Here is a 72089-nt window from a genome sequence, read left to right on the forward strand (position 1 = left end):
GGGCACACGCGAATAATGCAGCAGGGTCAATGAGGGAGACACCAATAAAGCAGCAGGTTCAGTGAGGGCACACGCGAATAATGCAGCAGGGTCAATGAGGGAGACACCAATAAAGCAGCAGGTTCAGGGAGGGCACACGAGAATAATGCAGCAGGGTCAATGAGGGAGACACCAATAAAGCAGCAGGCTCAATGAGGGACATGCCAATAAAGCAGCAGGGTCATGAGGGAGACACCAATAATGCAGCAGGTTCAGGGAGGGCACACGCGAATAATGCCGCAGGGTCAATGAGGGAGACACCAATAAAGCAGCAGGTTCAGTGAGGGCACACGCGAATAATGCAGCAGGGTCAATGAGGGAGACACCAATAAATCAGCAGGGTTAATGAGGGACATGCCAATAAAGCAGCAGGGTCATGAGGGAGACACCAATAATGCAGCAGGGTCCAATGAGGGAGACACCAATAAAGCAGCAGGTTCAGTGAGGGCACACGCGAATAATGCAGCAGGGTCAATGAGGGAGACACCAATAAAGCAGCAGGGTCATGAGGGAGACACCAATAATGCAGCAGGGTCAATGAGGGAGACACCAATAATGCAGCAGGTTCAGTGAGGGCACACGAGAATAATGCAGGAGGGTCAATGAGGGAGACACCAATAAAGCAGCAGGGTCAATGAGGGACATGCCAATAATGCAGCAGGGTCAATGAGGGAGACACCAATAATGCAGCATGGTCAATGAGGGACATGCCAATAATGCATCAGGGTCAATGAGGGAGACACCAGTAAAGCAGCAGGTTCAGTGAGGGGACACCAGAAACACAGAACTTGAACTGACTCTGAACAAATAAATGGTTATTAAGATGTTAACACCTACACCCGCCCCATTGCTACGAGGGGAAGTGGGTAGCCTAGTAGTTAGCATTCTCTCTTCACGCTGAACACCCGAGTTCGATTCCCCACATGGGTACAATGTGTCAAGCCCATTTGTGGCGTCCCCTGTCGTGATATTGCTGAAATATTGCTAAAAGTGACGTAAAACTAAACTCACTCACACTTACTGTTACGATAACACTATACGGTCTGAATGCACCTTGTTTGGGATTGCTGTTCTGCCGAGCGACTTTCATGGTTAAACATCTCCTTTCAAAATCCATAAGTCATAAATGCCCACTCCAGCTCTCTTGTCTCAGTTCCCTCTTTCACAGGCTTCACAAAGCCCACATACCGACAGCTAGTAATACATTCCAAAGATTCCATGTCCACTGACTTGTGGGCTCTCACACAGTCACTAAGCCATATTATATTCCCTTCCGTCCAGTCCTTATTATAAAGCCGTGCTCCTAAATTAAGCAAGTCTAGATTGTCCACGGGTTTAGAAAAGCCTATCTTTCAATTCAATATAGTTGCTTGTTTCTATCTACCAAAGCCTATATGAGTCATTCTATGTGCTATGCGATTGAATCTGACGTTAGTACTGGACAATAACTATATGGTGGACTCCAGGCCCTTCATTACCGACCAACAGTCACATGTAGCTCTAAACGTCTATATATACACTACTCAAAAGGACATTCACAATTGTAGGACGATAGTGTGTTTCAATACCCTGCAGCCATGACAGATTGTTACAGTTATATCAATATGGGTGTTCTTTTAATCCCTTTGAGTAGTATATAAATGTATATTATGGAAGTGAACAAGGCGTTGTCTTTAAGGCCACTATACAAACTGTCATCAAATCTATACCAAATGTAACATTACGCGGGTATTTGTCTCCACATCTTCTAGGTATATATATGCAACTGACGACCACTTAGAACTGCTACATGAGTGAGGGGGTGAAAAAGGTCTGACGAAGCCTTTGACACTATTCAAGCAGTATCACGGCAGGGGACACTATAGAAATGAGCTGAACAACACACTGTACCTATGTGGGGATTCGAAGCCGGGTCTTTGGCGTGACGAGGAAAGCTTTAACCACTAGGCTTCTCCACCGCAGTTTGCTGAGTGAGTGAGGGAAGGAGGGAAATCATATTTGCATATATGTTTACCCCGTTGGTGAAACAGTCAGAACCTGGATTCGAACCTACGATAACAGGCGACAGGGACGTATTAACGCGGCAAGTGACCCTTTGCCTTTTCCTTAGATTTATTTCGATTTACCTGTTTCTGTTGCATCTATGCAAAAGAAATCAGTTAGCTGGGTTTAAATCTTGTTTGAACAATATTACAATAACATCATGGCGGGAGGAAAGCTCGAAGTGTTGCAGTTCTAAGACCTGTAAGTTTAAGGGCACAAAATTTGTTCATTTATCCCTCTGGGGGAAAATCCATGAGCAAGGTATGCTCTTGACAAACCTAGAAACCAAAGGAACGCTCCACTACAGAGCGAATTGAGGCACCAGAGACGTTAATTGCTGATATGAAATTTTAGATAGCATGTCTTCTTTAGTTTGGAATCTTCAGCTGCAAATATTAAGTAGGATCTTGGTTCTTAATGAAAACACCATCTTCAGACTTTTAGTGATATATTGACAAAATAAAAACTTCCTGCGGGACGTGAAGTTCAAAGGATTCAATTGCTTCAAATTACATATAGTATTGTTCTCATGCTTACATTTCAGAAATTAAAAGATGAAATGTCGTACATTATTGAGTAATTGGAAAAATTATGTGTGAAATCGGGCCAAAATTTAAAAATGGGAGGCAAATGTACAATTATTGAATTCAACATTGTTGGTTTCAGTTTCGGGCCGACTATTTTGTTTTGAGACAAATGTCGCATGACTGTATGAATAATTCATGACATGATGTTTAGTCCACAAACAAAGATCGTCTTGTGCTGCGTGATAAATGCCAGGTTTATCTCCCCCACAGCCGCGAGGACGTGTGGAGAATGTGAACTTTACTAAGCATTTTGCTGCACGTGATATGCGTTGTTCCCTTGAAGAATAAAATGTACATAAGTACATCCTCGTTGGATAAAGAATAAAAGAGCTAGTCAGTTAGTTTTTCAATTTACATAACAATCCATTAATGTGACGATTAATTTTGACCGTCATACGAGTAATGAGAATCATGTTAACAACAACCTTTATTGTTATTAATATAAACATTTGAAAGCGTCCTTTGACAATATACCGTTCCTCTGTCGCGCTCATAAATTGACCAATCAGCGCGCACCTGCCCCGTTACACCGAAGCATCTGTTCAAAATGGCGATGGGTCGCACTCAATTTTTGTGAAGACTTGGGGCGATCCTTCTTAAAATACGACAACCTGTGTGAAACAGTTGTTTATAAAATGACTTCTCTTCATTTTGTTGTTCAACCACTACCGGGAACTGATGATCAACTAAACGAAAGGTGATGAATCCAAGCACTTTTTCTATGTTTTAGATGTCATCGTACCCCAGACAAATCAGACTCGGGCACGCATGTGTAACGTCGACGACAAGAATACTAAGCTTGATATCCTTTGTGTGGACATTATGAAGACTGTAAAAGACAATATAGACTGTAGATACTATTTCACGTTGATGACTATGTCTCGTATACGTTAAAGGCGATTATATTATAATGTATTTTGTTTCCATAAATAGATTCTGCTAGGTTAACACATCTGGATCCTGGCTCATCCCAGTTTCTTAGATGTTCGACATGCACTGTCACTGTCAGGCATCGAAATAAGCATGGTAGATCCATTTAATGTATTTTTTACTATGCCGGAAATAATAATAAGTGTTCTAAACATAGCACTGACGTGTAAAATTTCTCACAATAATTAAGTTGTGAATAACGTCCTATATCCAACTGTGTTTTTAAGTCATATAAGTTCAGTATTGAAGCTTTACATCATTTATGAAAGTCACAGACAAAAACTTATGAATCATCATAATAAGGTTGAATTTCAGTTATTCAGGGTATTCTTTCATGTCAATTCATACACCTCTAAATGACCTCACATGCTCATTACCTTCACTGGATTCTATGTTCCATGTTTGTTACAAGTTGCACCAATAGATGAGAAATGATCAAACAAAAACAGCAGCAGCATTTCATAAAAGTAAAGTGATCCTGTCTAAACACTAATATTAAATTGCAGGTTTAGGGGGCCCAATTTGATAATGCGCACCAGTTTAAAATAATATTTCTGTGAGTTTGTACATTTTCCTTTAACAAACATTTGAAATGAAACAGTGGACAGGCTCTACTACTTAGTACTATGTTAATAGCCTGTCACAACCTAGATGGTGAGGAATATCATAACATTCAATCACTGGGTTTGTTTGGCTTAAAAGTCTATATTCAGGTAATGAGCCATTATCATTACAAATTCACAAATTTAATAAAATAATTATCAATATTTTGCAATGGTATTAAATAACCTGTGATAACTTGTGGCTTTTTAGAGATAACTTGAAATTCATTAATTAGAGAAACAGAAAATGATAATGCAAACTGAAAGTAGATCAAAATACCTCCATTCAAGAACATTGACAGAAATCTCAGTTTCCTAATTTGCCTGCCAAGATGGGCAAGGGAACTTGGTTTGGAATCCTACCTAAATCCTGGGGTGCTGACATGATTATTTATTTGCAAATATAATATTAGCCTGAAATGTGATTAAATCAGCATTGAATAAAATTGGCCTAACTACCAAATATAATACAACATCATCAAAATTGGTTGACATAAACCATAATTTAGCAGATAGGTAGTGACGACATAAACCATAATTTAGCAGATAGGTAGTGACAAGATAAATATTTCAAGAAATTCATCATTATACACATGGTGTAGTATTGTGCTGACTGCTAGACATTATATCACATTGAATGATGTATTTTACACATTGGCATCTTCAATTCTACATCAAAGTCAATGACACATACAACATTTTTCCATTCCAGACTTGGAGAAGTTGCTGCTAAATTGAGTCATCATGGATTTACCAGCCCAACATGTCTGTCAGCACTGAAGAATCTAGTTATATCACAATGTGTGATTGGACCAAACTATATTGCTCTTCTTCTAGAGGTTTGTAGTAACATGGCCTTGATAAGAAAACATTAATATATATGGAAAAAGTTAACATTTAAAACCATTATTTACTTTTTTATGACACAGTGGCATGATGTTTGAATGTGAAGAAATCAGAATTCTACCCGAAACAACATGTGTAATAACATACTATATGTAATTTAAATTGTCATTTAACACTTCTGTCTAGCTTTTGTATAGCTGAGTACACCAGTATTCACTAAAACGGAATTCCACATGTGTGGTTAGAATTATTTCCTGTTTGACTTATTTGCTGAAATTTAAGAAAACATAACTTAAGTTGTGATGACTTTTCACAGAATGGCCGAATCTGCCGTGTGCCTTTCACGCTGGTGACAGACAGACTTGACCTCAGCAAAAACAATGACAACAAAACGTAAGTCTTTCCTTTTCCTATTGATATTTTGTCTGCCATGCTTATTATGTGATAATTTCCAGTTAAAACTGGTCCCCAGCAACCTATGCTGGACATAGCGGTGACCATATGCATCTGGTGGTCAGGGTCAGGTTCAGTGACTTGTGAATTGCATGGCAACGCTCCTCAGTGGCACAGATTGTTAAGACCAGCATAATACTGGACATGATGAACACTTGAAATTGAAAAAATGGTTGCATTTCTGAAAACCACCGATGCTTGAAACTCATTACAAACTGAATGTAAATATTCACATTCAGGTTTGATTTGTTATCCATTTAAGACATGTTCTGATCTGTTATCTGTTTTTCGCTAAAGCACAGGAGTGGTAAATGAAGCCTCTTCCTTGATCACTGAAAGAGATCAAAGCCCCATATGCATTAAACAAAATAAATGTCATGAAAGGTAGGCTCCTGGATCTCTCAAGACCATGAGCAGTCCCTACTGTATATATACTTACCAATATGTCTTATCGTCTCTATCCATCTGGGGCGGTGGGGTAGTGGTTAAAGCGTTCGCTCGTCACGCCAAAGACCCGGGTTCGATTCCCCACATGGGCAAAATGTGTGAAACCCATTTCTGGTGTCCCCCGCCGTGGTATTGCTGGAATATTGCTAAAAGCGGCGTAAAATCAAACTCACTCACTCACTCACTCTATCCATCTGTTCAGGAAGCCCAGTAAACCAGAGAAGCCAGAGCGGAACCTGTCTCGGAATGGCACACTGGTCGTGGAGAGCCCCCTAGTGTTGGTGTCAGATGCTCTGGGATCAGGCACAGCACAGGCTGTTGGGTAAGACTTTAGTGTCTACATGAGATTGTCCAGTTAAAGGTGTCAGATTCTATGTTTTATTATGTTTGTAAACAATTGTTTTGGTGTTAAATATAGCGCATTTTGAAAGGTATATGATAGTTTCAGGTACATTTTTATGTCACTGAAACTTTGTTATTTTGAGCATAGATAATTTTTTATATTATTAGCCTAAGGATTAGTTTATTACATCAGAAGTTGGTTTGTTTACATGACTAAACATGTTGATGACAACCCACCAGCATGTGTGTGGGAACAGAAAGGTGTTTGCTAGTCAGTATTTCTCACTGTCATATTTTGAGTTGAGTGTTGTATAAATTCAATACAGTTTGGTGTTCCTAAACCTCCATTAAAAGCTGCCAACTCAAATGAACTTTAATTTATTCATGTTTTGTGGCAGAGTCAAGTTTTAAGTATTTGTATTTAATATATAGATAGTTTATAGGTTTTATTGTTTCAGCCTTGTTTAAATTTACAGGCAAAATATTAAAAGCCCTCTGGATGATACAAGCCCTCAATACAAATTAACATTGCCCCGTGCTTATGTAATTACCAATTTAACAATAGCCACCTTACCGGGTCAGGCCAGGTTCTGACCATGCACTTACACTCTGCACAAGCTTCTTTTGTCTTTCTGCTTCAGTTTGTCTGGTCAGCTTGCTATCTATTGTCCATTTAGTTTTAAAGGTTCCTGTCACATAACTTGTTGGCAGTCACATAGATCTTTTTGAGGAGGTCAGCTTGATTCATGTTCTCATTCATGGAAATCAGCCTCATACTGATTGTGAATATTACTGGGAACTTAGTGTTTTGTGTTGAGGATTTCATTATTCAGAATAATGTTATGTGATTTTGATCCTTGACTGCAAGGTTGAGCATTGGGCTCATTGCCACACAGCGGGTTTGTTATTATTATGCTTTTTGTCACCATCATTATCATGCTCTTGGAAATAAGCATGGCTGTCATCTATACCCACCAACATCTACCCCATATCCGTTACTATTTTTATGATCTTGATACAGATACCATAAAACCCCAAATATCCTGAGTGAGTGTGTTGGGTTTTACGCTGCTTTTAGCAATATTCCAGCAACATCACGGCGGGGGACACCAGAAATGGGCTTCACACATTGTGGGGATTCGAACCCGGGTCGTCAGCGTGACAAGCCGACGCTTTAACCATTAGGCTGCCCCTCCAAATATCCTGAAATGTTTGGTTAGTGTAAGATGAACTTGATCAACACTTGGTCAACACTTAACAAATACCAGTTGTGATAGGTTACTGAATCCTCTATGGTACTCTTCATTTTGACTAACATAAACTGTCTCTCCACAGAACATGGCCAGGCTCACGAGGTGGAAGTGGAGGCGTTGGCAGCAGCAGTGGCGGCGCCAGCAACCCCACATCCCGCAACAACAACCAGCAGGGCTACAACCGCATGCAGCGTACAGTGCATGTCAGCAGAGGTCGGAGGTCAGGGGTCATAGTTGGAGCACGTCCTCTTGTACCTGCTTCAGTAGTCCCTGAAGAACTCATAAATCAGGTATGTGTAACACAATGCATAGTTATGACAGAAAATCATAAAAACGTTGCTGAACTGCCATGTAGAAATGTTTACATTAAATATGTGCATTTTTATCAAATACCCAGCACTTCAGGGAAGATTTCCACCCGTAACCCCCATATTTTTTTAATCATTATTTGCCTAAGAATATACGCCTATGGGATTTAACAGGCTATACCTAACCCTAAACCTAACCCTAAAATCTAACCCCAAACCTAACCCTAAACCCCCAAAATATTCCTAATAAATAGAATACATTTCAAGCGGGGGTTACAGGCGGAACTCTTACCGCACTTCACATGTTAGTGAAAAGAGCATGTCTGTTACTCTGTTTACATATGTAATGCAAGAAAACTGGTTTGTATTTGCAGTGTCAAGTAGTACTACAAGGCAAATCACGAAACCTTATCATTAGAGAACTGCAGAGAACGGTGAGTGTATCATATGTTTTTAAGTTACAATGCCACATTATTGTATGGCTTCCAGTGTTCACATTTTTTTTGACAGTCTAGGTTATGGAGTTAAATGATAATGGCATTAAAACTTGGTGTCATCAGACGGACGTCCTGTTGAAAGAAAGTTCAGATATTATGGGTGTATTTCTTCCAGAATGTAATCAGAGGTAACACCAACTTACTGATGGTTGGAATTTATAAGAAAGCTATTTGAGTATGATGTAGAATGAATCATGGTTTATGTTCTATTGTTATGGCATCTCTCGAGATTCAAACACACACTTTTCTTTTCTTTTGAGCTGAACATCCCACCTTTCAAAGATCACTGAAAAATGTTTGATTTATAATTGTCCCCCGTCCCAACGAGGAACGGGGGACTATATTCAGCGGCGTCCGTCCTTACTTACATCCCGATTCTTGTTAACACCATATCTCATGAACTGTTGTACCCAATCTCTTCAAATTTGGTGACAGCCTACATTAGGGGATTATCCAGACACCAGTTGATTTGGGTGACCTTGACATTATTTTCAAGGTCACCATGACACTTTGACCACTTTTCAAACTCTTGATAACGCGAAATCTCATGAACTGTTGTACCCAATGTCTTCAAATTTTGACGACAGCCTACATTGGGGGATTATGCAGACACCAGTCGATTTGACCTTATCTTCAAGGTCACCACGACATTTTGACCACTTTTCAAACTTATGTAAACGCGACATCTCATAAAACATTGCACCCAATGTCTTCAATTATGTCAACAGTCTACATTGTGTGATTATGCAGACACCAGTCATTTCAGGCATCTTGTATGTGACCAAAAAATAGAAAGTAGTAAATATGTTATAAATATTCCTTTCGTTTCGTGGCGGGGACAATGCCATATCAGTGGCAAACACTTGTTCTGTGGAGTTTTTCAGACTGTGTTCAATTGACAGCTTGTCAGTACAGGAGAACCTGTGAAGGTACGGGTTAGAATATTGATCTTCAGTAACCCATGCCTGTCGTAATAGGCGACTAACAGGATCAGGTGGTCAGGCTCACTGGCTTGGTTGACACATGTCATCGTTCCCAATTGCACAGATTGATGCTGTTGATCGCTGGATTGTCTGGTCAAGACTCGATTATTTACAGACGGCCGCCATATAGCTGTAATATTGCTGAGTGCGGTGTAAAACTAAACTCACTCAGTACAGGGAAGCATTGTTTTAAAATGTATGGTTTATGGGTTGTGTCTATAATTGTTAAGATAGAATTCAGAATTCAGGGGGAAGGGTTTTGCATGGGTGGCCTAGTCTACTAAGGCTCTGCTATTTGCAGGTCAGAGTTGCACCCTTGATCGCTCCTGCAACCTAGGATCATTATCATGAGCTATTGATTACTTATTGTCTGTTTGAAATGTTTCCTTGCTTTGTCATCAGAACCTTGATGTGAACATGGCTGTGAACAACCTGCTGTCCCGAGATGATGAAGGCGAGGGGGACGAGGAAGACAGCCAGGACTCCTACATGCCCGATGACCTCATCTCCCTCCTGGACAGCGGCATGCATTCCGACCACCCCAGTGTCATCATCGATGCTGATGCCATGTTCAATGAAGACATGTTTGGCTACAGCTCACTAAGAAGTCGTGGCTCGGGCACAAGGTCCAGGCTAGGTCAGTGTTGGACTAGGGAGAGATGAATTGAGTTACAAGTGCATTAAAAGTTCCAAGTACACTGTTCCTTTTTAAGGAACTAGAATAATCACTGTCATAAAAGATGACTTTTCATCCACGAATCACTCATGACTAAGGTTCTAATATAGGAAGCATTGAAAGAGTGACCACTTGGACTTGTGTCTTAAGTAATCTGCTCTGATAGATAGTGGTTGTATTGCCTTTACACTGTTTTTCCTAGCTTAGACTCATGTCACTGACAGTTCTGTTCATAATGAAATTATGAATGTACTACTATCACTGCTATGTGCCATTACTGATGTGTCTATTTATTTCGGATAATTGTAGGTGAGCGAGATAGGGACCTTGATCGGGACCGAGAGCGGGAGTCCATCTTTCGTATACGTGACCGTCGCCGTATAGAGTCATCATTCCGCGAGGACCCTCTGAAGCCCTTAGATAGAGATAAATCAGACAATGTCAGTGGGGGAATCCAGCAAGAAGTCCACAACACCATCACAGAGCCCTCTCATTCTTGGGGAGGACTTGCAGTGGTGGTCAGCTGCTATGGTATGTATATCAGTCCTTATTGAAGCAGTCATAGTGCTGCGATTGTTGTATGTAAAGGGTCATAAGCTGCATGGGACCTTTGATTGTCTTTGTGGAAGATAGCCTTGTGTTACAGTGGCATGATGTAGAAGATATGATGTAGTTCAGTGTTTGCCATGATGCAGAAGAGGGTATTTGAGGGTCCCTGGGACTCATGCTCTGAATCTTCAGGGGTCCTGGACTACATAATGGGGGTCCCAGACACTTAAATATTATTATCAATACTATTACTATGTTGTAATATTGTTGTAATTCAGTTACTGTTATTCTATTGTGTATCATGATCATTGCATTGTTACAGTAATTAAATTGCAATCAATACCATAACCCAGCTAGTAGCAAACTCAGTAACTTATTGTTACTTGATTGGAATTTTTACCAAAAGTATTTGGACTTTTCTGTGTCCCTGTGGACGCGCTAATAAATTTTGTTGCGTCCATTGTCATTTTTATGCGTATAGGACGCAGGAATTCGCGTCCCATAAATCCCTGCATAGATAATTCAAATTATACATTAATGCTACTTGGTAAATAGTTATTGCAAGTTATGTTTGGTATGTCATAGTGCTACCAGCATTGTTATTCATTTGTAACTTTGCTGCTGATATCCTGATTCTCACAAGTGTCATTTCCCCGTGCAGGCCCAGGATGCAGATGATCCACGGTTTACTCACATCTCAGCAATGCACTCGGAACTGGTTGCTGTGGGGTCTAATGGTCGTCTGTATGGCTGGAAGTGGTCCGACCCTGATCCATACAAACATCCAGATGTGAGTTGAGCATTGTATTAGCACCTCCTAACTACTGTGTGTTGATATGTAGAAGATGTGGAAAGTATTGTTCCAAAAGTTAACAGATTATGGCACTGTTGTGTTGAACTTGGATGTGTCCAGGTTATGGGTGTTTGAAGTAAAGGTTTCGTGATGCAACAGTGTTTAACTGTAGTTATTAAGTATTTCGTTTGCTGGTTTTTGTGAAAGGATAAATGAACAGTAGGCACAAACATACTCTTATGATAAAATGAGAAATATTTCTAAACAAAAGCTGAATGACAATCCGCCATCTAATGATTTTACTCTGATAGCTGACATTTCAATGCTATCCAAAAATAAAGCTGATGCTGTATATTTGTCGACAGAACCCCATCATCCACCATGCTAAGACTGCCAGCCTTGGGCTGACCAATGAGAAGGTGACCGGCCTATCAACATGCAGTGTCCGAGCATCTGTGTGCACCGAATCTGGCAAGGTAGGAACAATGACAACACATTGTCACAACAAAGGTGAGGTGAGGTGAAATTGGGTTTTAACGTCGTGCTTGAGAATATTTCGCTCATATGACGACGTGCATGCGTGTGTATGTGTATGTGCGGCTGCTTGTACTAGCCCCAACTGAAGCTGGTTTTATAGTGCTAGCCCACTGAGATACCATGCCACAGTGAAGCATGAATACCCCACTCACTCACTCATTATACTGACTCCAACCGACCAGTCCTTGTTGTACCCATTAATGCCGAGCGCCAGGCAGGGACCAACATGTACCATATTTTAACGTCTTTTGGTATGACACAGTCTGGAATCGAACCCACGACCTTCCGCTCTCGGGGCGGATGCTGTAACCACTACACCACAGAGGCAGTCCATTGTCATAACAAGTACAGGAGGAGGCATATTTGCATCATGCCGAAAACCTAGGTTCCAATTTCTCACGGGGATAGTCGGTAAGGTCCAACTCTTGCTTTTGTAATGTTCAGGCTAAAACATTTAAACACCATGCCAGATATCCTGCCATATTCTTCGTGGGTAATTATCAACACTATGTTTCCTTGACCACTAGGTGGCGACGTGGATGGACGAAGCCCTCAGCCAGGTTGCTGTGAAGCTAGAACACTCTGCTCAAATGTTCAGTGAGTTCCAGACAGACAAGATTGTGTCCCTACACACATGCTCCCTGTATACCTGTGCCAGACTGGAGAGTGGGGCACTCTACTGGTGGTAAGCCACACCCTTCATACCATTGATAGTGCAGGACAGACAGTATTGGTTGCTTGCTTTACAAATTTGTTTTTTGAAAAATCCTAAGCTGTAGGTAACTAAACAAAAATGGGACGCATTAAGATTTCCTGAAATTACATGAATATGTTGCGAAGTTAGTTGGTCTTGAGGCATTGTTACACCTATTGTAACCATGTGCCTGACAGTAAATGTTTGTTACCATCTTAGAGCCAGAGCGCCTTTGAGCGGATTACGGATATTGGCGCTATACAAGTATTTGTATGTATGTATGTATGTTATGTTAGAATATTAATACTGCTTTCGGTTCACTTTTTCACCCTTTTTTCGTTTTTCTTTGCTCGAAGGAAAGTGTGAAAAATGACTTGAGTATTCTATTGCTCATGCAATAGTACCTTGTATATGCTACTCATAAAATATTTACTTCTGACATTCATTTTTTGTGGCCAGTTCTTGCAATATGTATCTCAAAGCAAGTAGGACAATGAAAGTTAAGCTTGTAGTAATACAAATGAACAGAGGTGAAGTTTATTGTGTGAGATGTGTATAATAATACGTTTGTCTGATCCACAGGGGTGTGATGCCATTTTCTCAGAGGAAACGTCTGTTAGAAAAAACAAGATCAAAGAAAAAGAAATCCAAGGAATCATCAGGAAGCACAGAAATTGGTACTGGTTCACTGGTGAGTGAAAAAATACACTGGAAACACACCCTTCAGCCTCATTACTATAAACTTAGTATCATTATCAAATCCCATTTGTTAGATGAAAGCTAATGATATCAGTCGTATTGTATGGATCGGATTCAATTGATTACACACCCCTGTTACAAAGCTATGATTATTGCTGCAAACTGCAAAATAAATCCAATAAATGAACAAAACAAAACACAATGGGAAACCTTTCTATATGGTCTTAAATGTATGTTAATGATATGTATTATAGGCAAAGTTTGTTAAACATAATTTTCCATTCATGTCCATGAAGTAAGTGTGATCTTTGAAACCAGTTCCCTATGTAAGCAGACATATATGCAGAATTCTTTTGAATGCCAATGCCACTGCCAAAGAACTAGTTCTTTTTGTTTCTCAGCAAGTCTTTTTATAAGAATGTATATTTGCCTGAATGAACATGAAGATAAATGTGAAAATGTTTGTGTAGGTATGTCTGCGAAGTGCCCCAATGTACCATGCTGGAGCCATGGCCTTCACTACAGTCGATGGTGTCCCTAAGGTGGGGGTGCTGCTGGAGTCCGCATGGTCCCTAGCAGACACCTGCAGGTTTAGACTGAAAACACAAGTCAGGTGAGTACAGGGACAGTGTTCAGTGAGTGGTTCATGAGATGGTTTGATCATTATGAGAGAGTTGATGGAACAGCACAACAATGCAGTTAGTTTCTGAACAAACCTTTTTGGAAAGGTTAAAAATGTGTAGCACATTTGGGTCCTAGAAAGAGATGTTTTTATTGAGATTTCTTCTGGTTTCAGTGAAGCAAGGCCAGATTTTCGGCCAGAGATCAAAGTCCCGGACAGTAAGCTGGAGATGCCACCTCCATCACCTGCGTCATCAGTGGGAAGCGAACACAGTAGTGCCTCACTCACCACACCCATGTCTCTCAGTGAGTCTCAGCTTCCTTCAGTACTGACCCTATTCAATGCACGGTCAAGATCATTGGCATCTTATGAATGACATGCTGATAGTTATTATAAACTGTTGTGTATTTCTTTACCACAAATTGAGAAATGTGACAATCGCCAAAATTGCAACTCTCTTACTTAGTCCTATGATACAGAAATAGCTTATCTCGGGCTTGACCTTCTTTATAAGAATCATGTACCTTAACCACAGAAGGAAAGGTGGCCCAGTGATCTACACCAAATAAGTTCACTCTTGCCAGGGTCCGTTTGCTTTTGGATTCAATTCTCTGATTTGAATCCTTGGCCTGCCAGCTCCCTAGCAGTGCACAGAAATTAATCCAAGGAAAAATATCTCTGACTTTCTCACTTTCGACTTTCTTCCCGACATGAAACAACATAATTTAGATTCATGAGAGGCCCCTCATTGTGGTGTTCAGTTATGTGTTAAGTATGCTTTGGTTCATGAAGCTTGCCTTCCCTTACTGCAGAGCGTAAGAAGGCTCCGACTCCATCCCGTGAGGAGGACAAGAAGGAAGAGGAGAGCTGGGCTCTGAAGAATGTTGTATTTGTGGAGGACATCAAGACAGTCCCGGTCGGCAAGGTCCTCAAGGTGGGTGCATGCTGGTCATGAAGGTGACACTCACAGACACTCTGCAAATATTCATTAACCATGAATATTTGGCATGTGACCTTTCCGTCAAAAGTCAATACTCTGGTGTATTTTCCACAACTTTAAAGGACAATTTCTGGTGAAAAACACCAGATATTTTAAAGCTTTAGAAGTTCTCAGCTTCACTGTTATTTTTGGCTATGAGTCATAACATACCTCTAAAATTGTGTCAAGAAATTATTAGGCCATTTTTGAAGGGCAATGTAACCTATTCACACAGCCGCCGTGATATTGCTGGAATATTGCTGAAACTAAACTCACTCACTTTTCACTCAGTACATAGTTATTGACATACCATACTGATTATCTTAATCCATTAATGTTTTTAAGACATAATTCATTTAGAGGCTATTGATGCACATAGTTGGAAATGTTTGAAAATGATGTTGATGGATGTAAAGTTAAATGAATTATGATAAACGTGTACAACAATTGTCACTCAACAACTGTGTCCTTTTCCATCTTCAGGTGGATGGTGCCTATGCTGCAGTGAAGTTCCAGGTGAAAGACACTGGGGATCTGTCTGCTCCCATTCCTGGGCGCGGTGGCAGCAGCAGCAGTGGGGGCGAGGATGTCAGTAGCCTCCTGCAGGACTGCCGTCTACTGCGTAAGGATGAGTTACAGGTGGTGAAAGGTTCCAGTTCCCCACGGATTCCAGACTGTTTCCAGAAGACCCCCAAGAAAGTGACAGTGGTGGAGAATGCACACATCTTGTCTGTCTCTGTAGACTGTGATGGTGAGAATATTTAGTGAAATAAGTTTTAAAAAGGCAGTTAATTAGGGATGTGGTGGACTCTAAACAGTGTCAGATTGTATAATTGTCAATGTCATGGCAATAATGATTGCATATATGCAGGATGTCACTCCTGCTTAGACATTGAATAATGAGAACATTAGGATCACCGATCTATTTACTCTTGTGGTTTTCTCTTATTCAGATATCTTTTTATGGTTGAAATTTTTATACAACGTTGAACTTCGTTATCATACTTCTGTATGCATTTTGCGGAGAGTATAAAAATGGGCGCTGCCCTTTATTGTCTGAGCAGATTTTGGAAACTGTCAGTATTTTTTCACCAAACTTGTCATGTAGATAGACCTGGCGATGAATTGGTGCCTTTTGATAGTTTGGTATTTTTTAGAGGTATGTATTTCGAGTTTCCATTGCAATTTTTTTTTGACTTTTTACAAGAGTTGTAAACATCTGAAACCTGCAACAGTTTGGGCTTTCCATCAAGCAGGCTGTGATAGAGACAACTTGATGTACATTGAGCTGTGTATTGCAGGTATCCATGTGATAGCTCGGTCAGGGTCCCGCCTCAACTACTTGGTGTACAATCTCAGCTCAGGCAAGGTGGAGCAGAATTGCCTCTTCCCTACTGATGCCAGCTCCTTCTTGGGTCTGGGGACATCAGACATCAAGCTGCACAACAGCGGCAGTGTAAGTAGTCACAGCTGATATAGCTTGTTCATGTGATTTATGTGATTTACCCAATTGTTCTGAAGGGTCAGTATAACTCCTCAGTAGCCACTCTTAACTAAAGCATTGATCAGATGGCCACAGTCTATGCTTTGTTAGTGTGTTGATCAACCTTGACATTCACGATTGTTGCTCATGCCATCAACCACTGGTTCACTAGGATGTGATCATTTCCCAAACCGCTGTTAAGTAGGTGCAGTACCCCAGAATACAGCATTTAACATTACTCTGTACACGTCAACATACTATGATGTTACCTGAATTTCAAACTTTATAACAGCATGTTACCTTACTTAACATTAATAACTCGAACTCTTGAAGAAATTAATGTGACTAGTAAGTGCTTTCATCACAAGGCTTCCCCACATGGGTACAATGTGTAAAACCTTATTTCTGGTGTCCTCCGTCATGATATTGCTGGAATATTGCTAAAAGTGGTGTTAAACCATACTCACTCATCACAAGGCATATCCAAAGCTATATCTATGCATTTATAAATCTTGACTGAAACGTATAAGATAACTTTTTGTAGATACATGTAGATATTATTACATGTACACTGTAGATGACCTGAAGACAGGACACGTTTCTGTGATGTCAAATGAATCTGAATCTGTGTTCATACGATATTGATGTTGCAGCAGGATGTGCCGTCACCTCTACAAGATGGAAATGGTGCCATCTACCCAATGGCTAAGGACTGCTTGGAAGGTATCCGGGATCCGATGTGGCTTGATCTGCCTCCAGTCCGGTGCCTGAACGTCCGAGTACAGTCACTCAGCAACACTGGAGCCAACATGAAGAACAGAGCAGCAATAATAGCACTAGCTGTACAGGTACTTGAACAGTTGGTTCACCCAGATAGGGTCTGTTAGTCAAGGTGAAGGGGCAGTTGAGGGAGCAGTGGGGTTGTCGAAGGCCTGTCTGATTCCTTCCATAGATGGGTACAATGTGTAAAGCCCATTTCTGGTGTTCCCGCCATGATATTGCACGAATATTGCAAAAAACTTTATAAAACCTAACTCACTCACCTTATAGTCAAGGTTGATGTTGGGATCATTGTACTCGTCACATTGCTTGTAATTTCCTTCCGTGGCGGGGGCGGTAGGGTAGCCTAATGGTTAAAGCGTTTGCTCGTCACGCCGTAGACCCGGGTTCAAATCCCCTAATGGGCACAATGTGTGAAGCCCATTTCTGGTGTCCCCTGCCATGATGTTGCTGGAATATTGGTAAAAGCAGCGTAAAACTAAACTCAGTCAGTCAGTCCGTGGCATCCAGATTAGAAGTATATGTCAGGGAAAATAATATTTGGTAGTCTCATATTCCTAACAAGTAACAGTTGTGTGACTTTGAAGGTGTATGATCAGTATTCCAAATGTAAATAAATGATGCTCTGTGTACTTCTAAAAATAGCAATGAAGTTGTTCACGAAAAAAGACATTGAAAAACAATTGAAATGGTAAACAGATGAACTAACAACAATGGGCTAATGACAAATAGCTACAATTACTGGAAAATCATTGTTATTTCATGCAGATATTACCAACAGGGACTAGAAAGTGTAGGCACCCCCTGCCTCTGTGATATAACTAGTATATTGCTGCAGACAGAAAGTGTGTTGTCTGTTTCGAGATGACATTGATAAAGCATGTGTCAGGTCCAATTGATTTAAATGATTATATGTTTGGTGATAAAGTTTTGACTACGGTGTCAATATGGTGTAGCTAATAAGTCTCATTGCTTTCAGCACCAAACACTGTTACCACATATCCTGCGCTGTGACGTGGACCAGGTGAAGACTATCCTGACTGCTGTAGAAGAAGATGTTAGTGAGTAACTACTGTAACCTATTCTTGTGGTTGGTATGTTTAGGAAAATACGGATGTTTTCTGGTTATATCGGAATAAAAACATCACAGTCAGTTGTGTATCATACAGTTGTCTTTCATTGTATGCCAGTACATAATCTGAAGTGTTTTCTGTTTACTGCTTGTCAGTAAACAGCATCTTCAGCGCAGGTTTATGTTCATGTCTTAACTTAATCTCATTCTGATCTTCAGATTCAACCAGCCGAGAGCAAAAACTCCAGGAAATTATTCGCGAACACTGTGATGGAAGTCGTAATATCCTCCACACAACTGTTGCCATGTGTGTGCCAACTTCCAACAAAGACTATGATTCAGGTAAGTCACATGTGACATGGTGGAACTCTAGACCCTTATAGGAAAAGGCTGGTTTCCCATGAGGGAATCTGATGGTTTTATTGGAATATGGATGAACTACCTCATAAGAGCTTAAGTATAACTCTGTGGTAATTCAACTCTGGACAAAGTCCACAGGCAAGCTATGTTTTTGTACTACATATTGTAACATTTCTGATAGTTGGGATTAGTTGTGCCTCAATCTGGTCATTTACAGGAGCCAAGCCTGAAGGTGGAATATTGCTGACTGCCATGTTCAACAGCAAACAAACCGTCACTGTATTACATAAAGGCATGTGTGTTTTATATTACCTTCAGACACTCCCCCTGGTGGAGGCAATAGCTTCAGCTCCACCCTAGAGGCCATCAATGCTGTAAGCAATGCTGTGGATGCCCTGGCTTCTATACAGTCTCGGTCAGGGGACTCCGGCAGTCGAAGGTGGGGAAATTATGTGTACCATCAGCTCATTAAGTAATTTTGCATTTGGTTTTTCTTTCAGAATTTTCATTATATCCCTTGTTATTTTGTGAAATACTTGGATGCCAGGGTCCCCTTTCACAAAGCTCCCGTAAGCCTAAGATCTCGTAACTTTTCTCGTAGCACTCGTACGTCCTATACTGTGATATAGAGGTGCAATGCTCTGAGAAATCAAAACGGACCCAGGTCTTATCTGTAACTCAAATGTAATATCAATCTATCAAAATGTTAGAAGACACTGCATAGGGATTTGGTATTGTATCATAATAATTCACAAGCGTTCACTATTTAGTTTTGCCTGTGTACCATTCCAGGCTCAAACAACTGTTAACTAGCGTGGAGTTTATGCCTACCAATGACTATTTCAGTATGAGCGTTCGTGAGTTAATCCGTCGGGCATCTTCAGCAGCAAGGGGTGTGAGTGGCCTGGAGGCTCGGGACCCTGACAGGGAGGATTCTGGAATAGCAATACCTACCCTTAACTGGCCAGCAGATCCCCCAAGCTATGACTCCCTGCATTCTGGTAAGAACATGTTGATATAGAATCCTGAACTGAAACGTTTGATATTATTGTCACTTGAAGTTAGGTTTTAAAACGGGACAGAGGTCTTGTTGTTTATCAAATGTATCATGTGAGTACATGTTGTATCTGATGTATTGTTTATACACTTCTTCTTAATTGTCATTGACATCTACAGATGCTGAGAGGCCAAGTCTGTCTCGCCAGTCTTCAAGCAGTCTGCCAGGGAGCCTAAGCTCCCTCCATCTGCCTGAGTTCAGTACTGTCAGCGTCCCACCAGTCCGTCTTGAGGACAAGGAGAGGCGAACCAATGCTGTCCAGATACTAAAACTGCTGTGTGACAGTCCCCTGTTACAGCCACACCTAGTGGAGCTGCTGTCTTCAAGGTAAGCAGTAGTAGAACATGCTTTGTGGGACTGCCATATTTTTCAGCCACACCTATTGAAGCTGTTATCAAGAATTACTGATTACATACGTTAGTAAAGTGTAAAACAGAAGGCACCTTGTAAATACTACTTCAAGTGTTAAGTCCAATCCTGAATAGTTGTTAGTCAGAACTCATTGAGTCCCTTGTGCTGTACAGGAATGCTGAGGGCTGCACACCGTTCATGCAGGCAGTCCGAGGTAGGGCATATCCTGCTGCCCTCACCCTCCTGGATGCAGCCAAGAAGAAGGCTACAGAGGATGTACCGGAGGTGGACCGGAATCTGCTGATGAAGATGATCTACCCCCAGGGCTCCAGCCTGGACAACTCCCCGCTACAGGTTGTGTGCTGTAATGACACCTGCAGCTTCACCTGGACCGGGGCGGAACATATCAACCAGGACATCTTTGAGTGCCGCACATGTGGACTGACAGGCACCCTATGTTGCTGCACAGAGTGTGCCAGGGTCTGTCATAAGGGACATGACTGCAAGTGAGTCTCCGGTGTAGGGTTGGATTGATTGATTGATTGATTGATTGGTTAGACACACTATTCTAGAACTAAGACCTTTAAGTGAATATTTTTTTTAATTATTAAGCTGGAACGGCGTCTCTACATTTTATGATCACTGAAAATTGTGTTTTCATCCAATTATGTTTGGGTAGGTGTGAACCAATGGTTTTAGTCGAAGTGCAGAGTTCAGTTCTTTATGAGCTAATCATTGGATTTCTGAATATATTTGATCTGTCAGTGCCATACTCATCAGTGATGGAAATAGCTCTTGCCTGGACCAGGTTTTGTAATGTTTAATGTGTCCACATGGCTAATTTCAAGCATTTTAGGGGGCATTGCTATATGTCACTGTTTGGACAATGTGGCCATTCTTCGTTAGTTTCTTGGTTTCTTGATTGCAAGTCGTAAATATGACCTGTGTGTCTTAGTGTTTTACCCTTCAAATGAAGTGAACACAACATGATTTAACTGAAAAACGTTTTATATAGTCTTAACATAACCCAAGCTACTAACCACATACTCAAAATATGGTTCAAGATTTTCATGGTGAGCTCCTATGAAGATATTGTGGACATTTGGTGTCTGTTCTAGACTGAAGAAAACGTCCCCGACAGCGTACTGTGACTGCTGGGAGAAGTGCAAGTGCAAGGCACTGATTGCCGGACAGCAGGGGGCCAGACTCACGCTCCTCAACAGGCTCCTTACAGAGACCGATCTTGTCACACTCAATAACAGCAGGTAATACAGCATACAGAGAGGTGTCAGCCCATTGCTGCTAGACAGCTCCTGAATTGCAGATTGATTGCATAACTAGTCAGGACATTGTTGTGTTAACTCTCTAGTGGTGAGGTTAAGATCATACAGCTGATTCAGTAGATTTTTTAACTGTTGTAATTTCACTTCATGAGTGCATTGATGTAATATTAGAGGTTGTAAACGTCCTTGTTAGGCAAGTGATGAAATTGGCAGTACAGGCTTTTAGCAGCAGCCCTAGATTTGCCACTTAGCAAGAACTGTATGTGACTATGAATCAGCAAGTTTGTATAGTGTAAGTGCCTATGAGCAGAGTTAACAAGTCTCTGATATTTTACAGAGGGGAGAACATCCTGCTGTTCCTGGTGCAGACAGTTGGACGGCAGATTGTGGAACAACGTCAACATCGGCCATCTCGAACACGTGTCACAACATCCCGGAAAACTCCCATGTCAGATCTAGGTAAGTTTTACAATCCTAACTATATGTCAGAGACATTTCACAACACTCAAACATCAAGCCATTCACAGCTAATAATAATTTGTCTTCATGAATCATAGTGGCGGACAGCTCCCCATTGCAAAGGATAAGTGATTCTCTGTAGTACAGGAGATATTCTTGTTGCCCCCAGATGTGGATATGCCTGAACATGACCTAGAGCCGCCACGCTTCAGTCGCAGAGCACTTGAGCGGATCCTTAATGACTGGACAGCGGTCAGGGGCATGATTCTAAGTGGAGACAGACAGCAGGGTGCAAGGTTAGTTGCCTCCACGATGATGGGTTTGATGTCATTTTACACATTGGTTTCTTAAAATTCTGGGTGATTTCAGAGGTTGATTAATATGGATTCTCTCATCAGAATCTCAATGTAAATTGGATGAGGGGTTTTATTTTACAGAAAATGAGGCTATTTACATCATAATTGATTTGACAAAATCTGTAGGCAGAAGTTGTGGTCTTGTAGACTTAATATTAATGTGAATCTCTTGTGGAATTTGTTGGAAAGAATCATTGATGCACCAATATATATTGGTGAATCATGACATCTGTAGTAGTTTAACATTGTGTGTAGCCATCATCTATATTTGATCATTTGATGCTGTAATTCATGTTCTCCTCCAGCAACAGCAGCCCTGATGCTGTGTATGAAGACCAGATGTATCTGGGGAGTCAGAGCGGCACCACCAGACTGGACAAGTTCACCCACTGCCTGCTGGTCAAGTGCAGTGTGGAGGTCAGTCATGCCCAATGGTGATGGGTGTACATTATATAGTAACATTCATGCATGTTATATTGTGAGGATTGTCTAAAATTAAATAACCGAAAGTCTTGTTCTTGTATCGTCTGTGAATTTTTCAAGCTGCCATCTAGATTTCATACTGACATGTATTTATGACAGATGCTCGACACCCTACTGACAACACTGATCAGGGAGATGCAAAATGAGTCTATACCGAATCGCAAAGAGGAGGCAAAGCAAGTTGCTAGACGATTCATCCGCTCTGTAGCAAGAGTCTTTGTCGTTCTCAACATCGAGATGACCCCTGGCTCCAGCAAGCGGAGAAGGTAAGTTACACTTACAGAAAGTTACAGAAAGGTGTCCAGGTAAAAACTGAACCATATCCTCTTTTGGTGGCTTCAACTTGTAAATGCCTACTACTGAAATATGACTGAATAGTGCTCAAAGCCCAACTCCATTACTTCGAACATATTGTGATATGTCTGGAATCCTACATAATGTAACATAATTACAAATAGGATGATACACTGCAGTCATGTCTCATTTGGTATCCTTGCATCGTAGGCACATTGTGTAAAGGTCACTTTTTTGACGTCTTCAAGTGTTGTATAACCACCCAACGATAGGTCTGACAGGTGTGGGGTAGCCTTGTGGTTAAAGCATTGGCTCATCACACCGAAGACCCGGGTTCGATTCCCAACATGAGTACAATTTGTGAAGCCCATTTCTGGTGTCCCCCACCGTGATATTGCCGGAATATTGCTAAAAGCGGTGTAAAACTAAACTCAGTCAGTCAGTCTGACAGGTATGTGAATGTTATGTTATTCAGCCCAGGCCTAGCTAACTGCCAGCCCCTCCCCCGATGTAAAAGAGCATTCCAAGCCCTGGTGACCATCAGCGTGGAAGAGCTGTGTAAGATAGCGGAGTCCCTGATCACCCCTGTGAGGATGGGAGTGGCCAGACCCACAGCTCCCTTCTCCCTAGTGTCAGCCAACGTGGAGGCGGTACAGGTAAGTCTTTACAGAGTACACTAGTGCTGTGATGCTGGACGACTCATAGCTTTGTTGGCACTAGCATTAACTAGATATAGCAGCTTTATTCTTCGTGTAATTTGTGGGTTGTTGTGAAAATAATAATCATGTTTCATCTGGAACCCAGTGGTTAAAGCATACGCCAGATGTGTTGCCTACATGGGTAAAATTTGCTGTCCATTTCTGGATGTGATAGTGCGTGAATATTGATGAAAGTGGAACAAAACCATTTTCCCTCATTCCATACAGTACTCGTGGAGAAAGCTGAAGTGGAGTGATGTAAATTCAAAGTGTAAGTCTTCTTTTGAAGACATTATGTAACTTCAGATGTTTTTGAAACAAATTTTGATGTGGATTTCCATTAAGACTAACCTGTGAAGATGTAGGTAAGAATGGATCTTCAACATGACTAACAGGATGAGATACTCAAGCTGGCAGATTTTGTTGACACATGTCATTGTAACCTAATAAAGTAGATTGGTGCTCATGATGGCAGCCACTGGATTGTCCGGTCCAGACTCGATTATTTACAAACCACCATCATATCGCTAGAATATTTCTGAGTGCAGTGTTAAACAACAAACAAATCATTAAGATTACTCCATCACTAAAGTATACTGATTCCGATTTACTCTGTGTTCAGGGAAGTGAGGAGCTGTTCAGTGTAGACCCACTGCCACCACGACCATCTTCCGCAGATGCAGAGGCACCCCCGATACCATTCCTTCCTCGTTCTCAGTCACCGCTGCCCCAAGTCATCAGACAGGACGGGTAAGGGAACAAGACATGGATGAGATCGTGTCGGCTGAGGCAGAGGAGGTAGGGAGATATGTGTGTGGTTGTGTGACTCATCATCATCATCATCATCTTCACCATCATCACCATCACCACAGTTGTCATCTCCATCCTCATCGTCCATATGGTCTCATCCTCTGATGTTTTTGATCAGATTATCTCATGCATCACCTATTGATTATTAGACTCACCTGGTTCATTGTTTTATGTAAAATGGGTTCAGCTGTTTGACAGTTTGTTGCCCTTATGATACACAACCTACCTTGTCACGCCAAAGACCCGGGTTTAATTCCCCACATGGGTACAGTGTGTGAAGCCCTTTTCTGGTGTCCCCTGCTATGATATTGCTGAAATATTGCTAAAAGCAGCGTAAAATCATACTCACGCAGGTGCTCACCTATGCTGACTACTGTCATGAATACATCCCCAGTATAATCGCGTAAAATACAACCAAGTGCAGATCATATGCCTACAGTGTGTTGCCTGGCCGATTCATGGCTGTTGGCTAATACTGTTGACCACTAACTTGTCTAGTACAGATTAGATTATTTAGATTACTGGTTATCAGGGTAGGTGGAGATTGTGACTAGAGTAACATGTTTGACAGATGTGTTTGACCTGGATGTGTACGCAGGTTGAGATTGTTGACAACATGGCAGTGGTGGAGGACGACCAGTCAGATCATGAGGACAGACAATCTGAACACTCTGACCATGATGGCGATCAGCCGCCAGTGGACCAGGAAGAAGGTGAGTGTTGAGGGGAGGTGATGTATCTAGGGCTGAAACTGAAGTGCAAAAAACATGCTTCCTTCACATCTTTAAAAGTTTGAAATTGAACAGTTAGCTAGCAGCAGGTTGTCATTAGTTTCTTTTAAAGTTATACTCAGGCGATTAAGTGATACACAACCAGATGTAAATTTTGACAGTTACTTATGCCGCTCTATACATATGTATGGAAGGTATGTAGGTTTGAAAGGACATGTTTTGTTGTGAGTTATGAGTGAGTGAGTTTAGTTGTACGCCGCACTCAGCAATATTCCAGCGCACTCAGTCGGGTCTTCCAGACAATCCACTGATCAACAGCATGAGCATCGATCTCTGTGGGAAAATGAATGTGTCAACCAGGTCTGCACCAGACAATCTTATGTGGATGGCAAGCCTGAAGACCTTTTCTACCCCAGATCTTCACGGTTTTGTTCTGGGTTATGAGTGTGGCTACATGGTATCAGATGGTCATGTTTACAGTGCTTCTCTCCACAGGTCAGGCTGAGAGTGACATGGATCTGGATCTCCTGGCCGAGTCTGAGAGTGACAGTGACAGTAGCCGTAGTAACCAGGACAATGCCAGCGTGCAGCGCAGTGCTGTCACGGCAGCAACTGCAGGATCTGATGCAGGTTTGTGGAAACATTACAGATTGAGAACACAATCAAAGCTACTTGACTTGTTCATTCACATGATGATCATTTTCTTCCTCGGTCTCTGTTCTTTATTCAAAAGTTCAGCACTTCCTTATCTTATGTTAAAATCTATATTAACGTGGTCAATAGAGTGAGAAATCTGTTTGTTGAGTTCGTTTTGTTTGCTAAGAGTGACAGGAATGTTGCGACAATTACAACAGCAAGGTGTTATCCTGGATGTGTCTCTCCTGTCTGTTGGAGACTTTGTTTTGCTGAAAGACTCAAGATATACAGACAGACCACTTCACGATAAAGAGGGTTTAGTGGTTTCTGTCTGTGACTACCTGATTGTGTGCTATTACAACTGGCATGGGTTATTGTACTGGCCATCAAACCTTGGGTTGCCTGGTTAAGACATCTGTGATATGGCTGGAATATTGCAAACTGGCATAAACAACATTTAGTACCTTCTGTGCCTGTGTTACAGGTCTAGGATCTCTGGCTCACTTCTCGGAGGACTCCGGAGAATCCTCCAATCAGGAGGATGACTATGAGAGTGAGGGAGGTGAAAGTGAAGAACACGACACTGATGAGTTTGTCTATCTGGATGAGCAACTGGAACGTCGAAATCCACCTGGTGAGTTAAAGAGATTTGTCATGTGTTTCACCTGCAGTGCTCTCTTGAGGGCATGTTGAGCATAGCAGTCTTAATGTTAGTCCTGTTCACGTGTAGACAATCATACTAGTGTTGTAAGAGTATCTCTAGTGTTGTAACTGTTTTACTTGTGATGTAATAGTCTTACTTGTGTTGTGTCAGTCTTATTGGTGTATTTGGCTTAGAAGCTGAGTAGTTCTTGCTGGCTGACTCAAATGAGGATGAGGCTGTTATATATTTACCTGGCTTATGTAACTGCATGTTCTTCATCTAATCGATGACATGAGCTCATTGTGATCCTCCTTGTGTGACTTCAGGTTCCCATGGACAGCGCACCTTGCAGCCACCCCAGACGATGCAGTGGGCTATCCGTCAGCGTGAACCAAGTCTCAACCCACGTGTACCCACAACAACAGCTACAGCCAACAGCACTGGTATGGAACTCGTTTTGATTCAGGATTGACCTTGCGTATTATTGCCTATTGGGTTCTTTAGACAAACCCCTTTTACTACTTGTGTTATGGGTCTTTTTGTCAGTTTTAGTCATTAGCCATTAGCCTTATGTGTTGGGGCGGTGGGGTAACCTAGTGGTTAAAGCGTTCGTTCGTCAAGCCGAAAACCCAGGTTTCGATTCCCCACATGGGTACATTGTGTGAAGCCTATTTCTTGTGTCCCCGGCCGTGATATTGCTGGAATATTGCTAAAAGCGGCGTAAAACCAAACTCACTAACTCTTTTTGTGTTATTTTGCTGATCGTGAAGATCCGGGTTAAAATTTATCTTCAGCCACCCATGCTCGCTGTAAGAGGCTACTAATGGGGTCGAATTGTCAGGCTTGCTGACTTGGTTGACACATCGTATTTCAATTGCATAGATCGCTGCTCATTATGTCAATCACTGTATTGTTAAGTCCAGACTCGATTACCTCAATAACTTGCAGACCAGCATCAAACAAACAAACAAATTATGCATAACATGGGTCATTTTCATTGTATTGAGTTGTTGAACATTGTTGAATCAGTAACCACTAGTGACTAGTTTAGAGATTCTTGCACACTACATGCCTTATTAAAGTATGGTTGTCCAAATGGAAATGCCTACACAAGTGTATTTTCCCACTAGAAGGAGAGCGCCTGATCCAGCGGTCAGCTGTGTCCCTCACCCAGTCGTCCATCCCCTCCTCCACCAGCAGGACAACTAGAAGGGTGGGAGCAAACTCCGTCGATAACTTCTCGGGTAGGTCTTGTACATACATGTAACCACTTGCAGTTCAATGCACAGCCATCAGAGCTCCAGATAATATCTAGCTCATGTGGGTACTGTACCCACTGTATTTTTTTGGAGTGGGTATTATGAATGTTGAGTGGGTATTTCATTTTCCGTTACCCACTGCTTTCAAATATGTGCGTATTTCAGTCATTTTACTCACCTAAGTATTACGTCATTGAGTAAATTTACTGAGCTTTTATGTTCTTCCTTATATCATACCTAATCAAAACCAACTTAAATATAATGGAAATGATTTCATAAAATATCACTCATCCTATACCGACAGTAACAGTACAACTTGATAGCAATCGATGTCTTTTTCATTTCGCAAGCGATTTTTATTAGTATATTCCGCACAGATTTTTTTAAACCTTTTTTCGTATCTAACATTTTAAATGCGTAATTGGTATGCAACAATTATTTTTCAATGCGTAATTGGAAATTTTCTATGCGTATTTTACCCAGATACGCAGCTTATCTGAGCATCTGGCCATTGTTAACCCTCTCATTCACTTCAAGACAGGGTGGCATGGGTGGCCCTGTTGCCATAGTGGCTCAGTTTAGTGTCGCTGTTGTGTTTCTTTTCAATGCTAAGTCTTGTGAGATTTGTTGTATCTGTCAGCAACATACCTCTACTCACAGGTTTCACAAATGACACCCTGCACTTAAGTGGACTTCTATGTCGTCATACAACTGAAATAATGTATGTAGCCAGTTTTAGCCCACCTCACTCACGGATAGAAGCTACCATAATGTCAGTTGTAGAAATTAATAGGAAAAATCAGTCGAACAGAAAGACATAAGCAAACTCACCCCTCAAAAAGAAAAAGGTTTCAAGTTCTCAAGCCACTGGGCTTGGTTAATTGTTGGTATTTGTTTCCTGCAGGTGGCAGTGGTTTGATTTACATTGACCCCTCCACACTCCGTCGCACCACTACTGTGACTACAGCAACGCCAACAAACCAGGATAATGCTGTAACTATGGCAACTACAGTGGGACAGTTAGCACGAGCATTTGGTATCATTATACGTCAGATAACTGACATGCTGAACACACTGCCAACCTACGCTGCTACAGCACCCCTGCCATGTGTTCTCAATGTGACGGAGCAGGACGCAGCAGATTTGCAGGTAATATCATCTTCCTGATGGTCACAGATATGTTGATAGGATGAATTTGCCTCATATTTGCCAACAATGTCCTTAGCTTGCCTTGGTTAACCTGACTATTAAGATGGGGATCAGTGAAGTATCTTCATGGGTCAGACAGCACAATAATGATGTGCCCTTGTTTTTGTGTGATGAATTCTTTGTGTCCTCAGTTTGGCCAAGCAATCTGCTGCAACTTAAGTCACCAGTCTGGGTATAGTAAGATGTCTTCTGTTAAGTAGCAAGTCATAATAACCCATGTTTCAACCTGCCAGACACTAGACAGTGCTACAGGTGTAGTGTTGGGCAAGTATAAAACTATTGCATATATCCCAAATGGTCGAGTTTTACCTTACCTGATGCTGCACCTTAAAGACTGTGTAGCATCAAGTAAGGATAAAACCAGTTCATTTATCCCAAGATGCTTGTATGTTAGTGTTAGAAATTATTATAAATGTTGCCAAATTAGATGTTAGACAAATGATCACAAGTAGACTCCAACTATTTGTTGCACATGCTACCCTCAAAGCTAACGTAAGAGGCGACTAACGGGATCAGGTTGGTCAGGCTCACTGGCTTGGTTGACACATGTCATCGGTTCCCAATTGCGCAGATCGATGCTCATGCTGTTGATCACTGGATTGTCTGGTCCAGACTTGATTATTTACAGACTGCCGCCATATAGCTGGAATATTGCTGAGCGTAAAACTAAACACACTCACTCACACTCAAAACTAACATGATAATCAATGGGTAAAGAACTAGATATAGTCATGAAATGATCAGTTGAAAGTCAGCCATACAGCTAGTCCTCACCTGGTGTGCTTTTCCCTGCGTAATCCTATTTGTTCCCATCCAGTGTTGGGTGCCAGCACCTTCACTTTATGCCCTTATTACAGTCCTACTTGGAGCGTCACCTTAAGCTCACCTGGGACTGGCTCATCTCCGTCATGGACTCTACAGAGGCACAGCTGCGCTTCGGCAGTGCCCTCAGCAACAACACCGACCCCGCCATGCCCACACATCCCAACTACTCCAGCTACATGAGGAACACCAGGGAGAGGCCCAACCGAGAATTCTTTTCAGAGATGCGTCCTTGGGGTACATATTATGCATTTCCGGCTGAAAAATGTCCTGTGACAGTTGTATCAATGTTTTTGAATAAAAGATTGTACAATAAATAAACTCTTTTATTTATTATCACGGACCCTACCTCGCGGAGTTACCTCCCTTAAGCATGCGCACCAACTGGGTAGGCTCCTAGACCCGTATCATCATTCCTTCTGCTGTCGCGGCCGTGAACAGGCGTGTTTGATAACCCATTCATGAGCCCGTGCGAGCTGTTAAAAGATATGTCTGAGACACCACCTGTATGTATGGTCTTTATTTGTCTAAAACAAGAACAGTAAAGCTTTACAGTTGGTTGTTTCATAATTGTGACTTTGTATTAATACTAAATCTGCGAACTTTCCGTGGTTACATGCGTGTTGCTCTGCCATGGCGGGAAGTTTAGCGTGCCATGTGGTCGTAATATTGCGTATTAAAACCAACTATTACTTTCCGTGGTAACCTTCGCGTAGTTTTCAATGTTTTCTACGTGTTTATATGCTGCTGGCGCCGTTCACTAACATGCGTTTGCGTGTTTGTTTCAGGCCTTTTCATGCTGTTAGGTCTGTGAGGGGGTATCCCCGGGCGACAGTCATCACGAGTTGCGTGGCCTGTCTGGAGAAGACAGGCCATGAGGCTGACTCCTGTCCTATTTGTCTGGCCTTTTCCCCGGGCCCAGAAGAGGCGGGCTGCCGACACCTTGTTCTATCGCTTGAAATCGTGGCGGGGAGGGACCTGGCGCAGGTTCCCCGTCTAAGTCCAAGCGTGTGTCAAAAGGGAAAAAATCCGTGGCCCTTCCCCTCTCCTGCCACCAGTGGTTTTGACATGTCACTGATGGAGTCTATGTTTCAGCAGCAGATGGACTCGATGAAGTCCTTGCCGTTCGTGAGTCGGTTGGAGGAGGTCCGGCAGGAGTTCCTCACCCACTCGGGCGAGTGAGAAGTCGAGGGTGGGATCGCGGGCTCGGCTCGATCCCTCGGCCTTGGCGTCTGTAGATCCGTTGCCTCTGGCCGGATCGGGACGCCTTCGGCTGCTCGAGGAGAGGAGGTGCTCCCAGTCCCCTCTCGGGCTTCAGCGAGAGCCGTTGAGTATTCCTGGTATTCCGGTCCTTGCGCACACCGCCCCATGAGGCGGAGGCACCAGTTCTGCCTGGCCTGCCTCCAGCGTCACCGGGACGGGGTCCACGCGCGCCCGGCTGGCGCTGGCGTGGAGCAGTCTGTCTGTTCTTCCCTTCCTGTGGTTCCTAAGCGTTAGGCAGTCCACGGGTCGGGGTTAGGGTCCTCTTACGGAGGAGACCCAGCCTCTGACTTCGGGCACCGGACGCCGAGGCAATGGAGCTTAGGGAGTCGAGGAGCATGGCGGCGGCTTCCGTTTTGCCGACCTTGCGGGAGGTCCGGCAGAAATTGCCGAGGGCCTACCCAGGCAGCGGTGCCTGCTGGTAGCGTGGACTTCGACTGAGTTCGCTTGCCTGGCGGCGTTTGCCCTAGGCAACCCTCACAGGCGCAGCTCCGCATTCTGCCATCGTTGGTCACCGGGCGTGGTCGATCCCTCTTGTCTGGTGCCCGAGTAAGGTTTGACTTACCTGAACTTCGTCTTGGCGGCTACCAGCTTGGGGAGGATTCCCTGTTCGTTGTACCGATTGTTGGCGAATGTGTTTTCACTTCCGTCGCCCTGGGGAGGCTCGGCTTCCTCGGAGCAGCTCCGGCTGCTTTCGGCAAAGGCGCCTAACTCCACCTTTTGCCCTCGCGGCATCCCTGCGCGACGCAGCGTGCGGACCTACGAGGAGGTCTGCGGAGCGATGCAGCAGGTGCGGTGGTGGTCCATGAGGCCTACCTCACCTCGGTTCAGAATTCGGCCCTGGGCGGAGGGCATGCTGGCGGCGATAATGCGCGCATGTCGTGCTGCTCCGTCAGCTTCGGAAGTGCAGGCTCACCTGCGTAGCGACTCTTTGCGGTCTGCTGCGTCGGCGGTGATGATCGCGCAGTCATGGGGATCGCCCGGCTGTGGCTGTCGGCGTCTAGGTACTTTCGGCAGCAACACAGCGAACCTTGCTGGCCCTCCCTTTCCGTCTGGGGCGACCCTCTTTCCAGGGGCCCAGCAGGTCATCACGGGGAGGCTGCGCTGCAGCTACCTCCTTCAAGGACTCTAAGGCCTTGTTGGAGCACCAGCGGGTGTCTGCGCCCAGCTCCGTGCCACCTTCCTCCGCCCGGGGTGCAGCCTACACCGAGTCTGCCGGCTGGCCGGCGCTTGGTAGGGGTAGGCGGAGGAACAGGTCGCCAAGGGTAGGGGCAAGGAGCAGTCCTCGACTAGCTCCCAGCCTTTTCAGCGGTAGCGGGAGGTCTGCCCGACCTCCGTTAACCCAACAGGCTGCCGCTCAAGCCGTGTGTCACACCCAGTCAGCTCCGCTACTAGGGTCTACGCCGCGCTCCTACCCCATATCCCAGTGGGAGGCCGCCTCTCTCTATTCCTGCGGAATGGGAGAAGGCTACCAACAGCAGCTTGGGTGCTGGCCACGGTCAGCATAGGCCATCTCCCACTGTGGGCGGCGAGATCGCCCGACTTCACCGGCATCTGGCGCACTCGGTGCCGTCATGCCAGGCCAGAAGCGGACATATTTAGCGACGAAGTTCAGGCTCTGCTGGACAAGTCCGCAATCGGCGCATTCCACGGGGAGGAACAGGCGGGATTTTACTCCCGCGTACTTCCTCGTCGAAGAAAGGCGGCGGGTTCCGTCCGATTCTCAACCTCAAGGGGTTGAATCGCATGCTTTCGAAGTACCATCCTTCAAGATGGAGACACTGCGCTTCGGTGATCTCATCTGTTCAGCCCGGCGATTGGCTCCGTCAATCGACCTAAAGGATCGCGTATCTGCATGTACCCATACATCCCTCGTTCAAGCAGTACCTCCGGTTCTCTTCGGACGGGATGTATTACCAATTCAGGGTGCTCCCCGCCCGGCATATCGACTGCCCCAAGGGTGTTCACCAAGCTCATGTTAGTCCCAGCTACCCTAGCTTCGCTCGCAAGGAAGGCGTTGTTACCCTTACCTAGGCGACTGGTTGCTTTCGAACACTAACACAGCCAGCGAAGTCAAGATGCTACTCACACAGTGATAGACATTCTAACTTCGACTGGGGTGGATCATCAACCTCAAGAAATCCGACCTGGTACCCACCCAGGACTTGGTTTTCTTGGGTAGCGATTCAAGCGAACAAGGATCTCGTTTCCTTGTAAGCCCGACCGGGTCACCAGAGTTAGGAGATGGTATCTTCATTCCTCTCCCAGCCCCAGGCACCAGCGCGGACTTGGCTCCGTCTACTGGAGCCATATGGCGGCGGCGATCTCTGTAGTGTGGCGGCGCGGTTGAGGATCGTCCCATACAGCAAGCTTTGGCTCGGCTGTGGACTCACCGCGGAGGATCTGGGCGCAGTCTCACAGTCCCAGTGGTTGACACCTCACCTTCAGTGGTGGACAAATGTCGGGGAATCTCACCAGGGGTTCCCCTTGGAAATCGGCGCCAGCTCTCACAGTTCAGACAGATCGTCCCTCCGCGGGCTGGGGCGTTCTGGGCAGTCTGTCGGCTTCGGACTCTGGTCGAAGCGAAGCTCACCTTCACATCAGCGTGTTGGAGCTGAGAGCTGTGCGGTTGGTATTGGCTTCAGAGAGCATGTCCGTGGCCAGGTAGTCCGTCTTCAGTTAGACAACCAGGCGGCCATGTGGTACATCCTGAAGCAGGGAGGCCGCGGTGTCCCCAAGCTCCTCCGGGAGGCGTGGGACTTTCTCCTCTGGGCGACCAATGCGATTGTCAGGTACTCCCTGTTTATCTCCGGGGCTGGAGAGCGTCGCGAGCAGATCGCGGCTCTCGCGGATCCTGGCCCGCGACGCAGTGGATGCTTTCGACAGGCAGATATTCACAGTAATCTCCCAGTTATGCGGTGCGTTCGAGGTGGATCTGTTTGCGTCCGGCGGGGCGCATCAGATTTCCGATGTTCTGCTCGGATACGGACCAGAGGCGTTGGCTGCGGCGCCTTCCTGCTGGATTGGACGGGCAAAGTGCTCTGGGCGTTCCGCCGTTACCACTCATTCCCGTGTCCTTTCACAGCTGTCCACCCAGCCAGCTCGGCTACTTGTGCTACTGGCACGCTTTGGCCGTCACAGAGCTGGTTTCGGTAATTCTCAGGTTTCTGGCTCAGCCTCCTGTTCTATTACCTTTGCGACCCGGACATTCTCACTCAGAGCGGGCGCCCACCCAAATCCGCGGATTCAGTGGGTGGCTTGGCCTCTGTCAGGTCTAACCTCGAGCACGCAGCGGAATTCCTGCAGCAGTTGCAGACACAATTCTGGCCGGTGGGGATTAGACAAGCGTTCAGAATGCGAGGATAGGTGGTCCGCTATGCTTGGCGCTGGTGTTCAGATAAAGGGGATTGCAGATCCCTTTTCTGCGGATTTAGTCGAGTATTGGAGTTTTGCAAGCTCGTTTGGAAGAAGGCCTGGCGGCCGACCATTAGCGGCTACTCCACGCTATTTCCACTTTTCACACCCCTGTCGATGGTGCTCTTCTGGGGCAGCACCCTCTCGTACAAGCGCTTTTCGCTGGCGGAGCGGATTCGACCTGCTCTCAGGCGAACCAGTCCACCAGCAGGATTTGTCGATCGTGCTTTCGATTGGCTGTCGGTCCCACTTTCTCACACCTATCGGCTATTTCCATTCAGTTGTTGACCTGGAAAGCTGTTTTCTGGTGGCGGTAACATCTGGTGAAGAGTCGGCGATTTACATGCTATGTCGTCCGACCGAGCTGACTGTGTTTCACCGCGGATCGTGTCAGTATTAAGCCTCCCAGATACTTACCGACCGAAGGTCGATCAGCTTTCCATGTGACAGCTCCTATCGAACTTCCTACTCTTACCCAGCCTTCCACGCCGGGGACCACTCCCTCTGAGCACTCACCCGTTGGATGTCGTAAGGCAGCTCAAAGTCTATCTCAAGCGAGCGCGGGGATCCGTGCGGGTACCCAGCTGTTCTGTTATTACGGTGGCGGGAAGGCTGGTCTGCCAGCGAGCAAGCAGACTTTGTCTCGCTGGCTAGTATCGTGTATTTGTGCGGCTTATCAGGCTAAGGGCAAGCCTCCCCTGAGGGGTTGAAGGCTCACTTTCGGTCAGGGCAGTAGCGCATCAAAAGCTTTGCATCGGCACTCCCCATTGAAGAGATCTGCTCTGCGCTATTTGGAGCCGGCCAAGCGCGTTTATCGCCATTATCAGCTCGTCGCATTCCGTAATCGTGCAAACTTTGGCCGTACTGTTCTCTCCAGTGGACAGTGTCCTGCCACCCTGACCGAGTGAGTCTTGGTTTATTGGTTTGTTTTGGCTACTGTACAATAAGATTCCATTATTGACATGTCTGCTAATGTGAGCTCACTCAGAGAACCTGTACCCCCTTCGATTCTCTCACGGAGTTACTGTATCGTTAGTGAGTGGTATTTTTGTTTTCCCCTCACGGTGCTCTCATGACAGAAGCCACTTAGTGGGTCGGTTCGTTGATATTAGCACTCGTGCAATGTCTCATTATGCTAGAGGTCGTCTTTGAGCACAAATCCTCCCTGTCAGTTCCCCTCCCATAATGCCTCTGTGAGGCGAAACTGGGTCAGTGACAGGTGAGTGTTATGGCGTCTGTTCAATTTTTTCCATGATACGATCGCTATATTTTGAGTGTGCTTGGACAGAATTCCCTCCTCCCTGGCCTCCGGTCTTTGGGAGTCTGTGTTTATGCATAATATGTACCCCAAGGGCGATCTCTCTGAAAAGAATTAACCAAACCTGCAGAGGTTTTCAATTCTTTGAAGAGTTAGATCCTTGGGGTAGAACCCTCCACCTCCCGCAATTCTGTTCACTGATAAGAATTCAGCAGAAGGAATGATGATCACGGGTCTAGGAGCCTACCCAGTTGAATGCGCATCGCTAAGGGAGGTAACTCCGTGAGGTAGAGGTCATTATAATAAATAAAGAGTTTATTTATTGTACAATCTTTTATTCAAAAACATTGATACAACTGTCACAGGACATTTTCAGCGGAAAATGCATAATATGTACCCAAGGGCATGACTCTCTTCAAAGAATTGAAAACCTCATTCAGGCATTTCCTCTGGCAGATCAGCCACATCTTCTTCAGCCAAATTCTCGTCGTGAAGATTTATTTGGTATGGCAAGACCAACAATATTGCAGCCAAAACACTCAGTAGATGCCAGTGCTAGCTCCCCAAATACAACAAACAGATTTGAGAAGTTGCCAATCCACCTCTCTCTCTCTAGTCCCATGGATGACATATCAGCCAATACATGTTCAATTGCCACCCAGACTGCTCAGGTACCAGCCAGTGGCAGTGGTCAGACTGCTGAAACCCGGACCGACACACCAGCACAAGCACCATCAGATGCTCCTATCAGCACTGGGGTCATTGTACGACCTAACATTCCCAGCATACCTTCAACTTCCTCCACCCTAACCACGGAACTGCCACCAGTGTCATCGATGGACACTTCCTCCCCAGCTCCTCTTAGTCCCAGTATGAGCTTGATGAGGTCTGACCTGCAACAAGCCAGTGTGATTGTACATGCTGGATCCACGCAGGCGTTGCCAGTCCCCCCTCCATCAGGGTCCATGTCGGATGAACAGAGTCAGGAGATGATGCCTGTGCCCATGGATGTGGCCTCCAGTTCAACATCCGAACCCTCTACACTGCCTTCCTTCAGGTGAGTCAAGCTGTAGCTGGTCAAACTGTGCAGATTTGATGTTTTATGCTACATGTTTTACCCTTATCGTCCAAATCTTGGGTATGTCTTGACCCCTTTTAAAATACTGTGTAACGACTCATAACTAAAAAAGCTTGAGTCTGATTTCTTGTGTGTTATTTAGCTGGAATATTGATGAGGTCGACATTGCTTGATCCTTGTATGTGCATGTCTCATTTGTGCTGACAAATGTCTACCACACACATAAAGTGTTACCTGGTATAACTTGTGCAGCACTATTTCCATCCTTAGGCCAACAATGAGGTCTACGCCTCCGTGGTGTACATAAAGTGTTACCTGGTTAGTGCAGCACTATTTCCATCCTTAGGCCCACCAGTGAGTAGTGGAAGTCGTCCGAGAGCTGGAAGGTCGGGTTCGATCCCCGACCGCGTCATACCAAAAGACGTTAAAATATGGTACTTGTTGGTCCCTGCCTGGCGCTCGGCATTAATGGGTACAACAAGGAGTGGTCAGCTCGGAGTCAGTATAATGTGTCTGAGTGGGGTATTCATGCTTCACTGTGGCATGGTATCTCAGTGGGCTAGCACTATAAAACCGGCTTAAGTCTTGGCTAGTACAAGCAGCCGCACATACACACGCATACACACCGTCATATGAGCGAAATATTCTCAAGCATGACGTTAATCCCAATTTCACCTCACCTCACCTCAGGCCAACATACACACTGCGCATGATACTGATCATGGATTACTTAAAGAGTGCTCTTGGCTTCAAAACTTGCAGTTCCAATTTAGAGGTTAATGTCCTGGATTTTTTATGCCCCCGCCATATATGGCTGGGGGCATATAGGGTTACCCTCTGTGTCCGTCCGTACGAAACAGGGAATGTACTCTATCCACTTCTCCACAAAAAACGCTCTGTGGAATTCAATGAACTTATACATGGGCTTTCTTGGGACTCTAATGGTGTGCATCTCATATTTTGTTTTTGTATTTTATTGTTTTTTTATGTTTAGAGACATTTGAACTTAGGTACATTTTGCTGAATTTCTCTCTGATGATAGTGAAATAGGGGATGAAGTCTATCCACTTCTCCACAAAAACTGCTCAACAGAATTGATTAAGCTTATACATATCTTTCGTAGGGACTCGAAAGGTGTGCATCTCATAGTTGCATAGATGTTTATTGAACTTGTTCGTGAATTTTGTTCAATTATTGATCTTTATATGATAATTGGTTGTGTTGAACCTTCATGATATAGGTTTAATTGTACTGTGGTAAGTTCATTGTGACATACATTTACAAATAAGTATTTACCTTGGACACTTTGGATATATTTATGTTATAATCAACCATGATATTTATTTAGTAGAAATTAATCACCAGAGCAAACTCAGTGTAGGGAACTCTTCCTACAGCAGCGGGGGCATCCGTGTCCCTGGACACAAATTTTTCTTGTTTAATCCTTGTTTACTCTTCCTTTAATGGAATGATGACTGACTTGTTGATGTTCTGATGACTTTATGATGATAGTCTGATTAGATGATGTTTTTATGTATTGTTTGACTGCAATATTCATTATATTACCCAGTGCTGACCCAGCACCGCCTGTGGAGAGCCCGGTGGATCTAGTTGGAGCCAATGAGAATGTATCCAACACTGTGGACATTGAGACTTCGTCAACATCTGCATCCATGTCCCTCAGAGCCAGGTCAGTTTCTTACCAGACATAGTCCTCAAAACAGTCATGTAACTCTGTAGAATGTTACTGGAATTCATAACCGCTATATGTTATTCCCTGTTGCTTTTATTTCAGACAACAAAGTGTGATTGGACAGCAAGTGTCACACGACGTGTTGTTGGGGCGATGGCGACTGACTTTAGATCTGTTTGGTCGTGTGTTCTGTGAGGATGTTGGGGCTGAGGTTGGGTCTGTGATCAGTGAACTTGGTGGCTTCCCTGTCAAGGAGAGCCGCTTCCGTCGTGAGATGGAGAAACTGAGGAACTCTCAGCAAAGAGATCTTACTTTAGATGTAAGTATAGCTTCATATACCAGGGTTCTATTCCAAAACTTATCCCCTTTACTAGCCCAAATGTATACGAGTTTCTTGCCAAGAAGGATGCTACACAGTTTATGAGGCTAGCTGTGGTGGATATAGGCTCATTGCAGAGTGACACACAGATTATTTGTCAGTTTGTTTCTGTATCGTTGCTCTCAAAGGATGTGAAGTATTTGCAGGTGTATGAGAGGCTCCAACTTCTCTGCGAATCTAAGGGGCAATAGATATGACGGAGGCATCACAATTTGCTGCAGAGAGTTACATCCATTGCTCATGACAGGAACTCTTGAAATGTTTCTCAGTCTGTTAAATGTCTACGGCCTTCATCGCTTTGTGCTTACTCTCTACATGAAGCCATTATGCCAAGAGGTGTCAGATCTTCCACTCACTAACTTGATCCAAGATTCCAGACGTGTCCTTATTTCATTTGCCTAGGTTGAGCGAGACAGGAATTCCTTGCTACAGACCACTTTCAAACAGCTGAATACTCACTTCAACCGGCGAACCAGTACTACTGGCCCACCCTTGGCTGTGCACAGGGTGAAGGTCACATTCAAGGATGAGCCTGGCGAAGGTTCAGGGGTTGCCAGGAGCTTCTATACAGCAATAGCCCATGTAAGTAGTTATGTGATGATAAGATCACATGCAGCCATCTGTGTCTGTCTTCTCACTGTTTGAGAAGGGCAACAGATTATGACAAAGTGGAAATATGTAACTTAGAGTAGGATTCATCCTGAGGCAACAGATATTTAATTGTGACAAATTTACTCTTGATCGAATTCAAAAATTACCTCAGGACATGTCAAACGCCTTATATATAGAGAGAGAGTAAAGATTTCTCGGACGGAAGTACACCAGTGTAGATATACTTTAAAGATATTAATTGTCCTGCAATCAGGAGAAGTGTGTGACTTCATGATGTTGCATATTCCAGGCCGTGTTGTCCCAGGAGAAGCTGCCGTCCTTGGATGGGATCCTTGTTGGAGGAGGGAAGAGCTTCCAATACAGTGAGTAAAACTTCATTCTTCTTCATAGAGATCGTCCTTGGGGTACATATTATGCATTTTCCAAGCTGAAAATGTCCTGTGACAGTTGTATCAATGTTTTTTTGAATAAAAAGATTGTACAATAAATAAACTCTTTTATTTACTATACGGCCCCTACCTCACGGAGTTACCTCCCGTTGTGCATGCGCACCAACTGGGTAAGCTCCTAGACCCGTATCATCATTCCTTCTGCTGTCACTGCCGTGAACAGACGTCCATGAGCCGTACAGCGCTGAACTTTCTGAATAAGAAAACTATGTCTGATACTACCCCACCTGTATGTATGGTCTTTATTTGCCTAAAAAGGAACAGTAAAGCTTTACAGTTGGTTGTTTCATAATTGTGACTTTGTATTAATTCCTAATATCGCTCACTTTCCGTGGTTTACGCCGCGTGTTGCTCTGCCATGGCGGGGAAGTTTAGCGTGCCATGTGGTCGTAATATTGGCGTATTGAACCAACTCTTACTTCCCGTGGTAGCCTTCACATATTTTCAATGTTTTCTACGTGTATATATATGCTTGCTGGTCGCCCGTTAGCTACATGCTTGCGTGTTTGCTTTCAGGCCTTTTCGTCCTGTTCGGTCTGTGGACAGAGCATTCCACGGGCCGACAGGCATGACCAATGTGTAGCCTGTCTGGAAAAGACCGGCCATGACGCCGAAGTGTGTCCAATATGTCTTGGGTTTTCCCCCCGGGCCCAAAAGAGGAGGGCGGCTTTTCTAAAGAGATGCGAGAGGCGGGTGGGGAACTGACCCTGGTCCCCCCGTCTAAGGCCCAAAAGCGGTCGCGTAAGGGAAAAAAATCCCACAGCCAAGCCCCGTCTCCTGCTTCTACTGGTGGGTTTGACATGTCTTTAATGGATAAATTGTTTCAGCAACATATGGACTCTGTGAGTCTGTTGGAGGGCTCCGGCAGGAGTTCCTCGCTCACTCCGGACGAGGGGCGGAGAGTCAGGGGGTGGGATCGCCGGGCTCGGCTCGATCCCTCAGCCTTGAGGCGTCTGTAGACCCGTTGCCTCTGGCTTCGGGTCCGGACGCCTCGGCTGCCCCGGAGGGGGAGGTGCTCCCAGTCCCCCTCTCGGAGTTGGCGCAGGGACCGTTGAGTATTCCTGGGATTCCGATCCCTGCGCCCTCCCGCCCCATGAGGCGGAGGCACCAGTTCTGCCTGGTCTGCCTCCAGCGTCTCGGGACCGGGTCCGTTACGCATGCTGGCCGAAGCTGGCGTGGGGGCACTCTGTCTGCTCTTCCCCTCTCTGTGGTTCCTAGTGCTAGGCAGCCACCGGGTTGGGGTTAGGGTCCTCTTTCAGAGGAGACCCAGCCTCAGACTCGGGCTCGGCGCCGAGTCGATGAAGCTTGGGGAGGTAGAGGAGCATGACGGTGCTTTCCGTTTTGCTTCGGCTCTGCGGGAGGTCCGGCAAAGGATTGCCGAGGGCCTACCCCAGGCCGCGGTGCCTGTTGGCAGCTTGGACTCGGCTGAGTTCCGCTTGCCAGGCGAGGCGTTTTGCCCCTAGGCAGCCTACACAGACGCAGCTCCGCATTCTGCCTTCGTTGGTACAGGACGTGGTTGATCCCCTCTTGTCTGGTTCCCGTGTCCGGTTCGACTTGCCGGAGCTTGTGCGGAGATACCAGCTTGGGGAGGAATCCCTGTTCGTGGTACCCATCGTGGACGAGTGTGTTTTCACTTCCGTCGCCCTGGGGCTCTGGCTGCTTGGCAAGGCTCCGGCTTACGGCCCACCGTTTGCCACTTTTGCTCAAGCATCCCCCTGCGGCATCGTGCGGACCTACGAGGAGGTCACCGAACGCAATGCAGCAGGTCAGGGTGGTGGTCCATGAGGCCTACCTCTCCCCTCGATACAGAGGTGCGGCCCTGGAGGCGGAGGGGCATGCTGGTGACGTTTCGCCGCATGTCGTGCTGCTCCGTCAGCTATCGGAAGTACAGGCCCACCTCGCGCGCGACTCTTTGCGGTCTGCTGCGTCGACGGTGATGTGCGCAGTCATGGGGATGCGCAAGCTGTGGCTGTCGACGTCTCGGTACTCGGCAGCGACACAGCAGACCTTGCTGGCCCTCCCATTCCGTCTGGGAGCGACCCTCTTTCCAGGGGCACAGCAGGTCATTCGGGAGGCTGCCGCTGCAGCTACCTCCTTCAAGGACTCTAAGGCCTTGTTGGAGCACCCTCGGGTGTCTCGCCCCGCTCGCCCTCCACCTTCCTCCGCCCGGGGTGCAGCCTACACCCGAGTCTGCCCGGCTGGCCGCCGCTTGGTAGGGGTAGGCGGAGGAACAGGTCCGCCAAGGGTAGGGCCTTGACAGTCCCCTCCCCAGCTCCCAGCCTTTTCAGGCGGAGGTCTGCCCGGCCAAGCCATGTGTCAAGCCCCAGTCAGCTCCGCTGCTCGGGACAACGCACGCGCTCCTACCCCATATCCCAGTGGGAGGCCGCCTCTCTCTATTCCTGCCGGAATGGGAGAAGGCTACCAACAATGCTTGGGTGCTGTCCACTGTCAGCATCGGCCATTTACCACTGTGGAAGCGAGGTCCGCCCGACTTCACGGCATCACGCCGCCTCGGTGCCGTCATGTCAGGGCAGGCGGACATATTGCGCTTGACGAAGTTCAGGCTCTGCTGGACAAGTCCATAATCGGCGCATTCCACCCGGGAGAGGAACAGGCGGGATTTTACTCCACGTACTTCCTCGTCCCGAAGAAAGACGGCGGGTTCCGTCCCATTCTCAACCTCAAGGGGTTGAACCGCATGCTAGAAGTACCATCCTTCAAGATGGAGACACTGCATTTCGGTGATCTCATCTGTTCAGCCCGGCGATTGGCTCCGTCAATCGACCTAAAGGATCGCGATATCTGCATGTGCCCATACATCCATCGTTCAAGCAGTACCGCCCGGTTCTCTTACGGCGGGATGTGTTACCAATTCAGGGTGCTCCCCTTCGGCATATCGACTGCCCCAAGGGTGTTCACCAAGCTCATGTTAGTCCAGCTACCCTCGCTGGCTCGCCAAAGGAAGGCGTTGTTACCCTTACCTCGGCGACTGGTTGCTCGGAGCACTAACACAGCCAGCGAGTCTAGATGCTACTCACACAGTGATAGACATTCTAATTCGACTGGGGTGGATCATCAACCTCAAGAAATCCGACCTGGTACCCACCCAGGACTTGGTTTTTTCTTGGGTAGCGATTCAAACAAACAAGGATCTCGTTTCCTTGTCGCCCCCGGATCACCAGAGTTGGAGATGGTATCTTCGTTCCTCTCCCAGCCCCAGGCACCAGCGCGGACTTGGCTCCGTCTACTGGGCCATATGGCGTGACGATCTCTGTAGTGTGGCGGTAGCGGTTGAGGATCGCCCTATACAGCAAGCTTTGGCTCGGCTGTGGGCTCACCACGGAGGATCTGGGCGCAGTCTCACAGTCCCAGTGGTTGACACCTCACCTTCAGTGGTGGACAAATGTCGGGGAATCTCACCAGGGGATCCCTTGGAAATCCGGCGCCAGCTCTCACAGTTCAGACCGATCGTCCCTCACGGGCTGGGGGTGTGTTCTGGGCAGTCTGTCGGCGTCGGACTCTGGTCGAAGCGAAGCCCACCTTCACATCAGCGTGTTGGAACTGAGAGCTGTCGCGGTTGGTTTTGGCTTCAGAGAGCATGTCGTGGCCAGGTAGTCCGTCTTCAGTTGGACAACCAGGCGGCCATGTCGTACATCCTGAAGCAGGGGCGGCACGGTGTCCCCAGCTCCTCCGGGAGGCGTGGGACTTTCTCCTCTGGTGCGACCAGTGCGACTGTCAGGTACTCCTGTTTATCTCCGGGGCTGGAAGCGTGCGAGCAGATGCGCTCTCTCGCCGGATCCTGGCCCCTTGCAGTGGATGCTTTCGACAGGCAGATTTTCAGAGTAATCTCCCAGTTATGCAGGGTCGTTCCAGGTGGATCTGTTTGCGTCGGCGGGGCGCATCAGACACCCGTGTTCTGCTCTCGAATACCGGACCCAGGGGCGTTGGCTGCCCGGCGCCTTCCTGCTGGATTGGACGGGCAAAGTGCTCTGGGCGTTCCGCCCGTTACCACTCATTCCCGTGTCCTTTCACAGCTGTCCACCCAGCCAGCTCGGCTGCTTGTGCTACTGGCACCGCTTTGGCCGTCACAGAGCTGGTTTCGGTAATTCTCAGGTTTCTGGCTCAGCCTCCTGTTCTATTACCTTCTGACCGGACATTCTCACTCAGAGCGGGCGCCCACCCAAATCCACGGATTCAGTGGGTGGCTTGGCCTCTGTCGGAGTCTAGCCTCGAGGACGCGCGAATTCCTGCAGCAGTTGCAGACACAATTCTGGCTTCGGGGGATTAGACAAGCGTTCAGTATGAGGATAGGTGGTCCCGCTATGCGCGCTGGTGTTCAGATAGGGGGATTGCAGATCCCTTTTTCTGCGGATTTAGTCCAGTATTGGAGTTTTGCAAGCTCGTTTGGAAGAAGGCCTGGCGGCTTCGACCATTAAGTGGCTACTCCACGCTATTTCCACTTTTCACACCCTGTCGATGGTGCTCTTCTGGGGCAGCACCCTCTCGTGCAAGCGGCTTTCTTGCTGGCTGGCGGGCGGATTCGACCTGCTCTCAGGCGAACCAGTCCACCTTGGGATTTGTCAATCGTGCTCGATTGGCTGTCGGTCCAACTTTCTCACACCTATCGGCTATTTCCATTCAGTTGTTAACTTGGAAGGCTGTTTTCTGGTGGCGGTAACATCTGGATGTAGGGTCGGCGATTTACATGCTATGTCGTCCGACCCGGCGCTGACTGTGTTTCACACTGATCGTGTCAGCATTCGCCTCCCAGATACTTACCGCCCGAAGGTCGATCACGCTTTCCATGTGACAGCTCCTATCGAACTTCCCACTCTTACCCAGCCTTCCACATCGGGGACCACTCCTCGAGCACTCACCCGTTGGATGTCCGTAAGGCGCTCAAAGTCTATATCAAAGCGAGCGCGGGGAATCCGTGCGGGTACCCAGCTGTTCTGTTGTTACGGTGGCGGGAAGGCTGGTCTGCCAGCGAGCAAGCAGACTTTGTCTCGCTGGCTAGTTTCGTGTATTTGTGCCGCTTATCAGGCTAAGGGCAAGCCTCCCCCTGAGGGGTTGAAGGCTCTTTCGGTCAGGGCAGTAGCAGCATCAAAGCTTTGCATCGGCACTCCCCATTGAAGAGATCTGCTCTGCCGCTATTTGGAGCCGGTAAGCACGTTTATACGGCACTACCAGCTCGATACACATTCCCGTAGTCGTGCGAGCTTTGGCCGTTCTGTTCTCTCCAGTGGACAGTGTCCTGCCACCCTGACCGAGTGAGTCTTGGTTTATTGGTTTGTTTTTTTACGCTGCTGTACAATAATCGTGTATTATTGACATGTCTGCTACTGTGAGTTAAACTACCCCCTTTCGATTCTCTCAGGAGTAATTAGTCGATTGTGAGCGGTATTGACATTCCCCCCTACGGTGCTCACTAATCGACACTAGGTGGGTGGGGTTTTGTTGACATTCGTACATGTGCGATTGCCTATGCTAAACGTATGGAGGTCGTCTTTGAGCACAAATCCTCCCTGTCAGTTCCCCTCCCATAATGCCTCTCGCGGAAGCGCAACTGGGTCAAGTGACAGGTGAGTGTTATGGCGTCTGTTCAATTTTTTTCCATGATACGATCGCTATATTTTGTGTGTGCTTGGACAGAATTCCCTCCTCCCCTGGCCTCCGGTCTTTGGGAGTCTGTGTTTATGCATAATATGTACCCCAAGGACGATCTCTATGAAGAAGAATTAACCAAACCTGAAGAGGTTTTCAATTCTTCGAAGAGAGTAGATCCTTTGGGGTAGAAACCTCCCGCCTCCCGCAATTCTGTTCACTGATATATTCAGCAGAAGGAATGATGACGGGTCACGGGTCTAGGAGGCTTACCCAGTTGAGTCCATTATAGTAAATAAAAGAGTTTATTTATTGTACAATCTTTTTAGGTAACTCCATTGAGGTACAGGGGCATTATAATAAATAAAAGAGTTTATTTATTGAAAACAATCAGGTTTTTATTCATGGAAAAACATTGATACAACTGTCACAGGACATTTTCAGCTTGGAAAATGCATAATATCCAGATCTACCCCAAGGGCGACTCTCTTGAAGAATTGAAAACCTCTTCAGGTTTGGTTAAATGCCCCAAAGTCAGGTTGCTGCAGCCGGTAAGTAGAAGGCTCTTGCTGACAAAGAGCACTATTTGTACTAACTCTGTATGTGTGTCATCTATGGAATTAGTAAGTGTGGAGATTTATGTCTCTTAGGAAGTTCAGAATGATGTCCTATGATCATGGGTTTCAGAGACTTGCTGAGACTGTGATTTTGTAATTTTCACCACCATATTCATGCTGGTTGGGTTCTTCAGCAGCAGCAGCACTTTGGGCTTCTCACGCATGAAGCTGACATGCCTTGATAGAACAACAATCCTACTATTAAAAGCTGCATAAAGCCCAACGCACACCAGAAAATTACTTCTACTTTGAAAGGTTGTCAAAGTATTGTTCCACTAAGTTAATATTAGGACTACAATTGTCAGAAACCCTGTTCTTTAGTCAAAATATAAACTTTTGCCAGTATGGATTCTGGGCTTGAGTATGTGCCCTGTACAGCCAAAAGTGAGATGGATTGCCAGATTCTTGTCGAAGAAGAATATCGACTATATTGTAGAGATGTCCATCTTAATCTATGTGACTATAGCCTAAATATAATGTTGATATTCTTCCCTGCAGTCACTGGCTGCCAAGATCACTGGCATGTTGCTGGAGCTGTCCCCAGCACAGTTGTTGCTGCTGTTGGCGTCGGAGGAGTCCCTGCGGCAGCGTGTTGATGAAGCTGTGGACATCATCATGTCACATGGCAGGTTCGTAACTTCCCTTTGATTGATTGAATTGTCTGTGACTTAGACACTGGTCTGAAGCCCACATCAGGATTTGGTCTAGTGAGCTCTTCAGTCAAGTTTTAATTTGATAACACTAAACTCTGCTGAAACTAATGCTGAGAGCCATTTTGGGTTTGTAGATGCAGAAATGTCTGGAACAGATTGTGAATTATGAAACAATTATTGGTAATTTGGAAAACAGTTATGGTAACACAAAGCACTGCTACTTGACTGATTAAGGACCTCACCACAAACTCCAGTCAAGATCTAGGTGTTGTACTGAAATTGAGTGATTAATTAGATTTTGCATCAGTGCAGTTGGGGTAATGTGGAACATACCAAAGTGTTCTATGGTAATCATGCTATTGTCCAGTGATGTTAGTATGAGTTTGTGGTGTACAGGGAGATGAGTGCTGAGACACTGCTGGACCTGGACATCTTCAACCTGTCCTCCGACAAAGCCAAGAAAGGAGGAAGTGGATCAGATCGCCGTAGTGATGGAGAGGAAGAGGAAGACCTGGAGGATAATGCACCATTGCTATGGCAACCTGGAAAGCATGGCTATTATTCACCACGGCCTGGAAAGAACACTCCTGAGAGGCTTAATGCATTTAGGAATATTGGCAGGCAGGTGTACTTCCATTACTTCACACGTTGTTCTGGTGTGGTAATCTGGTCAAAATGTTGACAGCATCAATGTTTGGAATTCTGTTGATAATTCTCAGTTATAATGTCAACATACAAGCATGTGGATTTGCTTGAAAAAGGGCAGTATATAAGAAAGTAAATGCTAAATCATCCGCAGAAACTATTCTAAGTATATTGAATGTTTTCAATATGGTCACTTTCTGTATGGGCCCGTGCCTACTACAGAATGAGATCATCAATGTTTGGAATTCTATTGATAATTCTAAGTCATAATCTCAACAAACAAACATGCGAGTTACTTGAGAAAGGGCAGTGTATAAGAAAGCAAATAATAAATAGTCCCTAGAAATTATTCTAAGTATATTGAATGTTTTCAATTTTGTCCTGTAACAGAGTCATCGGCCTGTGCCTGCTACAGAATGAGATCTGCCCCATATTCTTCAATCGCCATGTCCTCAAGTATGTCCTGGGCCGGAAGATAGGCTGGCATGACCTGGCCTTCTTTGACCCTGAGATCTACGAGAGCCTGCGTACACTGCTGGAAGATTCAGAAACCAAAGACGCTTCACTGATGTTCACAACTCTTGACCTGAACTTCTGTGTGGAGCTCTGTGCTGAAGAGGTCAGAGTTATTTGTATCTCACATTTTAGGAAGTTAACGGGATGTAGGGGTACTTGGAGTAATACTTCTTGTAGCTGTGTTCCTGGAGGTGTTGCCAATCCCCTCTCTGTTCAACATCTTAAATGTTCACCATGTAACTTCCTTTTTAATGGACTACATGGAATGGTTGAAATATTGAAGGAAGAGACATAATGCACTACTTAGCTGACTCCTGACAAGCGATAATAGATGAATTAGTAAAAAAACATGTGAATCAGGAGGCATTTTATGTTTCATGTTTTCTTTCTTTTAAAGAAACTGTTAACAGCTTCTGTTATATATTCTGAATAAATGTTTGTGGTGTATTCCTTTCAGTAGAATTATGTGTGATGATTTTCTAATGTGTTGGTACTTAGAGACAATAAGTCGATGTCAGACTCGTGGGAAGGTAAATCTTATAATGAATGTATAGTGTACTTAATATAACATTGCTAAATTACATTGTCAGGCATGCCACTTTAGTTAGTGTTATAATATGTCACATTTTCCATCATTTGGCTATCAGAAGCATTGGGCTTAAAGGTTATCAAGTTACAACTGTAGGTACATGTGACCATTCAGTCCCAGCTGAGGGGGATATTAAAATGGACTCCGTGCGTCTGTCCGTCTGCCCGTCCGTCCGTGCACATTTGTCTTTTCCGGAGCAGAACTCTAAAACCATTCAATATTTCTTCACCAAACTTGGCACATAGATAGATCTGGTGGTGTACTGGTGCCTTTTGGTAGTTTTGGAATTCTGAATAAAATATTTTTGGCTTTTCCGTGGCAACAAGTTTGACTTAGCCTGAAATTGGTGGTAGTGCTCTTTTCCGGAGCTGAACTCTAAAACCGTTCAATGTTTCTTCACCAAACTTGGCACATACATAGATCTGGTGGTGTACTGGTGCCTTTTGGTAGTTTTGGATTTCTGAATAAAATATTTTTGGCATTTCCATGGCAACAAGTTTGACATAGACTGAAATTGGTGATAATGCTCCTTTCTGGAGCAGAATTTTAAAAACCTTTCAATACTCTCCTTCCACTTTTCTATATACACACCTAAATATTTGACATAATCATAACTCGTAGACATAATCATGAAGAGTATTTTGCCATTGCGGGGGATATTGATGACTTTGTCTTCTTGTAGAATCTATAATATGAACAAATTATTCTGCCCATGTTGTAAGATGGTACAAGAGTAAACACTAACATGATTCTGTTTTTACCAGGGTGGAGAACAGCTGGAGTTGATATCAGGAGGTGCTGATATTGAAGTGAATGCCCAGAATGTCCATGACTATGTTCGCAAATATGCTGAGTACAGAATGGTCAAAGTTGCTGAAAAAAAGTCTGCGGGTTAGTAGATCAGAATGAGAGTACACAATAAACAAGCATACAGAATGAGAGTAGATACTGTTATCCTGTTTTTAAGAGTACTAGTGTATGCAGATTTCATGTACAGTTCTTTGAAATGTTCAACTTAGATTTAATTCACATTGGTGAATTTTGCTGACTTTGAGTCTAAGAAAATAATTTTGTTGAGTCCGCAAAAGAACCCTGCATGACAGCAGCTCATTTCCTGTCTTCTTTCTGGAAAACATATTGCAAGTTACACACCCAGTAAGCAAGAACTGATTCCTCTGATTTTAAGCTTTAGGCATGTAAGATCATAATAGAAATTTCCCAATCAGATGGTTATTAACTTTGCAGTATTTGCACTTCACTGAGTGTCTTAACTATGTATTGTATGTTTTCTAGCACATCAAGGCAGGTGTCTTTGATGTGATACCACAGAACTCACTGGAGGGGCTAACCTCGGAGGATCTGCGGCTGCTTCTCAATGGTGTTGGTGATATCGATGTACAAACTCTCATAGGGTACACCAGCTTCAACGATGAGAGTGGTGAGTCACTTCACTTCAAGGAATATGTTACAGAGAAATAATGACATTTACTATTAACTTGACATTTAAATATCAGTACTTGGGAACTGTGTTCTGAGGTGTAGCTCAGTTGCATTCCAACATTAGCTGTTGTATGTAACATGGAACATTAAGATAAATGTGGGATGAATACAAACTAACAGTATTTCTTCTTTGGTGTATAGGTGAGAGTGCTGAACGAGTCCAGCGCGCTTCAAGAGATGGCTGTGGTCAGTGGTGGAGAAGATGACCAACCAAGAGCGACAGGACCTGGTCTACTTCTGGACATCCAGCCCTGCCCTGCCGGCTAGTGAGGAAGGCTTCCAGCCCATGCCCAGCATCACCATCCGCCCTGCAGATGATGACCATCTCCCCACGGCCAACACCTGCATCTCACGGCTGTATATCCCTCTCTACTCAACCAAAGTCATTCTTAGAGCCAAGCTCCTAATGGCAATCAAGACCAAAGCATTTGGATTTGTCTGATCATCTAATCCAAGTGTATTAGCATCACGATTGTGCTAGTGGCTTTAAACAAATATATTGAAAAGGCTGGAAATACACACCAACTTGACATATATATATCACATGCTGTCATGGAATTTGGATGGCGTTGGACAGAGGATGTAAAGGGAGGTTACCTTGTGTAACAGACATGGATGCTTCTGTGACATGGGTCAAGGTCATGGCAAGGTGAACCTCTGAAATTGTGCCAATATTAATTTTCTTGACAGACTGAACTGGTGTGCCATGTTTGAAGTCATGGATAGTCATGGAACAAACACTTGATCAATCTGGTGAGACCAAACTTTATCCTATTTATGATGTCTATGTCTAACAAGGGCAATACAATAACTGGGAAGTGCCTGGAGGAAGTTCCCTGCGTGAATGACTGAGAGGCTGGAGGGAGCAGCTGCTTCTTTTTCCACCGTTTTGATATGTCTGAATATCAAGAACGTACACCAAAGCCCTACAACTACCATCTTCAACAAATAAGAAAACAGAAGTGCAGCTGATCAAGCTCAAGGACTGTTTAATGTTCGCTTTATACCTTTTTTTGTACTAAGTGCAAGGAAGCATAGGATTATCAGTGTTGTGTCACAGTGTCTTATATGTATATTGTTCAGTCTCTTTTTCCAGATTGCTAATTCACATGGATTTGAAAAGCCATTTGTGTTGGTGTTTGAGGGTTTGCAAAGATACCTATATGCACAATGTGTTTCAGTTGTTGTGCAGTCCAGATGATTAGAGACCCTTGTCAACAACACTGAGCCAGGGTTATAGCAGGGTGTTAAGCATCAAGCAATACTGTCACTGTGAACAGGGAAGACGATAATCAGTACCATAATTTGCATTTAATGATGTTTTCAGTGTTCTGATTGTATACAGTTTTATAACAGAAATCAGAGGATTTGTGAGTGTATTTGTGTGATGTGTGTATGCTAGAATGAGGACATGATGCAAGTGAATGGGTTACTAATTCAGGTGTATGTTTACACTAAGAATATTGTCTTTCAGAATCAAATTTTCTTTTTGTTGTAAAATATCATTCCCATGTGATGTGAGAGCATTTCGGTCAATATTTCGGAGGTTTTTATGGAGATCATACAAAATGACCAGTTATTGTTATGAACAACACACTCTTGCAACCACAGACAGTATTTGCAGATGAAACACGTAGGACTGATGTTTTCAAGCATCAGTACCATTCTGATGTGCTCTCACTGGAACATGGCCAACAGATCGTGTAGTTGTACCTTAGAGATGTATAAAGAGAGACTACCACATATATCTGTGAAAGCTAGCGTTGTGAGTGTTGTGACTTATTGACGGTGCTACAGCTTGCTATATGATCTCTTTATATGACTAGCTAGGACATGCATGGGACTGACCTACAGTGGTAAGGGAAGAACCCTGCAGTACTGGCACTGGTGCTTGTTCTGGTATTTGGAGTACTTCATGCACACACCCTGGGATGACTCTCTCAATGCCAGTATTCAGAGCTGAGACTAATCACTCCGTAGTCTGTGTGGCAAGAATTGGGTGGCTAGAGTATATAGTACAGGGATGCCCATAGGGTGAAACACTTCAGAAGCAGAGTGTTTGGTGTGTCACTGAACTGATGTGGTTGATGCCCAAACTCACCCTGCAGGCCACAGAGATAAAGCTATTGCAAAGAAATCATTTGTTTACACACTGATAACATTTTTGCCAATACAAATTATGTATCATAAGAATACTCTAGAAGAATTACTTGAAAGAATGATTGGGTGCCACCAGCAGATATCGTAACTGTCTAGTTTACTTACGCTTAAGACTCATAATTAGTAAGTACAGAAAAGCATTGAAAAGATTTGCCAGGTAAATGGTAAAAAAATAAGGACTTCAGCATCAGACTGGTTTGAAGTTTCTCTTCTTCGATATAATTCCCTAAACTGTGTGTATGTGGAGGAATGTCTGTCTGTGGAAGTGTTCTGATGGTTGATACTGTTGTGCGATGGTAGACAGTTGTGTCCAACCAGCCTATTGTTGTGCCTGTATGGGGGGAAAAGAGGGAACAAACGCAGTGTTGTAAATTGTCATGGTTGGAATTTGTATGTATGTTTATTTTCAAAGATGTCTGGCAGAAGAGATGTTTCAGACAAGTGACAAGTTTCATGACAAAACCAATGCATTTACTGTTAGACTTGCATTACCAAACAATAATTTGTATGATAAATAAATGTATGAAACAATGAACGTTTTATTTTATGACAAAAACCAATGCATTATATATATATATATTACTGTGAAGAAGCTATTTGGCATGCAGTTATTCTCTTTACCCCTCAATATTACATGAATTAATATTGTCATGTCAATATCAGGGATAACACATGTATCACTGATTGCTCATGTCCAATATCAATGACGGTATCACTGATTGTTCATGTCCAATATCATGAATAACACATTTTATTGTTGATATAGGAAACACATCATGATACAATTGCTCATGTCCAATATCATGAAAAGCACAACCGTATCACAATTGCTCATGTCAATATCATGAATAATATATCCATCATATATATATGTCCAATAATGTGATCATGAATAAAGCACATCCGATATCACTGATTGCATCATGTCCATGTCCAATATCATGAATCATCATCTGATATCACTGATTGCTCATGTCAATATCATGTCCAATATCATGAATAATATCACATGATGTATCATTGATCACTGATTGCTCATCAATATCGAATATACATCACACTGATTGCTCATGTCCAATATCATGAATAATCATGAATAACACACATCCGGTATCACTGCTCATTCCAATATCATGTAACACACCAATATCATGAATAATGCACCAATATCATGAATAACGCACATCCGGTATCACTGATTGCTCATCCGATATCACTGTCCAATATCATGAATAACTGATTGCTCATGTCCAATATCATCGATATCACGCTCATGTCAATATCATATCACTGATTGCTCATGTCCAATATCATGAATAACACACATCCGATATCACTGATTCCTCATGTCCAATATCATGACACATCCGGTATCACTGATTGCTCATGTCAATATCATGTCCGGTATCATGATTGCTCATGTCCAATATCATGAATAACGCACATCCGGTATTACTGATTGCTCATGTCCAATATCATGAATAACACACATCCGATATCACTGATTGCTCATGTCCAATATCATGAATAACGCACATCCGGTGTCACAAATAGCCCATGTTCAATGTCATGGATACCATATTCCATATCACTGGTTGCTCATGTCCGATATCATAGTTAACACACATCCGGATGTTGACTGTTTCCCCTCCATTCCGTTCCCCACCCCATCCCCCATCACGTTTACTGGTTCAGATCTCCCCCTTCCCCATCTCCTCATTCAGCTTCCTGTTCTTCCATCTCTCCAAACATTCCTGAGCTGTCGGTGGCTTCGACGATGCTGCCATCTGACTGGCCGATTCTACTTCCCGCCTCATCTGAACTTTGTCTGCAACCACATCAACTTCCTCAATAGCCCCAATGAGAGTTACCTTCTCATATTCTAGAGGTGGTCTGACGGTTCGTCTTCCTTTGGCAGCCTTTGGACGCACCCTTCTGTCGGGATTGCTTGGGTCAGGAGAGTAGCTCCTGGTTTCCATGGTGTTCTCATGCTGCACCAGCCACTGAGCGACCGTCGACACTGGAAGGTCATAGGGAGCTATCGGACTTGAACATTCATCGACGTCATCGCATTGTTCAGAGCTGTGGATGCTGTGGATAGATCCTATCTCACCTGTAAATGTAGTAAATATATTAGCTTGATGGTCAGGTTTAGCTTTCAGAACATGAAGTAAAGTATGTTTTTCATTAGGTATAAAATTCCATGTATAATTCGGCTGTCTCAAACCGTTGCCACCAATTGTTAATTATTTGGATGCTATATTATAGCAAAAATGCGATACAGCAAAATTGCTTATATATATATTGAAGAGAAATTATACTCTTCAGACTGGAGCCATTTAGCGTTCTATTGTCTAAACGTTGCGGCTGCCTCCGTGGTCAAGTGGATAGAGTCTCTGTCCACAGAACGAAAGGTGTGAGGTTCGATTCCCGGCCGCTTCATACCAAAATACATTTAAAGATGGTCTGTCCATCCGGCTCATGCTGTTGATCACTGGATTGTCTGGTCCAGACTCGATTATTTACAGACCGCTGCCATATAGCTGGAATATTGCTGAGTGCGGCGTAAAACTGAACTCACTCACTCACTCACTGTCCATCCGGCGCTTGACGATACGGATGAAACGAGGACTGGGCGGTCCAGGGTCAGTCACTTGATCTGAGTGTGGTATCCATGGTAATCTACGGTTTGTCAGCTGTCACAGATTGCCATATTCGCCGTGTGAGCTGATAGACAATCACATTGAGTTTCACCAACTATGATTCGGCAACCATTTGGTTAGAGTATGGTACCTCTTTAAATCTGAAGAGATTTCAGGCAAAGGATCTATGCAATTCATAGGCGTTTCATCTTGCAGTGGGTGAATATGGTTTGTTTTAAGCCACATTCTGCAATATTAAAGCAATACTACAAGCAATATTCCTTACACGAAAATAGCGTTTCCGTTACAGCAGATGCCTAGTGGGATAGCATATTGCCGATGATAAACCACCCCCTGTGTCCACACAACAAAACATCCCATGCTACGTATATAAGCCTTGGATAGCATAGAACAATTTGAACAGAAGTGCACAGGATGCAGTTTAGTTCATCAGTTGAATAAACTATCGCATTTTCGCACTTTGCGAGAATACACTAAATCTTTTACCTCATAATAGGTCATACTGTGGACATATGCTACTCTCGAAGCTGCAATGTATAGGAATCAACCCGGTGCCTGCAGTCTGACGATGGACGCTTTAACCCCCTGGGTGCCACAGGGACATATATCCCACGCACACAAATACAATTCACAGTTTCGAATTCAGCGGGAAATTTCCTGTTTCGTGATATCATCCACTATTATTTTAGACAAAGCTCAAGTGCTGAAAATGACCTTTCAAAATAGGCTTCATCGAAAATGTCGCCATTTTTGACACAGCACGAAATCGCGATTCACAGCGTTATTTGCAGTATGTTTTGAAATGTGAAAGTCAGATAATTACTGGGAGTATTGAATTTCAAAAATAACATATTCATGATCACTGATATCAGTTTTACATGAAATCGCTAATGATAACTCTGAAACGTTGCCGATGAATCTAGAATCGGTTGGGATGTTTTCGAAAATACACTTACACGAACGCCGAATTTACTGGTTTTTAACGCATAATAAAAATGTGGACATATTTCTCAAACCGCTGAGCTAGTGGCACTTATATTTATACTAACTGATAGGAAATTTAATATTCTACATTTCTGTGTAATTTTATAGCCGTACGTAGATCCAGGACAACGCGAGCGCAATTCTCGCACAACGTTCACGTTTCAAACCGTATGAAAATGTGCTCCTGAAAAAAACTCGGCATCCAGGGGGTTAAGCGCTGAGCTAGCCCATCACCCTAATCTGTAGGAGATACCGCGGCCATGATACGATACATAAAAGGTATTGATTGAATCAAACTGTAAAATACAACCCAGCAAATAGGAATGTTGATGTAATCTGCCGGACAAAAAACATACACCTATGTTTGATGATGGATTGGACCTTGAGTACGTAACTTGTTTCGACAACTGAATTGTGGCTAGTAACATTTAGATACCGGTTTTTCTTTGGCTAACTCCCTGTTTTTAACTGCATTTGTTCTTTTACCAAGCAGTTTCTAATCAAGTTCACGTGAAACCACGTATTACCTATCATTCTGCAATTTGAATACATTACAGCAAAATAATTATTGCACACTACCTGTAACTGACTTTGGGGTAGGTGAGGGTGGTTTGATTGTAATGGGTACAACTCGCGTCTTCCTGAAGCGACTCATCCAGGCTTGGAGTCCGACCCATTTCTCCACCAACGTCTGTTTCTTGATTCCAACCCAGCCCTTCTTCCCTTTCCGGGGTCTGACACAGACGGACTGATTACAGCCCATTGCGCTAGCAGTCGTCAATAAATAGAGGACAGCTTTGACGTGCGTACATCTTGGAGGGTCGACTGATTATGACGTCATGTCATTGATGACGTCATAAGTGGTGTAGTTTCTATGCGCTGTTCCTTCTACCGATGTGTCCCCTTCCGTTAAAGATTTCAAGTTGTACACACAACAACATGATAATGTTTTTTTCGTACATGTACGCCAAACACGGTTCTACTCGCGTCCAGTCTTCGATACGACGGGAAAATATAAACCATCTTGAAGATGAGGCTTTGACTAACGAAAATGCCTAGTATAGTGATGGGACTGGGAGTGTTCATTATTTATATTACGTGATTAACACTATTTCGACAGGACTGAAATGGACAGTACTGAATGGGTGCCTAACTAACTATGGACCTGCAACGTTTATGATCGGGTATTGACGACCATTTCTCTCCGAAACGTTCATTGTATTCATATGTAGACAAAACATTTCCATTCAATAGCGACTGTGACGACCACAGGAACAAACATCGATGTACTTGAAGAACGGTGCGACATTGGCAAAGACTCGAGCGTTACAGAGCAGAAGGACATGCCTACCACCGATGAGAACTGTCTGTGAGAATTCATTTATGAATTATAGCTTCTGGAGTACTTCTCTGCAGTCAGATGTCCTCGGATGATAACCAGTCTTCTTCCCTGGCCACAAATGCTACCCCATACCATGACGCCTCCTTCATCGAATGGATGAACTTCTTGAACGCACTTTGGCGCCAGTCGCTCTCCTCTGCGTCGAAAGACCTGAACTCTGCCATCGTTTCTGAACAGACTGAACAGACTTTTATCTGTAAAGAGCACAGTCATGTCACTGCCACCGACGTACAGTTCGTGCCCATTGCAGTCTACGTTGACGGTGTAGACGGGTCAAGGCCATTCCACGGAAGGGCCGGTAGGCTCGTATACCAGCCTTACCAAGTCGTCAAAAGACAGGAATGACAGGTCTTTATGGATGATCAACTTCTTTATTGAGACGTTTCGGTATAGATGCTTATACCGTTTTCAAGCATGAGGTAGTAAATGGATACAGCAGCATATGTATAGGGTACATGAGGGCTGCAAGGTTGACAAGATGATTAACAATGAAAACAAGCATAATTATACATGGGACTAGACTAACTGTCTCTGAAATGTCTCTGAAATGAACATATTTTACAGCAAAAAATAGTTCATAATAAAAAATATAAAATATAACGAAAAGGAGCCCTGAGACTTTCTTCCTGAAACTGTGGACATCTAGACTTGCCACATATTCTAAATTGCGTGGGCTTTCTTGGATATATTTGTTTCAGGGTCTGTATGACAGACTACATTTCCAGTGGGGATGGGGATAACTAATTAGGGGAAGGGATTACTTAGAGAAGCCAGAGAGAGGAGATTGGATGAATTACTTTACAATCGTAAATTAGTATACAATAAAGATGTTGATCATCCACAAAGACTTGCCAGTCATATTACTTGCAACTTCTAGAATGATCTTGAGCTGTTTGGTGGTAGCAGTTTATCAATTTGCTGATGGTGGCCTGGCTGCAGTTGAAGGTTCTTGCCAGCTGACGTGAAGTCCCCACACTGGCCATACCGATCGCCCTGTCTCGTTGCGCTTGCATATTCGTGATCTTGGTCTTGGCATATTCGTGGTGTTTTGTTTTTTTGGTTACTGCATGCTTGCTCTATCCAACATCGGTGTTTATGCCTCAGTCATGCACGTGCATTTGGACCCACAATTACGTGTATAACGTGTTGAAAAATGCACGATTCGTAAGAAATTTTCGGACAGCTGCATTGCTATCGGGACCATGTAGTGTTTTGGCAAATGTTTTCTGCTTGGGTTCAAACCTGTACAAGCGTTTTAGTTGATTTTTAATATACAAGTACTTTAAAAGTGATAACTTTCTTTTGCACGGTAGTTATATTTGCATCTGTACAGTCAACCAATCTGCTATTCCGACACAACCTGTATTTACAGCCGCAGGGAGTAAACACCTGACTGTTAGCAATTGAGTGAGTGAGTAGAGTTTTACGTCGCTTTTAGCAATATTCCAGCAAGATCGCGCGCGGGGGACACCAGAAATGGGCTTCACACATTGTACCCATGTGGGGAATCGAACCCAGGTCTTCGGCGCGACGAGCGAACGCTTTAACCACTAGGCTACCCCATCGCCCCTAGAACCGACTGAACGTGTTCTTTATCTTCATTCTGAGCTATTCCCTGTCGACATACGTGTCATTGGAACAAATGTGAAGTTCAAGACGGAATCGTCCGATGGTGGCGAGGTGGCCACATTTTGGTTCAGGACGCCATCTTATATTGTAAGGAAGTATCACGCATCATTAACCAAGTTCCCCTGCACATCAGAAACCCCAAGTCCAACTTATTGTCAATGTTAAATATACTATAAAAGAAAAAGAAAGAAACACATTGGAGTTTTGTATTTTTAAAAATCTATTACCTATTGTGTTCAAACAATCGTCAAAATATGTAACAAAAGTGCTGATAACATGATTTTACACAATTGCACAAGTAAAAAGTCGACTTTACCTGAAAATGTTGATTTTGATGAGATTTCTTACAAGGGCTAAAAATAAAATCACTACAACGCAACAGAAATCACCTTCCAGTGGAAATTGTGCAGCAAAGAGCATGCACTGTCTGGCTGTAAAAATCCAGATTACTTTCGGAAATCGGCATTCGTTTTGAAGGAGTTTCAAGGTCAAATCACAACGCCACGTCTTGATGCTGCGACACGGAACTTTGCCATTGCAACAATGCACGCTGGATATTCCCAATCTTCTGTTGCCAGGCGTCTGAATGTTAGCCTGAGCACGATATCAGGGCTTGCAGCACGTTACAACCAAACAGGTATAACAAATGACCGTCCCCGTACAGGCAGACCTCGAGTCACCACTGCAGCCCAAGATCGGTACATCCGGGAACTACATTTGTGTGATCGTACTGCCACGGGTGAAGGCACAGCAGCCAGGGTGCCTGGACTTCGGAGAATATCCAGTCAAACTGTACGGAACAGGTTGAGAGAGATTGGACTGAGAGCCAGGAGATCCGACGTCGGGACCGTGCTACGTCGTCACCATCGCGCTCTACGTCTCCGTTATCTAAAATTATCCACTTGGTTGTATAGACATTTCCTTCTTCTAAACTGATGTAAACAATCATGTACTAAAGTCTATTTGTTGACGAGTTATACATGTTTGAAAATACAACATTTTCGCAAAAGATTTCTGGGTTATGCGTTTCTCTTTTTAAATAGTATACTAGTTAATTGAGCAAGTGAACTACAAGAGAATGATTCTTGTTGAAGGTGACCTCATGCCCATATTTATCGGATGGTACGAAGTTCATTCATACTATTGTTTCCCTAAACAACGTTCTAATATAACGGATATTATTATTTTTCAGTCAGCTGAATATGACAATCGAATCCTTTCCAGTTGAGCTTTGATCTTGCAGCTTTAAGTCAGTAATACGTAACTCAGATAAAGAACTTTGCTTTGGATCTTCCAATAAAGACCTGCGAGGTATGTTGTTTCGCGCCTTCCCGAAGAAAGGTGGTTTGAATATCGCTAAAATGTTTTGTGCATGAATGATACGTGTAAACAGAACAGATATTCCCTCCACTGTTAATGGCATTCCCTGACTATCCGTAGTTATCCATTTGGTTAGAGTATGGTACCTCTTTAAATCTGAAGAGATTTCAGGCAAAGGATCTATGCAATTCATAGGCGTTTCATCTTGCAGTGGGTGAATATGGTTTGTTTTAAGCCACATTCTGCAACATTAAAGCAATACTACAAGCAATATTCCTTACACGAAAATAGCGTTTCCGTTACAGCAGATGCCTAGTGGGATAGCATATTGCCGATGATAAACCACCCCCTGTGTCCACACAACAAAACATCCCATGCTACGTATATAAGCCTTGGATAGCGTAGAACAATTTGAACAGAAGTGCACAGGATGCAGTTTAGTTCATCGGTTGAATAAACTATCGCATTTTCGCACTTTGCGAGAATACACTAAATCTTTTACCTCATAATAGGTCATACTGTGGACATATGCTACTCTCGAAGCTACAATGTAGAGGAATCAACCCGGTGCCTGCAGTGTGACGATGGACGCTTTAACCCCCTGGGTGCCACAGGGACATATATGTCCTTCCCCTTCAACTCTCAATTTGAAGTCCAATAAAATTCAAAATATCCCACGCACACAAATACACTTCACAGTTTCGAATTCAGCGGGAAATTTCCTGTTTCGTGATATCATCCACTATTATTTTAGACAAAGCTCAAGTGCTGAAAATGACCTTTCAAAATAGGCTTCATCGAAAATGTCGCCATTTTTGACACAGCACGAAATCGCGATTCACAGCGTTATTTGCAGTATGTTTTGAAATGTGAAAGTCAGATAATTACTGGGAGTATTGAATTTCAAAAATAACATATTCATGATCACTGATATCAGTTTTACATGAAATCGCTAATGATAACTCTGAAACGTTGCCGATGAATCTAGAATCGGTTGGGATGTTTTCGAAAATACACTTACACGAACGCCGAATTTACTGTTTTTTAACGCATAATAAAAAAATTGACAACATTTAGCAAGGTCTATTTCTCAAACCGCTGAGGTAGTTGCACTTATATTTATACCAACGGATAGGAAATTTAATATTCTACATTTTTGTGTAATTTTATAGCCGTACGTAGATCCAGGACAACGCGAGCGCAATTCTCGCACAACGTTCACGTTTCAAACCGTATGAAAATGTGCTCCTGAAAAAAACTCGGCATCCAGGGGGTTAAGCGCTGAGCTAGCCCATCACCCTAATCTGTAGGAGATACCGCGGCCATGATACGATACATAAAAGGTATTGATTGAATCAAACTGTAAAATACAACCCAGCAAATAGGAATGTTGATGTAATCTGCCGGACAAAAAACATACACCTATGTTTGATGATGGATTGGACCTTGAGTACGTAACTTGTTTCGACAACTGGATTGGGCCTAGTAACATTTAGATACCGGTTTTTCTTTGGCTAACTCCCTGTTTTCAACTACATTTGTTCTTTTACCAAGCAGTTTCTAATCAAGTTCACGTGAAACCACGTATTACCTATCATTCTGCAATTTGAATACATTACAGCAAAATAATTATTGCACACTACCTTTAACTGACTTTGGCCTAGGTGAGGGTGGTTTGATTGTAATGGGTACAACTCGCGTCTTCCTGAAGCGACTCATCCAGGCTTGGAGTGCGACCCATTTCTCCACCAACGTCTGTTTCTTGATACCAACCCAGCCCTTCTTCCCTTTCCGGGGTCTGACACAGACGGACTGATTACAGCCCATTGCGCTAGCAGTCGTCAATAAATAGAGGACAGCTTTGACGTGCGTACATCTTGGAGGGTCGACTGATTATGACGTCATGCCATTGATGACGTCATAAGTGGTGGAGTTTCTATGCGCTGTTCCTTCTACCGATGTGTCCCCTTCCGTTAAAGATTTCAAGTTGTACACACAACAACATGATAATGTTTTTTTCGTACATGTACGCTAAACACGGTTCTACTCGCGTCCAGTCTTCGATACGACGGGAAAATATATACCATCTTGAAGATGAGGCTTTGACTAACGAAAATGCCTAGTATAGTGATGGGACTGGGAGTGTTCAATATTTATATTACGTGATTAACACTATTTCGACAGGACTGAAATGGACAGTACTGAATGGGTGCCTAACTAACCATGGACCTGCAACGTTTATGATCGGGTATTGACGACCATTTCTCTCCGAAACGTTCATTGTATTCATATGTAGACAAAACATTTCCATTCAATAGCGACTGTGACGACCACAGGAACAAACATCGATGTACTTGAAGAACGGTGCGACATTGGCAAAGACGAGCGTTCACAGACTCGAGCGTTACAGAGCAGAAGGACATGCCTACCACCGATGAGAACTGTCTGTGAGAATTCATTTATGAATTATAGCTTCTGGAGTACTTCTCTGCAGTCAGATGTCCTCGGATGATAACCAGTCTTCTTCCCTGGCCACAAATGCTACCCCATACCATGACGCCTCCTTCATCGAATGGATGAACTTCTTGAACGCACTTTGGCGCCAGTCGCTCTCCTCTGCGTCGAAAGACCTGAACTCTGCCATCGTTTCTGAACAGACTGAACAGACTTTTATCTGTAAAGAGCACAGTCATGTCACTGCCACCGACGTACAGTTCGTGCCCATTGCAGTCTACGTTGACGGTGTAGACGGGTCAAGGCCATTCCACGGAAGGGCCGGTAGGCTCGTATACCAGCCTTACCAAGTCGTCAAAAGACAGGAATGACAGGTCTTTATGGATGATCAACTTCTTTATTGAGACGTTTCGGTATAGATGCTTATACCGTTTTCAAGCATGAGGTAGTAAATGGATACAGCAGCATATGTATAGGGTACATGAGGGCTGCAAGGTTGACAAGATGATTAACAATGAAAACAAGCATAATTATACATGGGACTAGACTAACTGTCTCTGAAATGTCTCTGAAATGAACATATTTTACAGCAAAAAAATAGTTCATAATAAAAAATATAAAATATAACGAAAAGGAGCCCTGAGACTTTCTTCCTGAAACTGTGGACATCTAGACTTGCCACATATTCTAAATTGCGTGGGCTTTCTTGGATATATTTGTTTCAGGGTCTGTATGACAGACTACATTTCCAGTGGGGATGGGGATAACTAATTAGGGGAGGGGATTACTTAGAGAAGCCAGAGAGAGGAGATTGGATGAATTACTTTACAATCGTAAATTAGTATACAATAAAGATGTTGATCATCCACAAAGACTTGCCAGTCATATTACTTGCAACTTCTAGAATGATCTTGAGCTGTTTGGTGGTAGCAGTTTATCAATTTGCTGATGGTGGCCTGGCTGCAGTTGAAGGTTCTTGCCAGCTGACGTGAAGTCCCCACACTGGCCATACCGATCGCCCTGTCTCGTTGCGCTTGCATATTCGTGATCTTGGTCTTGGCATATTCGTGGTGTTTTGTTTTTTTTTGGTTACTGCATGCTTGCTCTATCCAACATCGGTGTTTATGCCTCAGTCATGCACGTGCATTTGGACCCACAATTACGTGTATAACGTGTTGAAAAATGCACGATTCGTAAGAAATTTTCGGACAGCTGCATTGCTATCGGGACCATGTAGTGTTTTGGCAAATGTTTTCTGCTTGGGTTCAAACCTGTACAAGCGTTTTAGTTGATTTTTAATATACAAGTACTTTAAAAGTGATAACTTTCTTTTGCACGGTAGTTATATTTGCATCTGTACAGTCAACCAATCTGCTATTCCGACACAACCTGTATTTACAGCCGCAGGGAGTAAACACCTGACTGTTAGCAATTGAGTGAGTGAGTAGAGTTTTACGTCGCTTTTAGCAATATTCCAGCAAGATCGCGCGCGGGGGACACCAGAAATGGGCTTCACACATTGTACCCATGTGGGGAATCGAACCCAGGTCTTCGGCGCGACGAGCGAACGCTTTAACCACTAGGCTACCCCATCGCCCCTAGAACCGACTGAACGTGTTCTTTATCTTCATTCTGAGCTATTCCCTGTCGACATACGTGTCATTGGAACAAATGTGAAGTTCAAGACGGAATCGTCCGATGGTGGCGAGGTGGCCACATTTTGGTTCAGGACGCCATCTTATATTGTAAGGAAGTATCACGCATCATTAACCAAGTTCCCTGCACATCAGAAACCCCAAGTCCAACTTATTGTCAATGTTAAATATACTATAAAAGAAAAAGAAAGAAACACATTGGAGTTTTGTATTTTTAAAAATCTATTACCTATTGTGTTCAAACAATCGTCAAAATATGTAACAAAAGTGCTGATAACATGATTTTACACAATTGCACAAGTAAAAAGTCGACTTTACCTGAAAATGTTGATTTTGATGAGATTTCTTACAAGGGCTAAAAATAAAATCACTACAACGCAACAGAAATCACCTTCCAGTGGAAATTGTGCAGCAAAGAGCATGCACTGTCTGGCTGTAAAAATCCAGATTACTTTCGGAAATCGGCATTCGTTTTGAAGGAGTTTCAAGGTCAAATCACAACGCCACGTCTTGATGCTGCGACACGGAACTTTGCCATTGCAACAATGCACGCTGGATATTCCCAATCTTCTGTTGCCAGGCGTCTGAATGTTAGCCTGAGCACGATATCAGGGCTTGCAGCACGTTACAACCAAACAGGTATAACAAATGACCGTCCCCGTACAGGCAGACCTCGAGTCACCACTGCAGCCCAAGATCGGTACATCCGGGAACTACATTTGTGTGATCGTACTGCCACGGGTGAAGGCACAGCAGCCAGGGTGCCTGGACTTCGGAGAATATCCAGTCAAACTGTACGGAACAGGTTGAGAGAGATTGGACTGAGAGCCAGGAGATCCGACGTCGGGACCGTGCTACGTCGTCACCATCGCGCTCTACGTCTCCGTTATCTAAAATTATCCACTTGGTTGTATAGACATTTCCTTCTTCTAAACTGATGTAAACAATCATGTACTAAAGTCTATTTGTGGACGAATTATTCATGTTTGAAAATACAACATTTTCGCAAAAGATTTCTGGGTTATGCGTTTCTCTTTTTAAATAGTATACTAGTTAATTGAGCAAGTGAACTACAAGAGAATGATTCTTGTTGAAGGTGACCTCATGCCCATATTTATCGGATGGTACGAAGTTCATTCATACTATTGTTTCCCTAAACAACGTTCTAATATAACGGATATTATTATTTTTCAGTCAGCTGAATATGACAATCTAATCCTTTCCAGTTGAGCTTTGATCTTGCAGCTTTAAGTCAGTAATACGTAACTCAGATAAAGAACTTTGCTTTGGATCTTCCAATAAAGACCTGCGAGGTATGTTGTTTCGTGCCTTCCCGAAGAAAGGTGGTTTGAATATCGCTAAAATGTTTTGTGCATGAATGATACGTGTAAACAGAACAGATATTCCCTCCACTGTTAATGGCATTCCCTGACTATCCGTACTTGCTAAAGTAGTCCCCTTTGATGGGCGAGTCTTCATTCCTGACATTCATTGGAAAATGAATGCAATGGCACATAACCAGGTCAGCCAATCGGATAGCCGGAACTACAATGACCACAACAAAACATTAAAAGATTAAGGTAATTTGTTTTTATGTGTTTATTTCACTAGTGGGCACCACCGTAACAATACAAAACACCTGCTTTACAATACACATGAAACATCACATTCCGCAGAGGTGTCTCTCATATATCCACTCCATAGAACATATGTACTATAACATCGCATGTCCAATATCATGGATAACACACATCCGATATCGCTGATTGCTCATGTCCAATATCATGAATAACGCACATGCGGTATCACTGATTGCTCATGTCCAATATCATGAATAACACACATCCGATATCATTCATTGCTCATGTCAAATATCATGAATAACGCACATCCGATATCACTGATTGCTCATGTCCAATATCATGAATAACGCACATCCGGTACCACTGATTGCTCATGTCCAATATCATGAATAACACACATCCGATATCACTGATTGCTCATGTCCAATATCATGAATAACACACATCCGATATCACTCATTGCCCATGTCCAATATCATGAATAACACACATCCGATATCACTGATTGCTCATGTCCAATATCATGAATAACACACATCCGATATCACTCATTGCCCATGTCCAATATCATGAATAACACACATCCAATAGCACTGATTGCTCATGTCCAATATCATGAATAACGCACATCCGATATTACTGATTCCTCATGTCCAATATCATGAATAACACACATCCGATATCACTGATTGCTCATGTCCAATATCATGAATAACACACATCCGGTATCACTGATTGCTCATGTCCAATATCATGAATAACACACATCCGATATCACTGATTGCTCATGTCCAATATCATGAATAACACACATCCGATATCACTGATTGCTCATGTCCAATATCATGAATAACACACATCCGATATCACTGATTGCTCATGTCCAATATCATAAATAACACACATCCGATATCACTCATTGCTCATGTCCAATATCATCAATAAAACACATCCGATATCACTGATTGCTCATGTCCAATATCATGAATAATACACATCCGGTATCACTGATTGCTCATGTCCAATATCATGAATAACACACATCAGACATCACTGACTGCTCATGTCCAATATCATGAATAACACACATCCGGTATCACTGATTGCTCATGTCCAATATCATGAATAACACACATCAGATATCACTGATTGCTCATGTCCAATATCATGAATAACACACATCCATTATCACTGATTGCTCATGTCCAATATCATGAATAACACACATCCGATATCACTGATTGCTCATGTCCAATATCATGAATAACACACATCCAATATCACTGATTGCTCATGTCCAATATCATGAATAACACACATCCGGTATCACTGATTGCTCATGTCCAATATCATGAATAACACACATCCGATATCACTGATTGCTCATGTCCAATATCATGAATAAACACATCGGTATCACTGATTGCTCATGTCCAATATCATGAATAACACACATCCGATATCACTCATTGCTCATGTCCAATATCATGAATAACGCACATCCGGTATCACTGATTTCTCACGTCCAATATCAAGAATAACACACATCCGATATCACTGATTGCTCATGTCCAATATCATCAATAAAACACATCCGATATCACTGATTGCTCATGTCCAATATCATGAATAATACACATCCGGTATCACTGATTGCTCATGTCCAATATCATGAATAACACACATCAGATATCACTGATTGCTCATGTCCAATATCATGAATAACACACATCCGGTATCACTGATTGCTCATGTCCAATATCATGAATAACACACATCAGATATCACTCATTGCTCATGTCCAATATCATGAATAACACACATCCGATATCACTGATTGCTCATGTCCAATATCATGAATAACACACATCCGATATCACTGATTGCTCATGTCCAATATCATGAATAACACACATCCGATATCACTGATTGCTCATGTCCAATATCATGAATAACGCACATCTGATATCACTGATTGCTCAAGTCCAATATCATGAATAACACACATCCGATATCACTCATTGCTCATGTCCAATATCATGAATAACACACATCCAATATCACTGATTGCTCATGTCCAATATCATGAATAACGCACATCCGATATTACTGATTCCTCATGTCCAATATCATGAATAACACACATCCGATATCACTGATTGCTCATGTCCAATATCATGAATAACACACATCCGGTATCACTGATTGCTCATGTCCAATATCATGAATAACACACATCCGATATCACTGATTGCTCATGTCCAATATCATGAATAACACACATCCGATATCACTGATTGCTCATGTCCAATATCATGAATAACACACATCCGATATCACTGATTGCTCATGTCCAATATCATGAATAACACACATCCGATATCACTCATTGCTCATGTCCAATATCATCAATAAAACACATCCGATATCACTGATTGCTCATGTCCAATATCATGAATAATACACATCCGGTGGCACTGATTGCTCATGTCCAATATCATGAATAAACACATCAGACATCACTGACTGCTCATGTCAATATCATGAATACACACATCCGGTATCACTGATTGCTCATGTCCAATATCATGAATAACACACATCCGATATCACTGATTGCTCATGTCCAATATCATGAATAACAAACATCCAATATCACTGATTGCTCATGTCCAATATCATGAATAACGCACATCCGGTATCACTGATTGCTCATGTCCAATATCATGAATAACACACATCCGATATCACTGATTGCTCATGTCCAATATCATGTATAACACACATCCGGTATCACTGATTGCTCATGTCCAATATCATGAATAACACACATCCGATATCACTGATTGCTCATGTCCAATATCATGAATAACGCACATCCGGTATCACTGATTTCTCACGTCCAATATCATGAATAACACACATCCGATATCACTCATTGCTCATGTCCAATATCATCAATAAAACACATCCGATATCACTGATTGCTCATGTCCAATATCATGAATAATACACATCCGGTGGCACTGATTGCTCATGTCCAATATCATGAATAACACACATCAGACATCACTGACTGCTCATGTCCAATATCATGAATAACACACATCCGATATCACTCATTGCTCATGTCCAATATCATCAATAAAACACATCCGATATCACTGATTGCTCATGTCCAATATCATGAATAATACACATCCGGTGGCACTGATTGCTCATGTCCAATATCATGAATAACACACATCAGACATCACTGACTGCTCATGTCCAATATCATGAATAACACACATCCGGTATCACTGATTGCTCATGTCCAATATCATGAATAACACACATCCGATATCACTCATTGCTCATGTCCAATATCATGAATAACACACATCCATTATCACTGATTGCTCATGTCCAATATCATGAATAACACACATCCGATATCACTGATTGCTCATGTCCAATATCATGAATAACACACATCCGATATCACTGATTGCTCATGTCCAATATCATGAATAACGCACATCCGGTATCACTGATTGCTCATGTCCAATATCATGAATAACACACATCCGATATCACTGATTGCTCATGTCCAATATCATGAATAACACACATCCGGTATCACTGATTGCTCATGTCCAATATCATGAATAACACACATCCGATATCACTGATTGCTCATGTCCAATATCATGAATAACGCACATCCGGTATCACTGATTTCTCACGTCCAATATCATGAATAACACACATCCGATATCACTCATTGCTCATGTCCAATATCATCAATAAAACACATCCGATATCACTGATTGCTCATGTCCAATATCATGAATAATACACATCCGGTGGCACTGATTGCTCATGTCCAATATCATGAATAACACACATCAGACATCACTGACTGCTCATGTCCAATATCATGAATAACACACATCTGGTATCACTGATTGCTCATGTCCAATATCATGAATAACACACATCAGATATCACTGATTGCTCATGTCCAATATCATGAATAACACACATCCGATATCACTCATTGCCCATGTCCAATATCATGAATAACACACATCCAATAGCACTGATTGCTCATGTCCAATATCATGAATAACGCACATCCGATATTACTGATTCCTCATGTCCAATATCATGAATAACACACATCCGATATCACTGATTGCTCATGTCCAATATCATGAATAACACATCCGGTATCACTGATTGCTCATGTCCAATATCATGAATAACACACATCCGATATCACTGATTGCTCATGTCCAATATCATGAATAACACACATCCGATATCACTGATTGCTCATGTCCAATATCATGAATAACACACATCCGATATCACTGATTGCTCATGTCCAATGTCATAAATAACACACATCCGATATCACTCATTGCTCATGTCCAATATCATCAATAAAACACATCCGATATCACTGATTGCTCATGTCCAATATCATGAATAATACACATCCGGTGGCACTGATTGCTCATGTCCAATATCATGAATAACACACATCAGACATCACTGACTGCTCATGTCCAATATCATGAATAACACACATCCGGTATCACTGATTGCTCATGTCCAATATCATGAATAACACACATCAGATATCACTGATTGCTCATGTCCAATATCATGAATAACACACATCCATTATCACTGATTGCTCATGTCCAATATCATGAATAACACACATCCGATATCACTGATTGCTCATGTCCAATATCATGAATAAACACATCCAATATCACTGATTGCTCATGTCCAATATCATGAATAACACACATCCGTATCACTGATTGCTCATGTCCAATATCATGAATAACACATATCCGGTATCACTGATTGCTCATGTCCAATATCATGAATAACACACATCCGGTATCACTGATTGCTCATGTCCAATATCATGAATAACACACATCCGATATCACTCATTGCTCATGTCCAATATCATGAATAACGCACATCCGGTATCACTGATTTCTCACGTCCAATATCAAGAATAACACACATCCGATATCACTGATTGCTCATGTCCAATATCATCAATAAAACACATCCGATATCACTGATTGCTCATGTCCAATATCATGAATAATACACATCCGGTGGCACTGATTGCTCATGTCCAATATCATGAATAACGCACATCCGGTATCACTGATTTCTCACGTCCAATATCAAGAATAACACATATCCGATATCACTGATTCCTCATGTCCAATATCATCAATAAAACACATCCGATATCACTGATTGCTCATGTCCAATATCATGAATAATACACATCCGGTGGCACTGATTGCTCATGTCCAATATCATGAATAACACACATCCGGTATCACTGATTGCTCATGTCCAATATCATGAATAACACACATCAGATATCACTCATTGCTCATGTCCAATATCATGAATAACACACATCCGATATCACTCATTGCTCATGTCCAATATCATGAATAACACACATCCGATATCACTGATTGCTCATGTCCAATATCATGAATAACACAGATCCGATATCACTGATTGCTCATGTCCAATATCATGAATAACGCACATCTGATATCACTGATTGCTCATGTCCAATATCATGAATAACACACATCCGATATCACTCATTGCCCATGTCCAATATCATGAATAACACACATCCAATAGCACTGATTGCTCATGTCCAATATCATGAATAACGCACATCCGATATTACTGATTCCTCATGTCCAATATCATGAATAACACACATCCGATATCACTGATTGCTCATGTCCAATATCATGAATAACACACATCCGGTATCACTGATTGCTCATGTCCAATATCATGAATAACACACATCCGATATCACTCATTGCTCATGTCCAATATCATGAATAACACACATCCGATATCACTGATTGCTCATGTCCAATATCATGAATAACACACATCCGATATCACTGATTGCTCATGTCCAATATCATGAATAACACACATCCGATATCACTCATTGCTCATGTCCAATATCATCAATAAAAGACATCCGATATCACTGATTGCTCATGTCCAATATCATGAATAATACACATCCGGTGGCACTGATTGCTCATGTCCAATATCATGAATAACACACATCAGACATCACTGACTGCTCATGTCCAATATCATGAATAACACACATCCGGTATCACTGATTGCTCATGTCCAATATCATGAATAACACACATCAGATATCACTGATTGCTCATGTCCAATATCATGGATAACACACATCCATTATCACTGATTGCTCATGTCCAAT

The 72089-nt window shown here is 43.5% G+C and overlaps 1 protein-coding gene across 1 annotated transcript; it reads left to right on the plus strand.

The window, feature by feature from the left end:
• Nucleotides 1–3205: 3205 nt before the first annotated feature.
• Nucleotides 3206–52627, plus strand: LOC124258932 (E3 ubiquitin-protein ligase UBR5-like). The gene is given in 57 exon segments (XM_046692994.1): nt 3206–3366; nt 4914–5040; nt 5364–5440; nt 6150–6269; nt 7625–7832; nt 8225–8284; nt 9733–9967; nt 10316–10452; nt 10454–10528; nt 11217–11345; nt 11714–11824; nt 12413–12570; nt 13162–13270; nt 13749–13891; nt 14075–14205; nt 14713–14834; nt 15363–15630; nt 16181–16335; nt 17019–17210; nt 18122–18203; nt 18434–18556; nt 18893–19013; nt 19421–19575; nt 19751–19958; nt 20156–20488; nt 21101–21247; nt 21603–21724; nt 21894–22020; nt 22386–22497; nt 22663–22829; nt 23333–23513; nt 24178–24250; nt 24253–24353; nt 24964–25078; nt 25592–25726; nt 26217–26366; nt 26702–26818; nt 27506–27619; nt 28539–28783; nt 29701–29902; nt 30761–30857; nt 36019–36654; nt 38246–38365; nt 38471–38687; nt 39150–39329; nt 39649–39721; nt 40636–40718; nt 41318–41573; nt 45926–45963; nt 46528–46658; nt 47079–47303; nt 47718–47946; nt 49197–49323; nt 49726–49730; nt 49732–49870; nt 50074–50096; nt 50099–52627. Coding segments are annotated over 57 exon segments (8604 nt in total). The 5' UTR covers nt 3206–3304; the 3' UTR covers nt 50375–52627.
• Nucleotides 52628–72089: the final 19462 nt, after the last annotated feature.

The sequence above is a fragment of the Haliotis rubra genome, unplaced genomic scaffold (genome assembly GCF_003918875.1).
Source record: "Haliotis rubra isolate DU_JTF1 unplaced genomic scaffold, ASM391887v1 Scf1178, whole genome shotgun sequence".
Classification (NCBI taxonomy): Eukaryota; Metazoa; Mollusca; class Gastropoda; order Lepetellida; family Haliotidae; genus Haliotis; species Haliotis rubra.